This window comes from Salmo salar, chromosome ssa06, assembly GCF_905237065.1.
Source record: "Salmo salar chromosome ssa06, Ssal_v3.1, whole genome shotgun sequence".
In the NCBI taxonomy this organism is placed as follows: domain Eukaryota; kingdom Metazoa; phylum Chordata; class Actinopteri; order Salmoniformes; family Salmonidae; genus Salmo; species Salmo salar.
In genome coordinates, this window is record NC_059447.1 from 95,068,353 (window position 1) to 95,140,441 (window position 72,089).

Sequence of the window (72,089 nt, forward strand, 5' to 3'; positions counted from 1 at the left end):
TACTACTCAGAGGTACTCTACTACCTCCTCAGAGGTACTCTACTACTCAGAGGTACTCTACTACTCACTCTACTACTCAGAGGTACTCTACTACTCAGAGGTACTCTACTACTCAGAGGTACTCTACTACTCAGAGGTACTCTACTACTCTACTACTCAGAGGTACTCTACTACTCAGAGGTACTCTACTACTCAGAGGTACTCTACTACTCAGAGGTACTCTACTACTCTACTACTCAGAGTTACTCTACTACTCTACTACTCAGAGGTACTCTACTACTCTACTACTCAGAGGTACTCTACTACTCTACTACTCAGAGGTACTCTACTACTCAGAGGTACTCTACTACTCTACTACTCAGAGGTACTCTACTACTCTACTACTCAGAGGTACTCTACTACTCTACTACTCAGAGGTACTCTACTACTCTACTACTCAGAGTTACTCTACTACTCTACTACTCAGAGGTACTCTACTACTCAGAGGTACTCTACTACTCAGAGGTACTCTACTACTCAGAGGTACTCTACTACTCTACTACTCAGAGGTACTCTACTACTCAGAGGTACTCTACTACTCAGAGGTACTCTACTACTCTACTACTCAGAGGTACTCTACTACTCTACTACTCAGAGGTACTCTACTACTCTACTACTCAGAGGTACTCTACTACTCTACTACTCAGACGTACTCTACTACTCAGAGGTACTCTACTAATCTACTACTCAGAGGTACTCTACTACTCTACTACTCAGAGGTACTCTACTACTCAGAGGTACTCTACTACTCTCAGCTCAGAGGTACCCTACTACTCTACTACTCAGAGGTACTCTACTACTCAGAGGTACTCTACTACTCTACTACTCAGAGGTACTCTACTACTCAGAGTTACTCTACTACTCTACTACTCAGAGGTACTCTACTACCCTCAGCTCAGAGGTACTCTACTACTCAGAGGTACTCTACTACTCAGAGGTACTCTACTACTCAGAGGTACTCTACTACTCTACTACTCAGAGGTACTCTACTACTCTACTACTCAGAGGTACTCTACTACTCTACTACTCAGAGGTACTCTACTACTCTACAGCTCAGAGGTACTCTACTACTCTACTACTCAGAGGTACTCTACTACTCAGAGGTACTCTACTACTCTACTACTCAGAGGTACTCTACTACTCAGAGTTACTCTACTACTCTACTACTCAGAGGTACTCTACTGCTCAGAGGTACTCTACTACTCAGAGGTACTCTACTACTCAGAGGTACTCTACTACTCAGAGGTACTCTACTACTCAGAGGTACTCTACTACTCTACTACTCAGAGGTACTCTACTACTCAGAGGTACTCTACTACTCTACTACTCAGAGGTACTCTACTACTCTACTACTCAGAGGTACTCTACTACTCTACTACTCAGAGGTACTCTACTACTCAGAGGTACTCTACTACTCTACAGCTCAGAGGTACTCTACTACTCAGAGGTACTCTACTACTCTACTACTCAGAGGTACTCTACTACTCTACTACTCAGAGGTACTCTACTACTCAGAGGTACTCTACTACTCTACTACTCAGAGGTACTCTACTACTCTACAGCTCAGAGTTACTCTACAGCTCAGAGTTACTCTACTACTCAGAGTTACTCTACTACTCTACTACTCAGAGGTACTCTACTACTCTACAGCTCAGAGGTACTCTACTACTCTACTACTCAGAGGTACTCTACTACTCTACTACTCAGAGGTACTCTACTACTCAGAGGTACTCTACTACTCTACTACTCAGAGGTACTCTACTACTCAGAGTTACTCTACTACTCTACTACTCAGAGGTACTCTACTACCCTCAGCTCAGAGGTACTCTACTACTCAGAGGTACTCTACTACTCAGAGGTACTCTACTACTCAGAGGTACTCTACTACTCTACTACTCAGAGGTACTCTACTACTCAGAGGTACTCTACTAATCTACTACTCAGAGGTACTCTACTACTCTACTACTCAGAGGTACTCTACTACTCAGAGGTACTCTACTACTCTACTACTCAGAGGTACTCTACTACTCTACTACTCAGAGGTACTCTACTACTCAGAGGTACTCTACTACTCTACTACTCAGAGGTACTCTACTACTCTACTACTCAGAGGTACTCTACTACTCTACTACTCAGAGGTACTCTACTACTCTACTACTCAGAGTTACTCTACTACTCTACTACTTAGAGGTACTCTACTACTCAGAGGTACTCAACTACTCAGAGGTACTCTACTACTCAGAGGTACTCTACTACTCTACTACTCAGAGGTACTCTACTACTCAGAGGTACTCTACTACTCAGAGGTACTCTACTACTCTACTACTCAGAGGTACTCTACTACTCTACTACTCAGAGGTACTCTACTACTCTACTACTCAGAGGTACTCTACTACTCAGAGGTACTCTACTACTCTACAGCTCAGAGCTTCTCTACTACTCTACTACTCAGAGGTACTCTACTACTCAGAGGTACTCTACTACTCTACTACTCAGAGGTACTCTACTAATCTACTACTCAGAGGTACCCTACTACTCTACTACTCAGAGGGACTCTACTACTCAGAGGTACTCTACTACTCTACTACTCAGAAGTACTCTACTACTCAGAGTTACTCTACTACTCTACTACTCAGAGGTACTCTACTACCCTCAGCTCAGAGGTACTCTACTACTCAGAGGTACTCTACTACTCAGAGGTACTCTACTACTCTACTACTCAGAGGTACTCTACTACTCTACTACTCAGAGGTACTCTACTACTCTACTACTCAGAGGTACTCTACTACTCTCAGCTCAGAGGTACCCTACTACTCTACTACTCAGAGGTACTCTACTACTCAGAGGTACTCTACTACTCTACCACTCAGAGGTAATCTACTACTCAGAGTTACTCTACTACTCTACTACTCAGAGGTACTCTACTACCCTCAGCTCAGAGGTACTCTACTACTCAGAGGTACTCTACTACTCTCAGCTCAGAGGTACTCTACTACTCAGAGGTACTCTACTGCTCTACTACTCAGAGGTACTCTACTACTCTACTACTCAGAGGTACTCTACTACTCTACTACTCAGAGGTACTCTACTACTCTACTACTCAGAGGTACTCTACTACTCAGAGGTACTCTACTACTCTACTACTCAGAGGTACTCTACTACTCTACTACTCAGAGGTACTCTACTACTCTACTACTCAGAGGTACTCTACTACTCTACTACTCAGAGGTACTCTACTACTCAGAGGTACTCTACTACTCAGAGGTACTCTACTACTCTACTACTCAGAGGTACTCTACTACTCTACTACTCAGAGGTACTCTACTACTCAGAGGTACTCTACTACTCAGAGGTACTCTACTACTCAGAGGTACTCTACTACTCAGAGGTACTCTACTACTCTACTACTCAGAGGTACTCTACTACTCAGAGTTACTCTACTACTCTACTACTCAGAGTTACTCTACTACTCAGAGGTACTCTACTACTCTACTACTCAGAGGTACTCTACTACTCAGAGGTACTCTACTACTCAGAGGTACTCTACTACTCTACTACTCAGAGGTACTCTACTACTCTCAGCTCAGAGGTACTCTACTACTCTACTACTCAGAGGTACTCTACTACTCAGAGGTACTCTACTACTCAGAGGTACTCTACTACTCTACTACTCAGAGGTACTCTACTACTCAGAGGTACTCTACTACTCAGAGGTACTCTACTACTCTACTACTCAGAGGTACTCTACTACTCTACTACTCAGAGGTACTCTACTACTCAGAGGTACTCTACTACTCTACTACTCAGAGGTACTCTACTACTCTACTACTCAGAGTTACTCTACTACTCAGAGGTACTCTACTACTCAGAGGTACTCTACTACTCCACCAGAGGTACTCTACTACTCACTACTCAGAGGTACTCTACTCTCCTACTCAGAGGTACTCTACTACTCCAGAGTTACTCTACTACTCTACTACTCAGAGGTACTCTACTACTCTACAGCTCAGAGGTACTCTACTACTCTACTACTCAGAGGTACTCTACAGCTCAGAGGTACTCTACTACTCTACAGCTCAGAGGTACTCTACTACTCTACTACTCAGAGGTACTCTACTACTCAGAGGTACTCTACTACTCAGAAGTACTCTACTACTCTACTACTCAGAGGTACTCTACTACTCTACTACTCAGAGGTACTCTACTACTCTACTACTCAGAGGTACTCTACTACTCTACTACTCAGAGGTACTCTACTACTCTCAGCTCAGAGGTACTCTACTACTCAGAGGTACTCTGCTACTCTACTACTCAGAGGTACTCTACTACTCTACTACTCAGAGGTACTCTACTACTCTCAGCTCAGAGGTACTCTACTACTCTACTACTCAGAGGTACTCTACTACTCTACTACTCAGAGGTACTCTACTACTCTACTACTCAGAGGTACTCTACTACTCTCAGCTCAGAGGTACTCTACTACTCAGAGGTACTCTACTACTTTCAGTTATGAATCCTGTTGCTACTTTGTGCTAACATGCATCCTTTGTCCTGAATTTGTCCACATTCTGATTGTGTCCACATTTTTAGACAGTTGTAAGAGATTAAAAGACGCATTGTGATCAGATCTTACTGATCACAACCTGAGGTAGTCAGGGACCCTGTATCTGGATTTAAATCAGTTGTAAACGTATCCGGATGGTTAAACCATTTAAATAATAATTATACCAGCCTCTAAAATCTTTGACAGTACATTGAGTTATGGAATCAATAATTGTCTTAAAATAACTAATTGCATATTATTTTTTAAAGAAAATCTCTCAATATGGTCACAATGCGGCCACAGTGGATGGACAAGAGACACATTTTAATACCATGTGCAGATGCGGAAAAACCAGATCAGATAGTGTCCTGAAAGAATAATCTCAGCTAAAGCTAAACACAAATAAACTATCTATGAAGACCAACACATAGACACACACACACACACACACACACACACACACACACACACACACACACACACACACGCACACACGCACACACACAAATAAAACAATAACACAGATATATACAGTACCAGTCAAAAGTTTGGACACACCTACTAATTTCAGGGTTTTTCTTAATTTTTACTATTTTCTACATTGTAGCTTAATAGTGAAGACATTAAAACTATGAAATAACACATATGGAATCATGTAGTAACCAAAAAAGTGTTAACCTGTTAGGGCTAGGGGGCAGTATTGACACGGCCGGATAAAAAATGTACCTGATTTAATCTGGTTACTACTCCTGCCCAGTAACTAGAATATGCATATAATTATTGGCTTTGGATAGAAAACACCCTAAAGTTTCTAAAACTGTTTGAATGGTGTCTGTGAGTATAACAGAACTCAAATGGCAGGCCAAAACCTGAGAAGATTCCATGCAGGAAGTGGCCTGTCTGACAAGTTGTGTTTCATCTTGGCTCTTTTTATTGAAGACTGAGGATCTTTGCTCTAATGTAACACTTCCTACGGCTCCCATAGGCTCTCAGAGCCCGGGAAAAAGCTGAACGATATCGAGGCAGCCTCTGGCTGAAACACATTATCGCTTTTGGCAAGTGGCCGATCAGAGTACTATGGGCTTAGGCGCGTGCCTGAGTCGACCCCGTGCTTTATTTTCTTTCGTCTGTTTACCTAAACGCAGATTCCCGGTCGGAATATTATCGCTTTTTTATGAGAAAAATGGCATAAAAATTGATTTTAAAGAGTGGTTGACATGCTTCGAAGTACGGTAATGGAATATTTAGAATTTTTTTGTCACGAATTGCGCCATGCTTGTCACCCTTATTTACCATTTCGGATAGTGTCTTGAACGCACGAACAAAACGCCGCTGTTTGGATATAACTATGGATTATTTTGAACCAAACCAACATTTGTTATTGAAGTAGAAGTCCTGGGAGTGCATTCTGACAAAGACAGCAAAGGTAATAACATTTTTCTTATAGTAAATCTGACTTTGGTGAGTGCTAAACTTGCTGAGTGTCTAAATAGCTAGCCCTGTGATGCCGGGCTATCTACTGAGAATATTGCAAAATGTGCTTTCACCGAAAAGCTATTTTAAAATCGGACATATCGAGTGCATAGAGGAGTTCTGTATCTATAATTCTTAAAATAATTGTTATGCTTTTTGTGAACGTTTATCGTGAGTAATTTAGTAAATTCACCGCCAGTGTTCGGTGGGAATGCTAGTCACATGCTAGTCACATGCTTATGTAAAAAGCTGGTTTTTGATATAAATATGAACTTGATTGAACAAAACATGCATGTATTGTATAACATAATGTCCTAGGTGTGTCATCTGATGAAGATCATCAAAGGTTAGTGCTGCATTTAGCTGTCTTCTGGGTTTTTGTGACATTATATGCTAGCTTGAAAAATGGGTGTCTGATTATTTCTGGCTTGGTACTCTGCTGACGTAATCTAATGTTTTGCTTTCGCTGTAAAGCCTTTTTGAAATCGGACAGTGTGGTTAGATAAAGGAGAGTCTTGTCTTTAAAATGCTGTGAAATAGTCATATGTTTGAAAAATTGAAGTTTTTGTATTTTTGAGGAATTTGTAATTCGCGCCACGCCTATCATTGGATATTGGAGCAGGTGTTCCGCTAGCGGAACGTCTAGATGTAAGAGGTTAACACTTTTTTGGTTACTACATGATTCCATATGTGTTATTTCAAACTTACCATCATTAAGTTTGCCGATGACACAACAGTGGTAGGCATGATCACCGACAACAGCGAGACAGCCTATAGGGAGGAGGTCAGAGACCTGACCGTGTGGTGCAAGGACAACAACCTCTCCCTCATCGTGATCAAGACAAAGGAGATGATTGTGGACTACAGGAAAAGGAGGACCGAGCACTCCCCCATTCTCATTGACGGGGCTGCAGTGGAGCAGGTTGAGAGCTTCAAGTTCCTTGGCGTCCACATCACCAACAAACTAACATGGTCCAAGCACACCAAGACAGTCGTGAAGAGGGCCCGACAAAACCTATTCCCCCTCAGGAGACTGAAAAGATTTGGCATGGGTCCTCAGATCCCCAAAAGGATCTACTGCTGCACCATCGAGAGCATCCTGACTGGTTGCATCACTGCCTGGTATGGCAACTGCTCGGCCTCCGACCGCAAGGCACTACAGAGGGTAGTGCGTACGGCCCAGTAGATCACTGGGGCCAAGCTTCCTGCCATCCAGGACTTCTATACCTGGCGGTGTCAGAGGAAGGCCCTAAAAATTGTCATAGCCACCCTAGTCATAGACTGTTCTCTCTGCTACCGCACGGCAAGCGGTATCGGAGCGCCAAGTCTAGGTCCAAGAGACTTCTTAACCTGTTAGGGCTAGGGGGCAGTATTGACACGGCTGGATAAAAAACATACCCGATTTAATCTGGTTACCACTCCTACCCAGTAACTAGAATATGCATATACTTATTACATATGGATAGAAAACACCCTAAATTTTCTAAAACTGTTTGAATGGTGTCTGTGAGTATAACAGAACTCAAATGGCAGGTCAAAACCTGAGAGATTCCTTTACAGGAAGTGGCCTGTCTGACCATTTCTTGAACTTCTTTTCCATCTCTATCATTTACTAAGGATCTCTGCTCTAACGTGACACTTCCCACGTCGTCCATAGGCGCTCAGAGCCCGGGAAAAAACAGAATGTCGTCATTCCAGCCCCAGGCTGAAACACATTATCGCCTTTCTCAAGTGGCCGATCAAGGGACACTGGGCTTATGCGCGTGACCCCGACCGCCCCCGCCTTGGGGATTTTTTCCTCTGTTTGCCGAAAAGGAGATTCCCTGTCGGAATATTATCGCTTTTCTACGAGAAAAATGTCGTAAAAATTGATTTTAAACAGCGGTTGACATGCTTCGAAGTACGGTAATGGAATATTTAGAATTTTATTGTCACGAATTGCGCCATGTGCGCGACACTTCTTTACTATTTCGGATAGTGTCTGGAACGCACGAACAAAACGCCGCTATTCGGATATAACGATGGATTATTTTGGACCAAACCAACATTTGTTATTGAAGTAGCAGTCCTGGGTGTGCATTCTGACGAAGACAACAAAAGGTAATCAAACTTTTATAATAGTAAATATGATTATGGTGAGTGCTAAACTTGCCGGGTGTCTAAATAAGCGAGCCCGTGATGCCTGGGCTATGTACTTAGAATATTGCAAAATGTGCTTTCACCAAAAGCTATTTTAAAATCGGACATATCGAGTGCATAGAGGAGGTCTGTATCTATAATTCTTAAAATAATTGTTATGCTTTTTGTGAACGTTTATCGTGAGTAATTTAGTAAAATGTTAGCGAATTCCCGGAAGTTTGCGGGGGGTATGCTAGTTCTGAACGTCACATGCTAATGTAAAAAGCTGGTTTTTGATATAAATATGAACTTGATTGAACAAAACATGCATGTATTGTATAACATAATGTATGTCCTAGGGTTGTCATCTGATGAAGATCATCAAAGGTGAGTGCTGCATTTAGCTGTCTTCTGGGTTTTGGTGACATTATATGCTGGCTTGAAAAATGGGTGTCTGATTATTTCTGGCTTGGTACTCTGCTGACATAATCTAATGTTTTGCTTTCGTTGTAAAGCCTTTTTGAAATCGGACAGTGTGGTTAGATTAACGAGAGTCTTGTCTTTAAATGGCTGTAAAATAGTCATATGTTTGAGAAATTGAAGTAATAGGATTTTTAAGGTTTTGAAAATCGCGCCACAGGCTGGCAGTGGCTGTTACGTAGGTGGGACGAATTCGTCCCACCTAGCCCATAGAGGTTAACAGCTTCTACTCCCAAGCCATAAGACTCTTGAACATCTAATCAAATGGCTACCCAGACTATTGCATTGCCCCCCCCCCCTTTTACGCTGCTGCTACTCTCTGTTATTATCTATGCATAGTCACTTTAATAACTCTACCTACATGTACATATTACCTCAACTAACCGGTGCCTCCGCACATTGACTCTGTACCGGTACCACCTGTATAGAGCCTCGTTATTGTTATTTTATTGCTGTTCTTTAATTATTTGTTACTTTTATTTGTTATTTTTTTAGGTATTTTTATTAAAGCTGCATTGTTGGTTAAGGGCTTGTAAGTAAGCACTTCACTGTAAGGTCTACACCTGTTGTATTCAGCGCATGTGACAAATACAAATCCACTTCAATCAGTGTAATAAATAAATGTGTCCTGAAAGTGATCAGTGTATTGATGAACTCGTCTTAACTGGCATTCTCGTCAGCAACATGAGACAACAGAGACCTCCAAGCCAGTAGACCATGAACCCTAACCCTCCAAGCCAGTAGACCACGAACCCTAACCCTCCAAGCCAGTAGACCACCAACCCTAACCCTTTAAGCCAGTAGACCACGAACCCTAACCCTTTAAGCCAGTAGACCACGAACCCTAACCCTTTAAGCCAGTAGACCATGAACCCTAACCCTCTAAGCCAGTAGACCACCAACCCTAACCCTCCAAGCCAGTAGACCACCAACCCTAACCCTCCAAGCCAGTAGACCACCAACCCTAACCCTTTAAGCCAGTAGACCACGAACCCTAACCCTCCAAGCCAGTAGACCACGAACCCTAACCCTCCAAGCCAGTAGACCACCAACCCTAACCCTCTAAGCCAGTAGACCACGAACCCTAACCCTCTAAGCCAGTAGACCACGAACCCTAACCCTCTAAGCCAGTAGACCACCAACCCTAACCCTCTAAGCCAGTAGACCACGAACCCTAACCCTCCAAGCCAGTAGACCACCAACCCTAACCCTCTAAGCCAGTAGACCACGAACCCTAACCCTCTAAGCCAGTAGACCACCAACCCTAACTCTCTAAGCCAGTAGACCACGAACCCTAACCCTCTAAGCCAGTTGACCACGAATCTTAACCCTCTAAGCCAGTAGACCACGAACCCTAACCCTCTAAGCCAGTAGACCACGAACCCTAACCCTCTAAGCCAGTAGACCACGAACCCTAACCCTCCAAGCCAGTAGACCATGAACCCTAACCCTCTAAGCCAGTAGACCACCAACCCTAACTCTCTAAGCCAGTAGACCACGAACCCTAACCCTCTAAGCCAGTAGACCATGAACCCTAACCCTCTAAGCCAGTAGACCATGAACCCTAACCCTCTAAGCCAGTAGACCACGAACCCTAACCCTCTAAGCCAGTAGACCACCAACCCTAACCCTCTAAGCCAGTCACTGTTCCAGATTGTGAGATGATTCCAGTGTATCTTTAAGGTTAGGGAGGTCTTGGTACTTAATGATCAGAGGCTAACTGTGATAATATATACAATACTACAAGGAATATATGTGATGATACAGGATGGGGCTGTTTAATTCCAGTCCTGGAGGGGCAAACCACTTCTGGTTTTTGTTTCTACCTGGTAGTTAATTGCACTCACCTGATGTCCCAGGTCTGAATCAGTTCCTGATTAGAAGGAAAGGATGAAAACCAGAAGTGTTTTGACATAATTGACATTGAACAGCCCTAAGACATAATATACTTGTCACGTCCTGACCAGTATAAGGGTTATTTGTTATTGTAGTTTGGTCAGGACGTGGCAGAGAGTATTTGTCTTATGTGGTTCGGGGTGGTGGTTTATTTAGTAGGGCGTTTGATTTATTATTTCTGGGTTTTTGAGTAATGTTCTATGTTTGTATTTCTATGTGGTCTTTTGTATTTCTATGTCTGGTTTATTGGGGTTGGACTCTCAATTGGAGGCAGGTGTTTTCTCGTTGCCTCTGATTGGGAGTCCTATATATGGGTATGTGTTTGGTTTAGTGTTTGTGGGAGATTGTCTCTTGTTTTGCGTGTCTATGCATGACAAGGCTGTATTTTCGTCGTTCATCATTTTTGTTATTTTTGTATACGTGTTTGTTTGGTTTTCCTTCTTTCGCCTATTAAAAGAAGATGAGTATACAACCCGCTGCATTTTGGTCCTCCTTTCCAGATGACAACCGTTACAATACTACATGGAATATACACTGTACAAACCATTAGGAACACCTGCTCTTTCCATTACATAGACTGACCAGGTGAATCTAGGTGAAAGCTATGATCCCTTATTGATGTCACTTGTTAAATCCACTTCAATCAGTGTAGATGAAGGGGAGGAAACAGGTTAAAGAAGGATTTTTAAGCTTTGAGACAACTGAGACATTGATTGTGTATGTGTGCCATTCAGAGGGTGAATGGGCAAGACAAAATATTTAAGTGCATTTGAATACGGTATGGTAGTAGGTGCCAGGGGCACCGGTTTGAGTGTGTGAAGAACTGCAACACTGCTGGGTTTTTCAAGCTCAACAGTTTCCTGTGTGTATCAAGAATGGTCCACCACCCAAAGGACATCCAGCCAACTTGACACAACCTTGGGAAGCACTGGAGTCAACATGGGCCAGCATCTCTGTGGAACGCCTTGACACCTTGTAGAGTCCATGACCCTGACGAATTGAGGCTGTTCTGAGGACAAAGGGGTGTGGAGGGATGCAATTCAATATTAGGAAGGTGTTCTTCATGTTTTGTACACTCAGTGTATGTGATAATATAGGGTCAAGGACATTTAAAGGTCATTTCTAATTGAGCCAACATCTACTGTGTTTACCTTGAATGCAACCTCCACGAACGCTGTAACATTGCCTTCATAAACTGCATTGTCTACAAGCGTTGAATCCCGGCCTAGGTAATTCAATCAAGTCAGCATGTGGCTAATGCTAGCTTTCTATCTCACTATTAAGCTGGGGCTCTATTAACTAATTATAGGTACTGGGTTAGAGTTAGGTTTCAAATGGTTAAAATATGACTCTTAACTCATTATAGATACTAGGTTAGAGTTAGGGTTAAAACATGAGTTGTACCTTACTGACTTTATGACACAACCTAACACCAAAGTAAAACAAGGAATAAATATCTATTAGGAAGAATGCTGTCTGTCTGTCTGTCTGTCTGTCTGTCTGTCTGTCTGTCTGTCTGTCTGTCTGTCTGTCTGTCTGTCTGTCTGTCTGTCTGTCTGTCTGTCTGTCTGTCTGTCTGTCTGTCTGTCTGTCTGTCTGTGTGTCTGTCTGTCTGTCTGTCTGTGCCTTCAGAAAGTATTCAGACTCCTTGACTTTTTCCACATTTTGTTACGTTACAGTCTTATTCTAATATGGACTAAATAAATAACAAATCCTCCACAATCTACTCACAATACTCCATACTGGCAAAGTGAAAACAGTTTCTGAGAAATTTTGCTGATAAAAAAAAAATAAAAACAGAAATGGTGTATTTACATCAGTATTTAGACCCTTTGCTATGAGGCTCAACATTGAGCTCAGGTGCATCCTGTTTCCATTGATCATCCTTGAGATATTTCTACAACTTGATTGGAGTCCACCTGTGGTAAATTCAATTAATTAGACATGATTTGGAAAAGCACACACCTGTCTTTATAAGGTCCCCCAGTTGACAGTGCATGTCAGAGCAAAAACCAAGCCTTGAGGTTGAAGGAATTGTCCCTAGAGCTCTGAGACAGGATTGTGTCGAGGGACAGCTCTGGGGAAGGGTACCAAAAATGTTCTGTAGCGTTGAAGGTTCCCAAGAATTTTGTGGCCTCCATCATTCTTAAATGGAAGAAGTTTGGAACCACCAAGACTCTTCCTAGAGCTGGCCGCCCAGCCAAACTGAGCAATCGGGGGAGAAGGGCCTTGGTCAGGGAGGTGACCAAGAACCCGATGGTCATTCTGACAGAGCTCTAGAGTTCCTCTGTGGAGATGGGAGAACCTTCTAGAAGGACAACCATCTCCACAGCACTCCACCAATCAGGCCTTAATAGTAGATTGGCCAGACGGAAGCCACTCCTCAGTAAAAGGCACATGATTCTCTGGTCTGATGAAACCAAGATTGAACTCTTTGGCCTGAATGCCAAGCGTCACGTCTGGAGGAAACCTGGCACCATCCCTACGGTGAAGCATGGTAGTGGCAGCATCATGCTGTGGAGATGTTTTGCAGTGGCATGGACTGGGAGACTAGTCAAGATTGAGGAAAAGATGAACAGAGGAAAGTATAGAGCAATCCTTGATGAAAACCTTCTCAAGAGCACTCAGGACCTCAGACTGGAGCAAAGGTTCACCTTCCAACAGGACAACAACCATAAGCACACAGCCAAGACAATGCAAGAGTGGCTTCCGGACAAGTCTCTGAATGTCCTTGATTGGCCCAGCCAGAGCCTGGACTTGAACCCGATCGAACATCTCTGGAGAAACCTGAAAATAGCTTTGCAGCAACGCTCTCCATCCAACCTGACAGAGCTTGAGAGGATCTGCAGAGAAGAATGGGAGAAACTTCCCAAATACAGGTGTGCCAAGCTTGTAGTATCATACCCAAGAAGACTCAAGGCTGTAATTGCTGCCAAAGGTGCATCAACAAAGTACTGACTAAAGGGTCTGAATACTTTAAGTAAATGTCATATTTTATTTTATTTATTTTAATTAGCAAGAATCTCACTATCTATCTATCTTTCTCCAAACCTCTGTGTTTGATTGTGTCATAAAGTCAGTAAGGTAAAACTCATGTTTTAACCCTAACTCTAACCTATAATGAGTTAATAGAGTCATATTTTAACCATTTGAAACCTAACTCTAACCTAGTATCTATAATGAGTTAATAGAGTCATATTTTAACCATTTGAAACCTAACTCTAACCTAGTATCTATAATGAGTTAATAAGTCTTATTTTAACCATTTGAAACCTAACTCTAACCTAGTATCTATAATGAGTTAATAGAGTCATATTTTAACCATTTGAAACCTAACTCTAACCTAGTATCTATAATGAGTTAATAGAGTCATATTTTAACCATTTGAAACCTAACTCTAACCTAGTATCTATAATGAGTTAATAGAGTCATATTTTAACCATTTGAAACCTAACTCTAACCTAGTATCTATAGTATCCTGCTGTCAGGTCTTCATTCTTCATGTTTGTCCTTTTCAGAAGTTCTTCCAATGAGTATTCAATCACCTGTTTATATTCAGAGGGTTAGGGTTAGGTGTTAGGGGTTAGGTGTTAGGGGTTAGGGGTTAGGGTTAGGGTTAGGGTTAGGGGTTAGGGGTTAGGGTTAGGGGAGGGTTAGGGTTAGGGTTAACCCTAACAGAGGGATTCACATCCAGGGTCTGTTATTATACGATACCACAACATGTTCTTGTATATTTGTTGTATGTAATTATGTGTGTGTGTGTGTATTGGTTGATTGATTGATTGACCCACCCACTACACAGGAACTAGTAGGAAGGAACATGTATCAATAGTTTTTATTGAACACAGGTAATTTAGAAGGTATGGTTTTAACATACAGTATATGTAATTCAAAGCCTACAAGAAAAGTTATTTAAATATTTATATATATATCTATACAAATGTTTATGAAGGGTCAAAGAGCTTGTATCGTAATTGTAGTTCTGGGGAGTGTACAAAGATAGACATGCACAACAAAATGTTTCTATGGCAACTGAATAGTCACCTTTACAAAATGGCAGAGTCTCAGAAATCTGGACTCACACACACGCACGCACGCACAGGCACACACACAAGCACAGGCACATGAACACACACACACACACTCTCACCAACATAGTGAACCCAGTCTCACACTCTCACCAACATAGTGAACCCAGACCCCAGTCTCTTGGTTCTAAAACGGTAAACATAATAACGGCATTAATTGCACTGTTCAGGTGGAGACTGGAGAACGTACTGTGTGTATGTGTGCGTATGTGTGTACATGTGTACCCCACTCCTCTCCCGTTGACTCCCAGATGGAGCTGACCAGAAGTCCCTGCCTCTACTTCCTGTTGTTCAGAATGAATAAATGTCTCTGTCAGTCTCCACAGAGATTAGCTCCTCCTCCCAGGGATCAAACCCTGACACACACAGGCACGTACACTGCACAGCACAGGGAAAGGGCTACTCTGTCTTTTCAGGTTTGCCGTCTTTATTGAGCAGCTCGCTGGTTTTCCGGACAGTTCCGGTCTTTTCCGTCTCCTGACCAGAGGTTTTCCCAGGGTTCCCGGCGGCAGAATGTTTATCCAGGAAGTTGAGCATCTCACTAAGAACGGTCTGGAAGGTGCTGAGGGCTGCGCACACTGCCGGAGTCCCGAATCCATGTGTGATCAGACTGGAGAACACAAACACATGAAGACATAAATATACACTACATATATAGACATTATATACATTATATTTACACTATATACACACTATACAGTGCATTCTGAAAGTATTCAGACCACTTCCCATTTTCCACATTTTGTTATGTTACGACCTTATTCTAAAATGTATTAAATAATTTTTTCTCCTCAATCTACACACAATAGCCCATAATGACAGAGCAAAAACACATTTTTAATAGTTTTTTTGCAAATGTATTAAAAATCAAAAACAGAAATACCTTATTTACATAAGTATCCAGACCCTTTGCTATGAGACTCGAAATTGAGCTCAGGTGCTTCCTGTTTCCATTGATTATCCTTGAGATGTTTCTACAACTTGATTGGAGTCCACCTGTGGTAAATTCAATTGATTGGACATGATTTGGAAAGGCACACACCTGTCTATATAAGGTCCCACAGTTGACAGTGCATGTCAGAGCAAAAACCAAGCCATGTGGTCGAAGGAATTGTCTGTGGAGCTGCGAGACAGGATTGTGTCGAGGCACAGATCTGGGGAAGGGTACCCCAAAATATTTCTGTAGCATTGAAGGTCCCCAAGAACACAGTGGCCTCCATCATTTTTAAATGTAAAAAGTTAGGAACCGCTAAGACTGTTCCTAGAGCTGGCCGCCTGGCCTTCCTGATCAATCGGGGGAGAAGGGCCTTGGTCAGGGAGGTGACCAAGAACCCGATGGTCACTCTGACAGAGCTCCAGAGTTCCTCTGTGGAGATGGGAGAACCTTCCAGAAGGACAACCATCTCTGCAGCACTCCACCAATCAGGACCTTATGGTAGAGGGGCCAGACGGAAGCCACTCCTCAGTAAAAGGCACATGATAGCAAGCTTGGAGTTTGCCAAAAGGCTCCTAAAGGACTCTCAGACCATGAGAAACAAGTTTCTCTGTCAGAGTGACCATCGGGTTCTTGGTCACCTTCCTGACCAAGGCCCTTCTACTCCTCTAGGAAGAGTCTTGGTGGTTCCAAACTTCTTCCATTTAAGAATGATGGAGGCCACTGTGTTCTTGGGGACCTTCAACGCTGAAGAAATGTTTTGGTACCCTTCCCCAGATGTTTTCCTCGACACAATCCTGTCTCGGAGCCCTACGGACAATTCCTTCGACCTCATGGCTTGGTTTTTGCTCTGACATGCACTGTCAACTGTGGGACCTTATATAGACAGGTGTGTGCCTTTCCAGATCATGTCTAATCAATGTAATTTTCCACACATGGACTCCAATCAAGTTGTAGAAACATCTCAAGGATGATCAATGGAAACAGGATGCACCTGAGCTCAATTTCGAAGTCTCATAGCAAAGGATCTGAATACTGATGTAATAAAGGTAATTGTGTTTTTTACTTTAAATACATTTGCAAAAATGTCTTCCGTCCTGTTTTCGCTTTGTCATTATGGGGTACTCTGTGTACATTGATGAGGATGTTTTTTTATTTAATCTATTTTTCGAATAAGGCCTGAATACTTTCCGAATGCACTGTACAGATATATATACACAATATACACTATATGGACACAATATACACTATATAGACATTATAAATACACTATATAGACATTATATAGACACTAGACAGACACTACACAGACACTATAGATATACAGTACCAGTCAAAAGTTTGGACACACCTACTGATTCAACGGTTTTACTTTATTATTACTATTTTCTACATTGCAGAATAATAGTGAAGACATAAACTATGAAATGACACATATGGAATCATGTAGTAACCAAAAAAGTGTTGATGAAATGAAAATATATTTTACATTATTCAATGTAGCCACCGTTTGCTATGATGACAGCTTTGCACACTCTCGCCATTCTCTAAACCAGCTTCGCCTGGAATGCTTTTCCACCAGTCTTGAAGGAGTTCCCACATATGCTGAGCACTTGTTGGCTGCTTTTCCTCCCTGCGGTCCAACTCATCCCAAACCATCTCAATTGGGTTGAGGTCGGGTGATTGTGGAGGCCAGGTCATCTGATGCAGCACTCCATCAATCTCCTTCTTGGTCAAACATCCCTTACACAGCCTGGAGGTGTGTCGGGTCATTGTCCTGTTGAAAAACAAATGATAGTCTCGCTAAGCGCAAACCAGATGGGATGGCGTATCACGGCAGAATGCTGTGTTAGCCATGCAGGTTAAGTGTGCCTTGAATTCTAAATACATCACAGACAGTGTCACCATTAAAGCACCCCCACACCATCACACCTCCTCCTCCATGCTTCACGGTGGGAACCAAACATGTGGAGATCATCCGTTCATCTACTCTGCATCTCACAATGACGGTTGGAACCAGAAGTCTCAAGTTTGGACTCATCAGACCAAAGGACAGATTTCCACAGGTCTAATGTCCATTGCTCGTGTTTCTTGGCCCAAGAAAGTCTCTTCTTCTTCTTGGTGTCTTTTAGTAGTGGTTTCTTTGCAGCAATTCAGACATGAAGGCCTGATTCACACATTCTCCTCTGAACAGTTGATATTGAGATGTGTCTGTTACTTTTATTTGGAGGAGGAGGTGTGATGGTGTGGGGGTGCTTTGATGGTGACACTGTCTGTGATTTATTTTGAATTCAAGGCACAATTAACCAGCATGGCTGCCACAGCATACTGCAGCAATACGCCATCCCATCCAGTTTGCTCTTAGTGGGACTATCATTTGGTTTTTAACAGGACAATGACCCAACACACCTCCAGGCTGTGTAAGGGCTATTTGACCAAGAAGCATAGTGATGAGTGCTGCATCAGATGACCTGGATTCTACATTCACCCGATCTCAACCCAATTGAGATGGTTTGGGATGAGTTAGACCACAGAGTATATTTATTTTTATTTCACCTTTATTTAACCAGGTAGGCTAGTTGAGAACAAGTCCTTTATTTAACCAGGTAGGCTAGTTGAGAACAAGTTCTCACTTACAACTGTGACCTGGCCAAGATAAAGCAAAGCAGTTCGACACATACAACAACACAGAGTTACACATGGAATAAACAAAACATACAGTCAATAATACAGTAGAAAAAGTCTATATACAGTGTGTGCAAATGAGGTAGGATAAGGGAGGTAAGGCAATAAATAGGCCATGGTGGCAAAGTAATTACAATATATCAATTAAACACTGGAGTGATAGATGTGCAGAAGATGAATGTGCAAGTAGAGATACTGGAGTGCAAAAGAGCAAGATAAATAAATAAATACAGTATGGGGATGAGGTAGTTGGATTGGCTATTCACAGATGGGCTATGTACAGGTGCAGTGATCTGTGAGCTGCTCTGACAGCTGGTGCTTAAAGCTAGTGAGGGAGATAAGAGTCTCCAGCTTCAGTGATTTTTGCAGTTCGTTCCAGTCATTGGCAGCAGAGAACTGGAAGGAAATGCGGCTAAAGGAAGAATTGGCTTTGGGGGTAACCAGTGAGATATACCTGCTGGAGCGCGTGCTACGGGTGGGTGCTGCTATTGTGACCAGTGTGCTGAGATAAGGCGGGGATTTACCTAGCAAAGACTTGTAGATGACCTGGAGCCAGTGGGTTTGGCGATGAGTATGAAGCGAGGGCCAGCCAACGAGAGCGTACAGGTCGCAGTGGTGGGTAGTATATGGGGCTTTGGTGACAAAACAGATGGCACTGTGATAGACTGCATCCAATTTGTTGAGTAGAGCGTTTGAGGCTATTTTGTAAGATCGGTAGGATAGTCAGTTTTACGAGGGTATGTTTGGCAGCATGAGTGAAGGATGCTTTGTTTCGAAATAGGAAGCCGAGTCTAGATTTAATTTTGGATTGGAGATGCTTAATGTGAGTCTGGAAAGAGAGTTTACAGTCTAGCCAGACACCTAGGTATTTGTAGTTGTCTACATATTCTAAGTCAGAACCGTCCAGAGTAGTGATGCTGACGGGCGGGCAGGTGCGGGCAGCGATCAGTTGAAGAGCATGCATTTAGTTTTACTTGCATTTAAGAGCAGTTGGAGGCCATGGAAGGAGAGTTGTATGGCATTGAAACTCGTCTGGAGGTTAGTTAACACAGTGTCCAAAGAACGGCCAGAAGTATACAGAATGGTTTCGTCTGCGTAGAGGTGGATCAGAGAATCACCAGCAGCAAGAGCGACATCATTGATGTATACAGAGAAGAGAGTCGGCCCGAGAATTGAACCCTGTGGCACCCCCATAGAGACTGCCAGAGGTCCGGACAGCAGGCCCTCCGATTTGATACACTGAACTCTATCAGAGAAGTAGTTGGTGAACCAGGCGAGGCAGTCATTTGAGAAGCCAAGGCTGTTGAGTCTGCCGATAAGAATGTGGTGATTGACAGAGTCGTAAGCCTTGGCCAGGTCGATGAATACGGCTGCACAGTAATGTCTTATCGATGGCGGTTATGATATCGTTTAGGACCTTGAGCGTGGCTGAGATGCACCCATGAAGGTACGGTGGGATTCGAAATGGTCAGTAATCTGTTTGTTAACTTGGCTTTCGAAGACCTTGGAAAGGCAGGGTAGGATAGATATAGGTCTGTAGCAGTTTGGGTCTAGAGTGTCTCCCGATTTGAAGAGGGGGATGATAGCGGCAGCTTTCAAATCTTTTGGAATCTCAGACGATACGAAAAAGAGGTTGAACAGGCTAGTAATATGGTTTGCAACAATTTCGGCTGATCATTTTAGAAAGAGAGGGTCCAGATTGTCTAGCCAGGCTGATTTGTAGGGGTCCAGATTTTGCAGCTCTTTCAGAACATCAGCTGACTGGATTTGGGTGAAGGAGAAATGGGGGAGGCTTCGGCGAGTTGCTGTGGGGGGTGCAGGACAGTTGACCGGGGTAGGGGTAGCCAGGTGGAAAGCATGGCCACCATATATATATACACTATATAGACCCTATAGACACTAAGTATACACTATATAGACCCTATAGACACTAAGTATACACTATATAGACCCTATAGACACTAAGTATACACTATATAGACACTAAGTATACACTATATAGACCCTATAGACACTAAGTATACACTATATAGACCCTATAGACACTAAGTATACACTATATAGACACTATAGAGACTAAGTATACACTATATAGACCCTATAGACACTAAGTATTCACTATATAGACACTATAGACACTAAGTATACACTATATAGACACTATAGACACTAAGTATACACTATATAGACACTATAGACACTAAGTATACACTATATAGACACTATAGACACTAAGTATACACTATATAGACACTATGTGTACACTGTATAGACATTATATAGACACTATATATACACACCATACACTATATATGCACTTAATACACTTCATACACAACATATACACTATATATATGGGGCGGCAGCGTAGCCTAGTGGTTAGAGCGTTGGACTAGTAACCAAAAGATTGCAAGATCGAATTCCCGAGCCGACAAGGTACAAATCTATCGTTCTGCCCCTGAACAAGGCAGTTAACCCACTGTTCCTAGGCCGTCATTGAAAATAAGAATGTGTTCTTAACCTGTTAGGGCTAGGGGGCAGCATTTGCACATCTGGATAAAAAAAATGTACTTGATTTAATCTGGTTACTAATCCTACCCAGTAACTAGAATATGCATATACTTATTATATATGGATAGAAAACACTCTAAAGTTTCTAAAACTGTTTGAATGGTGTCTGTGAGTATAACAGAACTCATTTGGCAGGCAAAACCCTGAGACATTTTCTGACAGGAAGTGGATACCTGATGTGTTGTATTGACTTTAAACCTATCCCATTGAAAAACACAGGGGCTGAGGAATATTTTGGCACTTCCTATTGCTTCCACTAGATGTCACCAGCCTTTACAAAGTGTTTTGAGTCTTCTGGAGGGAGATCTGACCGAACAAGAGCCATGGAACGATGATGTCCCATTAGACACCTGGCGCGCGAGTTCATGTTGGGTACCCTCGTTCCAATACGTTATAAAAGAGTATGCATTCGTCCACCTTGAATATTATTCATGTTCTGGTTAAAAAAGGCCCTAATGATTTATGCTATACAACGTTTGACATGTTTGAACGAACGTAAATATATTTTTTCCCCTCGTTCATGACGAGAAGTCCGGCTGGCTTAGATCATGTGCTAACAAGACGGAGATTTTTGGACATAAATGATGAGCTTTTTGGAACAAAACTACATTCGTTATGGACCTGTGATACCTGGAAGTGACATCTGATGAAGAGAATCAAAGGTAATGGATTATTTACATAGTATTTTCGATTTTAGATCTCCCCAACATGACGTCTAGTCTGTATCGCAACGCGTATTTTTCTGGGCGCAGTGCTCAGATTATTGCAAAGTGTGATTTCCCAGTAAGGTTATTTTTAAATCTGGCAAGTTGATTGCGTTCAAGAGATGTAAATCTATAATTCTTTAAATGACAATATAATATTTTACCAATGTTTTCTAATTTTAATTATTTAATTTGTGACGCTGACTTGACTGCCGGTTATTGGAGGGAAACGATTTCCTCAACATCAATGCCATAGTAAAACGCTGTTTTTGGATATAAATATGAACTTGATAGAACTCAAAATGCATGCATTGTCTAACATAATGTCCTAGGAGTGTCATCTGATGGAGATTGTAAAAGGTTAGTGCATCATTTTAGCTGGTTTTATGGTTTTGGTGACCCTATCTTTGACTTGACAAAACATTACACACAACTCTTGTAAATGTACTGTCCTAACATACTCTAAATTTATGCTTTCGCCGTAAAACCTTTTTGAAATCGTAAAACGTGGTTAGATTAAGGAGATGTTTATCTTTCAAAGGGTGTAAAATAGTTGTATGTTTGAAAAATTTGAATTTTGACATTTATTTGGATTCAAATTTGCCGCTCTTGAAATGCACCTGCTGTTGATGGAGTGCACCACGGGTGGCACGCTAGCGTCCCACCTAGCCCATAGAGGTTAACTGACTTGCCTAGTTAAATAAAGGTAAAATATATATATAAACTATAGAGACAATTTACACATCAGACACAATATAGACAATGTATACACTATATGGACACTGGAGACTCATATCTCCCTCTCTAACTTTAAGCAGCAGCTCACAGATCACTGCACCTGCACATAGCCCATCTGTAAACAGCCCATCCAACTACCTCATCCCCATAGTGTTATTAATTGTTTTTGCTCCTGTGCACCCCAGTATCTCTACTTGCACATTCATCTTCTGCACATCTACCATTCCAGTGTTTAGTTGCTAAATTGTAATTATTTCGCCATCATGGCCTATTTATTGCCTTACCTCAATTATCTTACTTCATTTGCACACACTGTATATAGACTTTTCTATTGTTATTGACTGTATGTTTGTTTATTCCATGTGTAACTCTGTGTTGTTGTTTGTGTCGCACAGCTTTGCTTTATCTTGGCCAGGTCGCAGTTGTAAATGAGAACTTGTTCTCAACTTGCTTACCTGGTTAAATAAAGGTGAATATATATATATATATATACAATATATATACAATCTCTATATAGATATATACTCTATGTACTACATAAACACTATATAAACACTATATACACTATATGGACATGATATAGACATATATATATTATATAGACACTACATATACACCATACCAACAATATATAGACATTATATAGGAACTATGTATACACTATATATATGCTACGTTTACAATATATATGCATTATATAGGCACTATACAGACTCAATATATACACTTTATAGACACTATATATTCACTATATACACTATATAGACACTATATGGACAATATAGAGAATATATATATACACTATATACATATATACACTATATAGACAATATATATTCACTATATACACTATATAGACACTATATATTCACTATATACACTATATAGACACTATATGGACAATATAGAGAATATATATATACACTATATACATATGTACACTATATAGACAATATATATTCACTATATACACTATATAGACACTATATATTCACTATATACACTATATAGACACTATATGGACAATATAGAGAATATATATATACACTATATACATATATACACTATATAGACACTATATATTCACTATATACACTATATAGACACTATATATTCACTATATAGACACTATATGGACAATATAGAGAATATATATATATATATACACTATATACACTATATAGACACTATATGGACAATATAGAGAATATATATATATACACTATATACATATATACACTATATAGACAATATAGAGAATATATATATATATACACTATATACACTATATAGACACTATATGGACAATATAGAGAATATATATATATATAGACTATATATAATATATATACACTATGAATACACTATATATATATATATTATATAGCCACTATATTGACACTGTACACACTATATATTCACTACATATACACTACATAGACAATATTTATACACTATATAGTGTCTATATATATATATACACTATCTAGATTATATACATATTATGTACACTACATAGACTATCTATATACACTATGTACACACTATATAGACACTACATATACACTACATAGACTATCTATATACACTATGTACACACTATATAGACACTACATATACACTACATAGACTATCTATATACACTATGTACACACTATATAGACACTACATATACACTACATAGACTATCTAAATACACTATGTACACACTATATAGACACTACATATACACTACATAGACTATCTATATACACTATGTACACACTACATATACACTACATATACACTACATAGACTATCTATATACACTATGTACACACTATATAGACACTACATAGACTATCTATATACACTATGTACACACTATATAGACACTACATATACACTACATAGACTATCTATATACACTATGTACACACTATATAGACACTATATGTACACTACATAGACTATCTAAATACACTATGTACACACTATATAGACACTATATATACACAGTATATAGACATTTTATAGACACTATATATACACTATATTCACAATAAACACTATATACATTTTATATGCACCTAATATGCTTCATACACTACATGCACTATATAGACACTATACACTCTACTGTATATATATATACACTATATAAACACTTTATATACTATATGGACACTATATATACACTATGTTTACACTATATGTACATTATATAGCCACTATATAAAGACTATATGTACATTATAAAGACACTATATATACAATATGTTTACACTATATGTACATTATAAAGCCACTATATAGACACTATATAAATACTATATGTACTTTATATAGACACTATGTTTACACTATATATACATTATATAGCCACTATATATACACTATGTTTACACTATATGTACATTATAAAGACACTATATATACACTATGTTTACACTATATGTACATTATATAGCCACTATATAAAGACTATATGTACATTATAAAGACACTATATATACACTATGTTTACACTATATGTACATTATAAAGCCACTATATAGACACTATATAAAGACTATATGCACATTATAAAGACACTATATATACACTATGTTTACACTATATGTACATTATAAAGACACTATATAGACACTATATATACACTATGTTTACACTATATGTACATTTTACATTTTAGTCATTTAGCAGACGCTCTTATCCAGAGCGACTTACAGTAGTGAATACATACATTTCATTTTCATTTCATGCATTTTTTTTGTACTGTATATGTACATTATATAGCCACTATATAGCCACTATATATATATACACTATGTTTACACTATATGTACATTATATAGCCACTATATAAAGACTATATGTACATTATAAAGACACTATATATACACTATGTTTACACTATATGTACATTATAAAGCCACTATATAGACACTATATAAAGACTATATGTACATTATAAAGACACTATATATACACTATGTTTACACTATATGTACATTATAAAGACACTATATAGACACTATATATACACTATGTTTACACTATATGTACATTTTACATTTTAGTCATTTAGCAGACGCTCTTATCCAGAGCGACTTACAGTAGTGAATACATACATTTCATTTTCATTTCATGCATTTTTTTTTGTACTGTATATGTACATTATATAGCCACTATATAGCCACTATATATATATACACTATGTTTACACTATATGTACATTATATAGCCACTATATAGACACTATATAAATACTATATGTACATTATATAGCCACTATAGAGACACTATATAAATACTATATGTACTTTATATAGACACTATATATACACTATCTTTACACTATATATACATTATATAGCCACTATATAGCGAATATATACATACACTATATATGCACTTAATATACTACATACACAAAATAAACACGATATCAGCTATATAGTCAACATATACTCTATATATACACTATATAGATACTATATAAACTATATAGACAATATATACTCTACATATACACTATATAGATACTATATAAACTTTATAGACAATATATACTCTACATATACACTATATAGATACTATATAAACTTTATAGACAATATTTACTCTACATATACACTATATAGACACTATATAGACACTATATGTATATTATTTAGACACAATATAGTCACTAGATATGTACTATATACACTACTGTTCAAACGTTTGGGGTCACTAAGAAATGTCCTTGTTTTCCATGAAAACTAACATGAAATGTGTTGCAAAATAGGAAATATAGTCAAGATGTTGACAAGGTTATAAATAATGATTCTTAATTGAAATAATAATTCTGTCCTTCAAACTTTGCTTTCTTCAAAAAATCCTCAATTTTCAGCAATTACAGCCTTGCTGACCTTTGGCTTTCTAGTTGTCAATTTGTTGAGGTAATCTGAAGAGATTTCACCCCATGCCTCCGTGAATTGGATTGGCTTGATGGGCATTTCTTACGTACCATACGGTCAAGCTGCTCCCACAACAGCTCAATAGGGTTGAGATCCGGTGACGGTGCTGGCCACTCCATTATAGACAGAATACCAGCTGACTGCTTCTTCCCTAAATAGTTCTTGTATAGTTTGGAGCTGTGCTTTGGGTCGTTGTCCTGTTGTAGGAGGAAATTGGCTCCAATTAAGTGCCGTCCACAGGGTATGGCATGGCGTTGCAAAATGGAGTGATAGCCTTCATTTTTCAAGATCCCTTTTACCCTGTACAAATCTCCCACTTTACCACCACCAAAGCAGCCCCAGACCATCACATTGCCTCCACCATAATGACAGATGGCGTCAAGCACTCCTCCAGCATCTTTTCATTTTTTCTGCATCTCACGAATGTTCTTCTTTGTGATCCGAACACCTCAAACTTAGATTAGCCTGTCCATAATACCTTTTTCCACTCTTTCTCTGTCCATTGTCTGTGTTTTTTTGCCCATCTTAATCTTTTATTTTTATTGGCCAGTCTGAGATATGGCTTTTTCTCTGCAACTCTGCCAAGAAGGCCAGCATCCCGGAGTCGCATCTTCACTGTTGATGTTGAGACTGGTGTTTTGCGGGTACTATTTAATGAAGCTGCCATTTGAGGACTTGTGAGGCATCTGTTTTTTCAAACTAGACATGTACTTGTCCTCTTGCTCAGATTTGCACCGTGGCCTCCCATTCCTCTTTCTATTCTGGTTAAAGCCAGTTTGCGCTGTTCTGTGAAGGGAGTAGTACACAGCGTTGTACGAGATCTTCAGTTTCTTGGCAACTTCTCACATGGAATAGCCTTAATTTCTCAGAACAAGAATAGACTGATGAGTTTCAGAAGAAAGTACTTTGTTTCTGGCCATTTTGTGCCTGTAATCGAACCCACAAATGCTGATGCTCCAGATACTCAACTAGTCTAAAGGCGGCCAGTTTTATTGCTTCTTTAATCAGGACAACAGTTTTCAGCTGTGCTAACATAATTGCAAAAGGGTTTTCTAATGATCATTTAGCCTTTTTAAAATGATAAACTTGGATTAGCTAACACAACGTGCCATTGGAACACAGGCGTGATGGTTGCTTATAATGGGTCTCTGTACGCCTATGTAGAAATGACATAAAAAATCTGCCGTTTCCAGCTACAATAGTAATTTACAACATTAACAATGTCTACACTGTATTTCTGATCAATTTGATGTTATTTTAATGGACAAAAATTTGCTTTTCGTTAAAAAACAAGGACATTTCTAAGTGACCCCAAACTTTTGAAGGGTAGTGTATATATATACTGCTCAAAAAAACAAAGGGAACACTAAAATAACACATCCTAGATCTGAATGAATGAAATAATCTTATTAAATACTTTTTTCTTTACATAGTTGAATGTGCTGACAACAAAATCACACAAAAATAATCAATGGAAATCCAATTTATCAACCCATGGAGGTCTGGATTTGGAGTCACACTCAAAATTAAAGTGGAAAACCACACTACAGGCGGATCCAACTTTGATGTAATGTCCTTAAAACAAGTCAAAATGAGGCTCAGTAGTGTGTGTGGCCTCCACGTGCCTGTATGACCTCCCTACAACGCCTGGGCATGCTCCTGATGAGGTGGCGGATGGTCTCCTGAGGGATCTCCTTCCAGACCTGGACTAAAGCATCCGCCACCTCCTGGACAGTGTGTGGTGCAACGTGGCGTTGGTGGATGGAGCGAGACATGATGTCCCAGATGTGCTCAATTGGATTCAGGTCTGGGGAACGGGCGGGCCAGTCCATAGCATCGATGCCTTCCTCTTGCAGGAACTGCTGACACACTCCAGCCACATGAGGTCTAGCATTGTCTTGCATTAGGAGGAACCCAGGGCCAACAGCACCAGCATATGGTCTCACAAGGGGTCTGAGGATCTCATCTCGGTACCTAATGGCAGTCAGGCTACCTCTGGCGAGCATATGGAGGGCTGTGCGGCCCCCCAAAGAAATGCCACCCCACACCATGACTGACCCACCACCAAACCGGTCATGCTAGAGGATGTTGCAGGCAGCAGAACGTTCTCCACGGCATCTCCAGACTCTGTCACGTCTGTCACATGTGCTCAGTGTGAACCTGCTTTCATCTGTGAAGAGCACAGGGCGCCAGTGGCGAATGTGCCAATCTTGATGGTCTCTGGCAAATGCCAAACGTCCTGCACGGTGTTGGGCTGTAAGCACAACCCCCACCTGTGGACGTCGGGACCTCATACCACCCTCATGGAGTCTGTTTCTGACCGTTTGAGCAGACACATGCACATTTGTGGCCTGCTGGAGGTCATTTTGCAGGGCTCTGGCAGTGCTCCTCCTGCTCCTCCGTGCACAAAGGCGGAGGTAGCGGTCCTGCTTCTGGGTTGTTGCCCTCCTACGGCCTCCTCCACGTCTCCTGATGTACTGGCCTGTCTCCTGGTAGCGCCTCCATGCTCTGGACACTACGCTGACAGACACAGCAAACCTTCTTGCCACTGCTCGCATTGATTTGCCATCCTGGATGAGCTGCACTACCTGAGCCACTTGTGTAGGTTGTAGACTCCGTCTCATGCTACCACTAGAGTGAAAGCACCGCCAGCATTCAAAAGTGACCAAAACATCAGCCAGGAAGCATAGGAACTGAGAAGTGGTCTGTGGTCACCACCTGCAGAACCACTCCTTTATTGGGGGTGTCTTTCTAATTGCCTATCATTTCCACCTGTTGTCTATTCCATTTGCACAACAGCATGTGAAATGTATTGTCAATCAGTGTTGCTTCCTAAGTGGACAGTTTGATTTCACAGAAGTGTGATTGACTTGGAGTTACATTGTGTTGTTTAAGTGTTCCCTTTATTTTTTTGAGCAGTTTATATATACAGTGAGGGAAAAAAGTATTTGATCCCCTGCTGATTTTGTACGTTTGCCCACTGACAAAGAAATGATCAGTCTATAATTTTAATGGTAGGTTTATTTGAACAGTGAGAGACAGAATTGCATTTTAATGAGGCAAATAAGTATTTGACCCCTCTGCAAAACATGACTTAGTACTTGGGGGCAAAACCCTTGTTGGCAATCACAGAGGTCAAACGTTTCTTGTAGTTGGCCACCAGGTTTGCACACATCTCAGGAGGGATTTTGTCCCACTCCCCTTTGCAGATCTTCTCCAAGTCATTAAGGTTTCGAGGCTGACATTTGGCAACTCGAACCTTCAGCTCCCTCCACAGATTTTCTATGGGATTAAGGTCTGGAGACTGGCTAGGCCACTCCAGGACCTTAATGTGCCTCTTCTTGAGCCACTCCTTTGTTGCCTTGGCCGTGTGTTTTGCATCATTGTCATGCTGGAATACCCATCCACAACCCATTTTCAATGCCCTGGCTGAGGGAAGGAGGTTCTCACCCAAGATTTGATGGTACATGGCCCCGTCCATCGTCCCTTTGATGCGGTGAAGTTGTCCTGTCCCCTTAGCAAAAAAACACCCCCAAAGCATAATGTTTCCACCTCCATGTTTGACGGTGGGGATGGTGTTCTTGGGGTCATAGGCAGCATTCCTCCTCCTCCAAACACGGCGAGTTGAGTTGATGCCAAAGAGCTCCATTTTGGTCTCATCTGACCACAACACTTTCACCCAGTTGTCCTCTGAATCATTCAGATGTTCATTGGCAAACTTCAGACGGGCATGTATATGTGCTTTCTTGAGCAGGGGGACCTTGCGGGCGCTGCAGGATTTCAGTCCTTCACGGCGTAGTGTGTTACCAATTGTTTTCTTGGTGACTATGGTCCCAGCTGCCTTGAGATCATTGACAAGATCCTCCTGTGTAGTTCTGGGCTGATTCCTCACCGTTCTCATGATCATTGCAACTCCACGAGGTGAGATCTTGCATGGAGCCCCAGGCCGAGGGAGATTGACAGTTCTTTTGTGTTTTTTCCATTTGCGAATAATCGCACCAACTGTTGTCACCTTCTCACCAAGCTGCTTGGCGATGGTCTTGTAGCCCATTCCAGCCTTGTGTAGGTCTACAATCTTTTCCCTGACATCCTTAGACAGCTCTTTGGTCTTGGCCATGGTGGAGAGTTTGGAATCTGATTGATTGATTACTTCTATGGAGAGGTGTCTTTTATACAGGTAACAAATAAACCTACCATTAAAATTATAGACTGATCATTTCTTTGTCAGTGGGCAAACGTACAAAATCAGCAGGGGATCAAATACTTTTTCCCCTCACTGTATATATATTCACACACTATATACAATATACTATAGAGACACAATATAGACATTATAAAGACACCATAAATAAACTACATTGACACTATATATGCACTCTATATACACTATATACTCTATATATACACCATATTAACACTATATACACGATATTGACACAATATAGATGCTATATATACACTATATAGACACCATATGCACACTACAGAGACATTATAAATATACTACAGAGACATTATAAATATACTACAGAGACATTATAAATATACTACAGAGACATTATAAATATACTACAGAGACATTATAAATATACTACAGAGACATTATAAATATACTATATATACACTATATATACACTATGTGTGCACTATGTTTACACTATATACAGTTGAAGGCGGAAGTTTACATACACCTTAGCCAAATACATTTAAACTCAGTTTTTCACAATTCCTGACATTTAATCCTAGTAAAAATTCCCTGTTTTAGGTCAGTTAGGATCACCACTTTATTTTAAGAATGTGACATGTCAGAATAATAGTAGAGAGAATGATTTCTTTCAGCTTTTATTTCTTTCATCACATTCCCAGTGGGTCAGAAGTTTACATACACTCAATTAGTATTTGGTAGCATTGCCTTTAAATTGTTTCGGGTAGCCTTCCACAAGCTTCCCACAATAAGTTGGGTGAATTTTGGCCCATTCCTCCTGACAGAGCTGGTGTAACTGAGTCAGGTTTGTAGGCCTCCTTGCTCGCACACGTTTTTTCAGTTCTGCCCACAAATGTTCTATGGGATTGAGGTCAGGGCTTTGTGATGGCCACTCCAATACCTTGACTTTGTTGTCCTTAAGCAATTTTGCCACAACTGTGGAAGTATGCTTAGGGTCATTGTCCATTTAGAAGACCCATTTGCGACCAAGCTTTAACTTCCTGACTGATGTCTTGAGATGTTGCTTCAATATATCCACATAATTTCCCTTCCTCATGACACCATCTATTTTGTGAAATGCACCAGTCCCTCCTGCAGCAAACACCCCCATGACTACAGACACTGGGAACACCCCGGATCAGCTCTGAGCGGCTACACCGAACACTAACCGGGCCGGTGCATACCAAGGAACAGCCGGCTACCTGCCGCTGACACCTGACCGAGACATCACCCGCCCCCCTTCGCTTCTCTCTTGCTCTTCACATTCAACGAAAGACAAACAACACAGTTGTGCGGGGTGGAGCCGGAAAATGTTTGTTCCCTTGGACTGTTGGCGTGCAGCTGTCAAAACTCGTTTGAATCTGCTGGGGTGTCGCGTGCTATTGAATGTATAATCTGCCACATATTTGTTGTTGTCACGATCCGATGGAACTTGATGCAGCTAAAGAAAGGATTATTATTATACATTTGACGAAGCGCCTTGAACTGAATAAGGGTTAGGGTTAGGGTTAGGGTTAGGGTTAGGGTTAGCAACCCTAACCCTAACCCCATTTGACCAAGCGCCTTGAACTGAATAAGGATTCTATCAGACTATCAGCATCTTTAAATGCTTCCTATCAAAACATCCAAGAGGATTATAATGGGGCCTTCCTGGACTATGATCAGTTTCCACCACTGCACCCCTCTACTAGCTTGAACCAGAAAATGCTGCTCATTGTTTGACTCTAGGTGAGCGTAAATGGATGATTGTCGGAACCAGAAACATTGAGAAGAATCGTTCTCGGCGCGGCTCCCTTCCTCCCCCGCGTCTGGATTTAAGACTTTTTGAATATCTTTGAACCCATGTACCAGCTGTCTTCTGCCGGGGGCTTGGTCTTCCATCCATGGCAGTGGATGCCCCAGCTACCTCTCCCTGCCCTAGTCAATCAACTGCCTGGGCACATCCTGGACCACCGTGGCCCCCCTCCGCTGGGCCGTGCTCTCTGGATCAGAGCTCTGTCCCTTTGGCTGTTGTGGCCTGCACACAGCCTGAACCACCACTCTCTGGATCAGAGCTCTGTCCCTTTGCCTGTTGTGTCCTGCACACAGCCTGAACCACCACTCTCTGGATCAGAGCTCTGTCCTTTTGCCTGTTGTGTCCTGCACACAGCCTGAACCACCACTCTCTGGATCAGAGCTCTGTCCCTTTGCCTGTTGTGGCCTGCACACAGCCTGAACCACCACTCTCTGGATCAGAGCTCTGTCCTTTTGGCTGTTGTGTCCTGCACACAGCCTGAACCACCACTCTCTGGATCAGAGCTCTGTCCTTTTGGATGTTGTGTCCTGCACACAGCCTGAACCACCACTCTCTGGATCAGAGCTCTGTCCCTTTGCCTGTTGTGGCCTGCACACAGCCTGAACCACCACTCTCTGGATCAGAGCTCTGTCCTTTTAGATGTTGTGTCCTGCAAACAGCCGGCGTCTCAGCAGCCCTCTTCACAGGTGAGTTCTGTGGCTCTGACCTCACCATCTGCTTCAAGACAGAGGCCGGATCATTCTGGCTATTGTGACAGGGAGTTCGATGGTGAGGCATTTATCTGTACCTGGGGCAAAGACTTTCTGTTTTCTTCGGGCAAAAGTTCAGGATATCACCAGGCTGCTTCCTGAGGCTGTGAGTCAGTCACCAGAGCTAATACTGTCATGGTTCATGTGGCGTCAAAGTTCAGGATATCACCAGGCTGCTTCCTGAGGCTGTGAGTCAGTCACCAGAGCTAATACTGTCATGGTTCATGTGGGGTCAAAGTTCAGGATATCACCAGGCTGCTTCCTGAGGCTGTGAGTCAGTCACCAGAGCTAATACTGTCATGTTCATGTGGGGTCAAATGACATTATGAAGTGCAGCTCAGAACAGCTGAAGATTGTGTGTGTGTGTGTGTGTGTGTGTGTGTGTGTGTGTGTGTGTGTGTGTGTGTGTGTGTGTGTGTGTGTGTGTGTGTGTGTGTGTGTGTGTGTGTGCGTGTGCGTGTGCGTGTGTGTGTGTGTGTGTGCGCGTGTACCTGAAGTGTGTGAGGTGTCTCTGTATATCCAGGTCCAGTATCGGTGTGGGTCTGGAGGAGCCAAGAGGAGAACGGTCCTGACTCAACAGGTCCTGGAACTCTTTACAGATCTGTCTAAATGTCACAGGGCAAAGGTAAGAGGTTAGGGGTTAGAGGTTAAGAGTTCAATATGTGTGTGTGTGTGTGTGTGTGTGTGTGTGTGTGTGTGTGTGTGTGTGTGTGTGTGTGTGTGTGTGTGTGTGTGTGTGTGTGTGTGTGTGTGTTTGTCTTACTTGGTGGCCAGCACCATCTTCTTGCGTCCGCTGGTCTCCTTGGGTTCATTGTGTTGTCTGGCTAGGTGTTCTCCTGCTGCCTTGGTAGGAAACTCTGTCTCACATGTATAACCAAAGTCTCTAGCCAGGTGGAGGGCCTCACCTACACACACACACACACACACACACACACACACACACACACACACACAAACATGTTTTATTAGGAGGGGAAGATTGATAGAGGGATGAGTATAATAAGGAGGTGTAGACTGATAGAGGGATGAGTATAATTAGGAGGTGTAGATTGATAGAGGGATGAGTATAATTAGGAGGTGTAGATTGATAGATGGGTGATTTTTATTCAGAGGTCCAGATTGATAGAGGCATGAGTTTTATTAGGTGTATATTGACAGAAGTATGAGTTTTATAAGAAGGTGTAGATGATAAGGAGATGAGTTTTATCAGAATGTGCAGATTGATAGAGGGATGAGATTTATTAGAAGGTGTAGACTGATATGGGGATGAGTTTGATTATGTGTAGATTGATAGATGGATGAGTTTTTATTAGTATGTCCAAATTGATACAGGGATGAGTTTTATAAGAAGGTGTAGATTGATTGAGGGATGAGTTGTATAAGAAGGTGTAGATTGATGTAGGGACGAGTTTTGTTAGAAGGTGTATTTTATTAAAGGGATGAGTTTTATAAGAAGTTGTATAATGATTGAGGGATGATTTTTTAAGGAGGTGTAGATTGATAGAGGATGAGTGTTATTAGGAGGCGTAGATTGATAGAGGGATGAGTTTAATTAGGAGGTGTAGTATGAGGGATGAGTTGTATTAGGACTAGATTGATAGAAGGATGACTTTTATTAGCAGGTGTAATTTGATAGAGGGATGATTTTCATTCTGAGGTGTAGATTGATAGAGGGATGAGTTTTATTAGGAGGTGTAGATTGATGGAGTGGTGAGTTTTATTAGGAGGCGTATATTGATAGAGGGATGAGTGTTATTAGGAGGTGTAGATTAATAGAGGGATGAGTTTAATTAGGAGGTGTAGATTGACAGAGGATGAGTGTTATTAGGAGGTGTATATTGACAAAGGGATGAGTTTTATTAGGAGGCGTAGATTGATAGAGGATGAATTTTATTATAAGGTTTAAATTGATTGATGGATGAGTTTTTTTTAGGAAGTCTAGATTTATAGAGGGATTATTTTTATTGAAAGGTGTTGATTGGTAGAGGGATGAGACATATTAGAAGGTATAGATTGGTAGAGGGATGAGACATATTAGAAGGTATAGATTGGTAGAGGGATGAGACATATTAGAAGGTATAGATTGGTAGAGGGATGATTTATATCAGGTGGTCCAGATTGATAGAGGGATGATTTATATCAGGTGGTCCAGATTGATAGAGGGATGATTTATATCAGGTGGTCCAGATTGATAGAGGGATGATTTATATCAGGTGGTCCAGATTGATAGAGGGATGATTTATATTAGGTGGTCCAGATTGATAGAGGGATGATTTATATCAGGTGGTCCAGATTGATAGAGGGATGATTTATATCAGGTGGTCCAGATTGATAGAGGGATGAGTTATATCAGGTGGTCCAGATTGATAGAGGGATGATTTATATCAGGTGGTCCAGATTGATAGAGGGATGATTTATATCAGGTGGTCCAGATTGATAGAGGGATGATTTATATCAGGTGGTCCAGATTGATAGAGGGATGATTTATATCAGGTGGTCCAGATTGATAGAGGGATGATTTATATTAGGTCCAGATTGATAGAGGGATGAGTTTTATTAGGTTGAGATTGATAGAGGGATGATTTATATTAGGTGGTCCAGATTGATAGAGGGATGATTTATATCAGGTGGTCCAGATTGATAGAGGGATGAGTTATATCAGGTGTTCCAGATTGATAGAGGGATGATTTATATTAGGTGGTCCAGATTGATAGAGGGATGAGTTTTATTAGGTTTAGATTGATAGAGGGATGATTTATATCAGGTGGTCCAGATTGATAGAGGGATGATTTATATTAGGTGGTCCAGATTGATAGAGGGATGAGTTATTTTAAGGGATGTAGATTGATAGAGGAATTAGTTTTATTAGGTTTAGAGGGAGGATAGAGGGATGAGTTATTCCTACCTTCCACCAGAGAGGTGAGGAGTGTAACATTGGCAGCTTTTCTCCGTCCAGCTGGCAGATTGAGTCCCAGTCGATCCAACTTCTCTCTCAGACAACGACCACCATTCTTAGACTTAGCTCTGCATTAGAATACATTATCACAGCAATAAAATAAAATATACTATCATCTCATTAAAATAATTACATATTAATATCAATTAACCCCCTAAAGTTGATGTCCGGTCACACGCAGTAATATAATTAGCATTAGCATTAGGTTTCATCTCTGGCAGTTTAAGCTTGAGATATCTGTATTGTTTTTTGCATTGGATGCATCTCAATCCACCACATCTGCATATATCGCACTTCCGCATCTGGGGTGAAAGGTAACAGACCAGGAGACATCCCATCTGGGGTGAAATGTAACAAAGCTAGAGCAGTGTTGGTTAGACCAGGAGACATCCCATCTGGGGTGAAAGGTAACAGACCAGGAGACATCCCATCTGGGGTGAAAGGTAACAGACCAGGAGACATCCCATCTGGGGTGAAAGGTAACAGACCAGGAGACATCCCATCGGTGATAGGTCAGACCAGGAGACATCCCATCTGGGGTGAAAGGTAACAGAGCTAGAGCCCATGGGTGAGGTAACAGACCAGGAGACATCCCATCTGGGGTGAAAGGTAACAGACCAGGAGACATCCCATCTGGGGTGAAAGGTAACAGACCAGGAGACATCCCATCTGGGGTGAAAGGTAACAGACCAGGAGACATCCCATCTGGGGTGAAAGGTAACAGACCAGGAGACATCCCATCTGGGGTGAAAGGTAACAGACCAGGAGACATCCCATCTGGGGTGAAAGGTAACAGACCAGGAGACATCCCATCTGGGGTGAAAGGTAACAGACCAGGAGACATCCCATCTGGGGTGAAAGGTATCAGACCTAGAGCATCGGTGATGGTCAGACCAGGAGACATCCCATCTGGGGTGAAAGGTAACAGACCAGGAGACATCCCATCTGTGGTGAAAGGTAACAGACCTGGAGACATGGTGATGGTCAGACCAGGAGACATCCCATCTGGGGTGAAAGGTAGCAGAGCAGGAGACATCCCATCTGGGGTGAAAGGTAACAGAGCTAGAGCAGTGTTGGTCAGACCAGGAGACATCCCATCTGGGGTGAAAGGTATCAGAGCTAAGCAGCATATCTGGGGTTAACAGACCAGGAGACATCCCATCTGGGGTGAAAGGTAGCAGAGCAGGAGACATCCCATCTGGGGTGAAAGGTAACAGAGCTAGAGACTCCCATCGTGTTGGTACAGACCAGGAGACATCCCATCTGGGGTGAAAGGTAACAGAGCTGGAGTCCCACTGTGTAGGTAACAGACCAGGAGACATCCCATCTGGGGTGAAAGGTAACGGAGCTAGAGCAGTGTTGGTCAGACCAGGAGACATCCCGAAAATCGGTCTTCTCATGAAATCGTCTGTAGCGTCCGAACGGTTTGCTCTACGCCCCCAAGATGCGTCTTGGGATTCATCTTAAGTCGATACAGCCGATCTGCCAACCTCTGTATGTAGCGTCTGAACCGTTTACGCTACACACTAATATGACCCCCCTGTAGAAAGGTGAGATGTTGTTTTGCTCTAGGATCCCCCCCAGGCCTCACTGGATTCGTCTGAAGGTCCCCCGGTATCAGTTGAAATTAATGGAACTATATATGGAGACTGTTTATTGTAAAAAATAAAGGGTTAAATACATGTAAAAAATTATATATGTTTCCTGATCTTCTTAAACAGATATAGGAGAGACACTTAAAAAATATTGGGGGACTGTTGTTCCATGTAGTGAATCTGTTATTCAATGTGTTTCTATTGGCTAACAGCAGTAATCTGTTATTCAATGTGTTTCTATGGGCTAATAGCAGTAATCTGTTATTCAATGTGTTTCTATGGGCTAATAGCAGTAATCTGTTATTCAATGTGTTTCTATTGGCTAATAGCAGTAATCTGTTATTCAATGTGTTTCTATTGGCTAATAGCAGTAATCTGTTATTCAATGTGTTTCTATGGGCTAACAGCAGTAATCTGTTATTCAGTGTGTTTCTATGGGCTAATAGCAGTAATCTGTTATTCAATGTGTTTCTATGGGCTAATAGCAGTAATCTGTTATTCAGTGTGTTTCTATGGGCTAATAGCAGTAATCTGTTATTCAATGTGTTTCTATGGGCTAATAGCAGTAATCTGTTATTCAATGTGTTTCTATGGGCTAATAGCAGTAATCTGTTATTCAATGTGTTTCTATGGGCTAATAGCAGTAATCTGTTATTCAATGTGTTTCTATGGGCTAATAGCAGTAATCTGTTATTCAATGTGTTTCTATTGGCTAATAGCAGTAATCTGTTATTCAATGTGTTTCTATGGGCTAATAGCAGTAATCTGTTATTCAATGTGTTTCTATGGGCTAACAGCAGTAATCTGTTATTCAATGTGTTTCTATGGGCTAATAGCAGTAATCTGTTATTCAGTGTGTTTCTATGGGCTAATAGCAGTAATCTGTTATTCAATGTGTTTCTATGGGCTAATAGCAGTAATCTGTTATTCAATGTGTTTCTATGGGCTAATAGCAGTAATCTGTTATTCAATGTGTTTCTATGGGCTAATAGCAGTAATCTGTTATTCAATGTGTTTCTATGGGCTAATAGCAGTAATCTGATATTCAATGTGTTTCTATGGGCTTATAGCAGTAATCTGTTATTCAATGTGTTTCTATGGGCTAATAGCAGTAATCTGTTATTCAATGTGTTTCTATGGGCTAACAGCAGTAATCTGTTATTCAATGTGTTTCTATGGACTAATAGCAGTAATCTGATATTCAATGTGTTTCTATGGGCTAATAGCAGTAATCTGTTATTCAATGTGTTTCTATGGGCTAACAGCAGTAATCTGTTATTCAATGTGTTTCTATGGGCTAATAGCAGTAATCTGTTATTCAATGTGTTTCTATGGGCTAATAGCAGTAATCTGTTATTCAATGTGTTTCTATGGGCTAATAGCAGTAATCTGTTATTCAATGTGTTTCTACTGGCTAACAGCAGTAATCTGTTATTCAATGTGTTTCTATGGGCTAATAGCAGTAATCTGTTATTCAATGTGTTTCTATGGGCTAATAGCAGTAATCTGTTATTCAATGTGTTTCTATGGGCTAACAGCAGTAATCTGTTATTCAATGTGTTTCTATGGGCTAATAGCAGTAATCTGTTATTCAATGTGTTTCTATGGGCTAATAGCAGTAATCTGTTATTCAATGTGTTTCTATGGGCTAATAGCAGTAATCTGTTATTCAATGTGTTTCTATGGGCTAATAGCAGTAATCTGATATTCAATGTGTTTCTATGGGCTAATAGCAGTAATCTGTTATTCAATGTGTTTCTATGGGCTAATAGCAGTAATCTGTTATTCAATGTGTTTCTATGGGCTAATAGCAGTAATCTGTTATTCAATGTGTTTCTATGGGCTAATAGCAGTAATCTGATATTCAATGTGTTTCTATGGGCTAATAGCAGTAATCTGTTATTCAATGTGTTTCTATGGGCTAACAGCAGTAATCTGTTATTCAATGTGTTTCTATGGGCTAATAGCAGTAATCTGTTATTCAATGTGTTTCTATGGGCTAATAGCAGTAATCTGTTATTCAATGTGTTTCTATTGGCTAATAGCAGTAATCTGTTATTCAATGTGTTTCTATTGGCTAATAGCAGTAATCTGTTATTCAATGTGTTTCTATTGGCTAATAGCAGTAATCTGTTATTCAATGTGTTTCTATTGGCTAATAGCAGTAATCTGTTATTCAATGTGTTTCTATGGGCTAATAGCAGTAATCTGTTATTCAATGTGTTTCTATGGGCTAATAGCAGTAATCTGTTATTCAATGTGTTTCTATGGGCTAATAGCAGTAATCTGTTATTCAATGTGTTTCTATTGGCTAATAGCAGTAATCTGTTATTCAATGTGTTTCTATGGGCTAATAGCAGTAATCTGTTATTCAATGTGTTTCTATTGGCTAATAGCAGTAATCTGTTATTCAATGTGTTTCTATGGGCTAACAGCAGTAATCTGTTATTCAATGTGTTTCTATTGGCTAATAGCAGTAATCTGTTATTCAATGTGTTTCTATGGGCTAATAGCAGTAATCTGTTATTCAATGTGTTTCTATGGGCTAATAGCAGTAATCTGTTATTCAATGTGTTTCTATGGGCTAATAGCAGTAATCTGTTATTCAATGTGTTTCTATGGGCTAATAGCAGTAATCTGTTATTCAATGTGTTTCTATGGGCTAATAGCAGTAATCTGTTATTCAATGTGTTTCTATTGGCTAATAGCAGTAATCTGTTATTCAATGTGTTTCTATTGGCTAATAGCAGTAATCTGTTATTCAATGTGTTTCTATTGGCTAATAGCAGTAATCTGTTATTCAATGTGTTTCTATGGGCTAATAGCAGTAATCTGTTATTCAATGTGTTTCTATTGGCTAATAGCAGTAATCTGTTATTCAATGTGTTTCTATGGACTAATAGCAGTAATCTGTTATTCAATGTGTTTCTATGGGCTAATAGCAGTAATCTGTTATTCAATGTGTTTCTATGGGCTAATAGCAGTAATCTGTTATTCAATGTGTTTCTATTGGCTAATAGCAGTAATCTGTTATTCAATGTGTTTCTATGGGCTAATAGCAGTAATCTGTTATTCAATGTGTTTCTATGGGCTAATAGCAGTAATCTGTTATTCAATGTGTTTCTATGGGCTAATAGCAGTAATCTGTTATTCAATGTGTTTCTATGGGCTAATAGCAGTAATCTGATATTCAATGTGTTTCTATGGGCTAATAGCAGTAATCTGTTATTCAATGTGTTTCTATGGGCTAATAGCAGTAATCTGTTATTCAATGTGGTTCTATGGGCTAATAGCAGTAATCTGTTATTCAATGTGTTTCTATGGGCTAATAGCAGTAATCTGTTATTCAATGTGTTTCTATGGGCTAATAGCAGTAATCTGTTATTCAATGTGGTTCTATTGGCTAATAGCAGTAATCTGTTATTCAATGTGTTTCTATGGACTAATAGCAGTAATCTGTTATTCAATGTGTTTCTATTGGCTAATAGCAGTAATCTGTTATTCAATGTGTTTCTATGGGCTAATAGCAGTAATCTGTTATTCAATGTGTTTCTATGGGCTAATAGCAGTAATCTGATATTCAATGTGTTTCTATGGGCTAATAGCAGTAATCTGTTATTCAATGTGTTTCTATGGGCTAATAGCAGTAATCTGTTATTCAATGTGTTTCTATGGGCTAATAGCAGTAATCTGTTATTCAGTGTGTTTCTATTGGCTAATAGCAGTAATCTGTTATTCAATGTGTTTCTATGGGCTAATAGCAGTAATCTGTTATTCAATGTGTTTCTATGGGCTAATAGCAGTAATCTGTTATTCAATGTGTTTCTATGGGCTAATAGCAGTAATCTGTTATTCAATGTGTTTCTATTGGCTAATAGCAGTAATCTGTTATTCAATGTGGTTCTATGGACTAATAGCAGTAATCTGTTATTCAATGTGTTTCTATGGGCTAATAGCAGTAATCTGTTATTCAATGTGTTTCTATGGGCTAATAGCAGTAATCTGTTATTCAATGTGTTTCTATTGGCTAATAGCAGTAATCTGTTATTCAATGTGTTTCTATGGGCTAATAGCAGTAATCTGTTATTCAATGTGTTTCTATGGGCTAATAGCAGTAATCTGTTATTCAATGTGTTTCTATGGGCTAATAGCAGTAATCTGTTATTCAATGTGTTTCTATGGGCTAATAGCAGTAATCTGATATTCAATGTGTTTCTATGGGCTAATAGCAGTAATCTGTTATTCAATGTGTTTCTATGGGCTAATAGCAGTAATCTGTTATTCAATGTGGTTCTATGGGCTAATAGCAGTAATCTGTTATTCAATGTGTTTCTATGGGCTAATAGCAGTAATCTGTTATTCAATGTGTTTCTATGGGCTAATAGCAGTAATCTGTTATTCAATGTGTTTCTATTGGCTAATAGCAGTAATCTGTTATTCAATGTGTTTCTATGGACTAATAGCAGTAATCTGTTATTCAATGTGTTTCTATTGGCTAATAGCAGTAATCTGTTATTCAATGTGTTTCTATGGGCTAATAGCAGTAATCTGTTATTCAATGTGTTTCTATGGGCTAATAGCAGTAATCTGATATTCAATGTGTTTCTATGGGCTAATAGCAGTAATCTGTTATTCAATGTGTTTCTATGGGCTAATAGCAGTAATCTGTTATTCAATGTGTTTCTATGGGCTAATAGCAGTAATCTGTTATTCAGTGTGTTTCTATTGGCTAATAGCAGTAATCTGTTATTCAATGTGTTTCTATGGGCTAATAGCAGTAATCTGTTATTCAATGTGTTTCTATGGGCTAATAGCAGTAATCTGTTATTCAATGTGTTTCTATTGGCTAATAGCAGTAATCTGATATTCAATGTGTTTCTATTGGCTAATAGCAGTAATCTGTTATTCAATGTGTTTCTATGGGCTAATAGCAGTAATCTGTTATTCAATGTGTTTCTATGGGCTAATAGCAGTAATCTGTTATTCAATGTGTTTCTATTGGCTAATAGCAGTAATCTGTTATTCAATGTGTTTCTATGGGCTAATAGCAGTAATCTGTTATTCATGTTTTTGTTATCATTTCAGTCTTTGAAAATTATATATATGTTTAGCTTCAAAATGTTTAGTAGTATTGAGTGTGTGAGCGTGTGTGTGTGTGTGTGTGTGTGTGTGTGTGTGTACCTGCGTAATATTCCTCCCAGAAGTGAGGCGTTGAGACACTCTGGAGGCGAGAGCCGTCTCTTCACCTCAGCGATGGTGACTTTATATTTAGAGGTTGAGCTCAGGAGGGACAGACGGCCCGGCACAGAGCAGAACAGATCTGTAGGGTTCACCACACAGGTACCTCCTAGATAGAACACATATACACATGTTAAATAAACACTAACCCTAACCTCCTAACCCTAACCCTAACCACACAGGTACCTCCTAGATAGAACACAGATACACATGTTAAACAAACACTAGTAACATATAGGGTTCAGGGACCTAACCCTAACCTCCTAACCCCCCCTAACCTCCTAACCCCCCTAACCTCCTAACCTCCTAACCCCCCTAACGTCCTAACCCCCCTAACCTCCTAACCCCCCTAACCTCCTAACCTCCTAACCCCCCCTAACCTCCTAACCCCCCCTAACCTCCTAACCCCCCTAACCTCCTAACCCCCCTAACCTCCTAACCCTAACCCTAACCCTAACCTCCTAACCCCCTAACCTCCTAACCCTAACCCCTAACCACCCCTAACCTCCTAACCCTAACCCCCCTAACCTCCTAACCCTAACCCCCTAACCTCCTAACCCTAACCCTAACCTCCTAACCTCCTAACCTCCTAACTCTAACCCCTAACCCCCTAACCTCCTAACCCTAACCTCCTAACCCTAACCCTAACCTCCTAACCCTCCCAACCCTAACCTCCTAACCCCTAACCCCACTAACTACCCCCAACCTCCTAACCACACTAACTACCCCCTAACCTCCTAACCCAACTAACTACCCCCTAACCTCCTAACCCCACTAACTACCCCCTAACCTCCTAACCCAACTAACTACCCCCTAACCTCCTAACCCCACTAACTACCCCCTAACCTCCTAACCCCACTAACTACCCCCTAACCTCCTAACCCAACTAACTACCCCCTAACCTCCTAACCCCACTAACTACCCCCTAACCTCCTAACCCCACTAACTACCCCCTAACCTCCTAACCCCACTAACTACCCCCTAACCTCCTAACCCAACTAACTACCCCTAACCTCCTAACCCAACTAACTACCCCCTAACCTCCTAACCCAACTAACTACCCCCTAACCTCCTAACCCCACTAACTACCCCTAACCTCCTAACCCCACTAACTACCCCCTAACCTCCTAACCCAACTAACTACCCCCTAACCTCCTAACCCCACTAACTACCCCCTAACCTCCTAACCCAACTAACTACCCCCTAACCTCCTAACCCCACTAACTACCCCTAACCTCCTAACCCCACTAACTACCCCCTAACCTCCTAACCCCACTAACTACCCCCTAACCTCCTAACCCCACTAACTACCCCCTAACCTCCTAACCCCACTAACTACCCCCTAACCTCCTAACCCCACTAACTACCCCTAACCTCCTAACCCCACTAACTACCCCCTAACCTCCTAACCCCACTAACTACCCCCTAACCTCCTAACCCAACTAACTACCCCCTAACCTCCTAACCCCACTAACTACCCCTAACCTCCTAACCCCACTAACTACCCCCTAACCTCCTAACCCCACTAACTACCCCCTAACCTCCTAACCCAACTAACTACCCCCTAACCTCCTAACCCCACTAACTACCCCCTAACCTCCTAACCCCACTAACTACCCCCTAACCTCCTAACCCCACTAACTACCCCCTAACCTCCTAACCCCACTAACTACCCCCTAACCTCCTAACCCCACTAACTACCCCCTAACCTCCTAACCCCACTAACTACCCCTAACCTCCTAACCCCACTAACTACCCCCTAACCCCACTAACTACCCCCTAACCTCCTAACCCAACTAACTACCCCCTAACCTCCTAACCCCACTAACTACCCCCTAACCTCCTAACCCCACTAACTACCCCCTAACCTCCTAACCCCACTAACTACCCCCTAACCTCCTAACCCCACTAACTACCCCCTAACCTCCTAACCCCACTAACTACCCCCTAACCTCCTAACCCCACTAACTACCCCCTTACCTCCTAACCCCACTAACTACCCCTAACCTCCTAACCCCCTCCAGGCCCAGAAGCTAGGATATGCATATGCATGGTAGTATTGGATAGAAAACCCTCTAAAGTATCTAAAACTGTTAAAATTATGTCTGTGAGTATAACAGAACTGATTTGGCAGGCAAAAACCTGAGGACCAATTTTTTTTCTGTTGACCTGCCAGCCAATTCCAAGCTTAAGCTATTGAAACCAAAGACTTCCGCATCCCAAATTGCAGTTCCTATGGCTTCCACTAGATGTCAACAGTCTTTATACATGGTTTCAGGCTTGTATTCTGAAAAACCAACGAGGAATAGTTGTTTATCCTCAGGAAGTCCCATGGCAAAACTAGTCTCATTGCGCACGTGACCGAGGGAGCGCGCTGCATTCTTTTCCTTTCCTATTGAATATAGTTCGCTCCGTATGAAATATTATCGTTTATTTAGATATTAGAGTACCTAATAATGAATTACAAATGTCGTTTGATTTGTTTGGATAAACTTTACTTGTAACCTTTGGAACTCCTATGTCTGCATTCTGAACAGGTGGATTACTGAACTCAATGACGCCTACTAAACTGACTATTTGGGATATAAATATGGAATTTATCGAACAAAATGACCATTCATTGTGTTCCTGGGACTCTTGTGAATGCGATCAGAGGAAGATCTTCAAAGGTGAGTGACTTATTTTATTGCTATTTGGGATATTGTGACGCCTGTGCTTGTTTGGATAATATGTTGTTGTGGGGCGCTGACCTCAGATAATCGAATGCTGTGCTTTCGCCGTAAAGCCTTTTTGAAATCCGACGATGCGGTTAGATTGCCAAGACTTAAGCTAAAGAATCATGAATGACACTTGTATTATCATGAAGGTTTAATATTACGTTTTCTGTATTTTGAATTTGGCGCTCTGCAATTTCACCGGATGTTGTCGAGGTGGGACCCGTGCGCCAGGTGACTAAACTGCTTGGAGTAACACTAGATTGTGAACTGTCCTGGTCAAAACATATTGATACAACAGTAGCTAAGATGGGGAGAAGTCTGTCCATAATAAAGCACTGCTCTGCACTATCAACAAGGCAGGTCCTACAGGCCCTAGTTTCTACCTTCTTAACAACACTATCAACAAGGCAGGTCCTACAGGCCCTAGTTTTGTCTCACCTGGACTATTGTTCAGTCATGTGGTCAGGTGCCACAAAGAGGGACTTAGGAAAATTACAATTGTCTCAGAACAGGGCAGCACGGCTGGCCCTTGGATGAACACAGAGAGCTAATATTAATAATATGCATGTCAATCTCTCCTGGCTCAAAGTGGAGGAGAGATTGACTTCATCACTACTTGTATTTATGAGAGGTATTGACATGTTGAATGCACCGAGCTGTCTGTTTAAACTACTGGCACACAGCTCAGACACCCATGCATACCCCACAAGACAAGCCACCAGAGGTCTGTTTAAACTACTGGCACACAGCTCAGACACCCATCACCCCACAAGACATGCCACCAGAGGTCTCTTCACAGTCCCCAAGTCCAGAACAGACTATGGGAGGAGCACAGTACTACATAGAGCCATGACTACATGGAACAATATTCCACATCAAGTAACTGATGCAGCAGTAGAATCAGATTTAAAAACATAAAAATACATTTTTGGAAAGCGGGGACTGTGAAGCGACACACTAACAGGTACAGACACACACATACGCACACTACACACACGTACACTTGTACATATTGTTGTTTGGTGGTATTATACATTTATATTGCATATATGTAGTGGTGTAATAATTTTATATGATGTACATTTGTATATTTTGTTTTATATGTAATGTAAGTAACCCTAACCCAAACGCATTGTACCCCAGGAAGAGTAGCTGCTGCCTTGGCAGGGAACTAATGGGGATCCCTGATAAACCCCAGGAAGAGTAGCTGCTGCCTTGGCAGGGAACTAATGGGGATCCCTGATAAACCCCAGGAAGAGTAGCTGCTGCCTTGGCAGGGAACTAATGGGGATCCATAATAAACCCCAGGAAGAGTAGCTGCTGCCTTGGCAGGGAACTAACGGGGATCCATAATAAACCCCAGGAAGAGTAGCTGCTGCCTTGGCAGGAACTAATGGGGATCCATAATAAACCCCAGGAAGAGTAGCTGCTGCCTTGGCAGGAACTAATGGGGATCCATAATAAACCCCAGGAAGAGCAGCTGCTGCCTTGACAGGAACTAATGGTGATCCCTGATAAACCCCAGGAAGAGTAGCTGCTGCCTTGGCAGGGAACTAATGGTGATCCCTGATAAACCCCAGGAAGAGTAGCTGCTGCCTTGGCAGGGAACTAATGGGGATCCCTGATAAATATAATTGGAAAAGAAAAGGCTCAACGCTCGCTCACCATTAAACATGTGTAGTTGTATTAGACAAGGTTAAAAGATTGATGTTCCCTAACAAATACAAATAGAAAACAGCCCTAGCAGCTGCTAGGAGTCTAGGAGGCAGAGCATCAGGGTAACAGGGAGGATGGACTGACAACACTTTATCAATGAGAACACAGACATTGATTCACTTTCATTTAAATAAGGCTTGCAAATCCAGCCATATTCTTTCACTATTTGATACAGGATTAAATATGGTCATAGGCTAATAACGTGTACGTGTGTGTGCGTGTGTGTGCGGGTGCGTGTGTGCACGCGCGTGTGTGTGTGGTGTGTGTGTGTGTGTGTGTGTGTGTGTGTGTGTGTGTGTGTGTGTGTGTGTGTGTGTGTGTGTGTGTGTGTGTGTGTGTGTGTGAATTCCGGCTGTGTGACAGTTTCCGGCCTGGCATGTCAGTCAGGCTCACATCTCTGAAAGCTGTGAGTTCACATCATAGTAATTCCTCCAAAAATGTTTTGAATCAAAGTAGTTTGTATTTTATGTTGCCACGGGCAATGGAAAAGGAGCTATTGCCGATAGTACGGTGGAGCTCGTGGGCCCAGAGGCGATAGCTCTATTTAAGCAGCGGAGAGTAGCCTCGGGCAGCGGCGGGATCACACTCGGAATCAAGCGCCTTTTACAAGTTTACCATGAAAATTAAAGAAAATGAGACATGGGCCAAATGTCATTCTCCTCCTATTTTAACCACAATGTTTATAGCACCTGTCACAAGGCAGCACAGCCCACACAAACCCAGCAGCCGTCTGAGAGAGGGCGCGTGCACGCGGAGGGTGATAAGCTTGATCAGATGCTGAAGGCTTGGTGGGATGCTGGTGATTAAAACACAGACAGTGCTCTAAGTAGGAGTCGCGTTTCTGGAGAGATTTCTTTTGAAAAAGGTTGTGTGAATATTCATGGCGCCAAAGCCGGCGTCAGAAAGAACAACATTAATATGATCTCAGCTGAATTCGGGCCGCGCCGCATTAGCATATCAAAGCGGTCGCCCGAGGCGAGAGAAGCTATCGATACGGGAGCGCGAGGTAAAGCAAAGATTATTGGTTGTGATGGTTGGAGCAGTGGAGCTCGCGGCTAAATCCTACACACCATTAACCAAAAGTGATAGCGGAGAGATTCCGCATCAAGCTACCTGAACACCCCCCTCAAAAAAACCCACCTAGACAGAGTAGCACACACACACATATACACACACACCTAGACAGTTTATGCCGCTGTATATAGCCTCTCTACTGTATGTAGCCTCTCTACTGTATATAGCCTCTCTACTGTATATAGCCTCCCTACTGTATATAGCCTCTCTACTGTATATAGCCTCTCTACTGTTTGTAGCCTCTCTAATGTATACAGCCTCTCTACTGTATATATCCTCTCTACTGTATATAGCCTCTCTACTGTATATAGCCTCCCTACTGTATATAGCCTCTCTACTGTATATAGCCTCCCTACTGTATATAGCCTCTCTACTGTATATAGCCTCTCTATCTTATATAGCCTCTCTACTGTATATAGCCTCTCTACTGTATATATCCTCTCTACTGTATATAGCCTCTCTACTGTATATAGCCTCCCTACTGTATATAGCCTCTCTACTGTATATAGCCTCTCTACCTTATATAGCCTCTCTACTGTATATAGCCTCTCTACTGTATATAGCCTCTCTACTGTATATAGCCTCTCTACCTTATATAGCCTCTCTACTGTATATAGCCTCTCTACTGTATATAGCCTCTCTACTGTATATAACCTCTCTACTGTATATAGCCTCTCTACTGTATATAGCCTCTCTACTGTATATAACCTCTCTACTGTATATAGCCTCTCTACTGTATACAGCCTCTCTACTGTATATAGCCTCTCTACTGTATATAGCCTCTCTACTGTATATAACCTCTCTACTGTATATAGCCTCTCTACTGTATATAGCCTCTCTACTGTATATAGCCTCTCTACTGTATATAGCCTCTCTACTGTATACAGCCTCTCTACTGTATATAACCTCTCTACTGTATATAGCCTCTCTACCTTATATAGCCTCTACTGTATATAGCCTCTCTACTGTATATAGCCTCTCTACTGTATATAGCCTCTCTACTGTATATAGCCTCTCTACTGTATATAGCCTCTCTACTGTATATAGCCTCTCTACTGTATATAGCCTCTCTACTGTATATAGCCTCTCTACTGTATGTAGCCTCTCTACTGTATATAGCCTCTCTACTGTATATAGCCTCTCTACTGTATATAACCTCTCTACTGTATATAGCCTCTCTCTACTGTATATAGCCTCTCTACTGTATATAGCCTCTCTACTGTATATAGCCTCTCTACTGTATATAGCCTCCCTACTGTATATAGCCTCTCTACTGTATATAGCCTCTCTACTGTATATAGCCTCTCTACTGTATATAACCTCTCTACTGTATATAACCTCTCTACTGTATATAGCCTCTCTACCTTATATAGCCTCTCTACTGTATATAGCCTCTCTACTGTATATAGCCTCTCTACTGTATATAGCCTCTCTACTGTATATAGCCTCTCTACTGTATATAGCCTCTCTACTGTATATAACCTCTCTACTGTATATAGCCTCTCTACTGTATACAGCCTCTCTACTGTATATAACCTCTCTACTGTATATAGCCTCTCTACTGTATATAGCCTCTCTACTGTATATAGCCTCTCTACTGTATGTAACCTCTCTACTGTATATAGCCTCTCTACTGTATATAACCTCTCTACTGTATATAGCCCCTCTACTGTATATAGCCTCTCTACTGTATATAGCCTCTCTACTGTATATAGCCTCTCTACTGTATATAGCCTCTCTACTGTATATATCCTCTCTACTGTATATAGCCTCTCTACTGTATATAACCTCTCTACTGTATATAGCCTCTCTACTGTATATAGCCTCTCTACTGTATATAGCCTCTCTACTGTATATAGCCTCTCTACTGTATACAGCCTCTCTACTGTATATAACCTCTCTACTGTATATAGCCTCTCTACCTTATATAGCCTCTACTGTATATAGCCTCTCTACTGTATACAGCCTCTCTACTGTATATAGCCTCTCTACTGTATATAGCCTCTCTACTGTATATAGCCTCTCTACTGTATATAGCCTCTCTACTGTATATAACCTCTCTACTGTATATAGCCTCTCTACTGTATATAGCCTCTCTACTGTATATAGCCTCTCTACTGTATATAGCCTCTCTACTGTATATAGCCTCTCTACTGTATATAGCCTCTCTACTGTATATAGCCTCTCTACTGTATATAGCCTCTCTACTGTATATAGCCTCTCTACTGTATACAGCCTCTCTACTGTATATAGCCTCTCTACTGTATATAGCCTCTCTACTGTATATAGCCTCTCTACTGTATACAGCCTCTCTACTGTATATAGCCTCTCTACTGTATATAGCCTCTCTACTGTATATAGCCTCTCTACTGTATATAGCCTCTCTACTGTATATAGCCTCTCTACTGTATATAGCCTCTCTACTGTATATAGCCTCTCTACTGTATATAGCCTCTCTACTGTATATAGCCTCTCTACTGTATATAGCCTCTCTACTGTATACAGCCTCTCTACTGTATATAGCCTCTCTACTGTATATAGCCTCTCTACTGTATATAGCCTCTCTACTGTATACAGCCTCTCTACTGTATATAGCCTCTCTACTGTATATAGCCTCTCTACTGTATATAGCCTCTCTACTGTATATAGCCTCTCTACTGTATATAGCCTCTCTACTGTATATAGCCTCTCTACTGTATATAGCCTCTCTACTGTATATAGCCTCTCTACTGTATATAGCCTCTCTACTGTATATAGCCTCTCTACTGTATATAGCCCCTCTACTGTATATAGCCTCTCTACTGTATATAGCCTCTCTACTGTATATAGCCTCTCTACTGTATATAGCCTGTCTTTTTACACTTGTTTTTATTTCTTTACCTACCTATTGTTCACCTAATACCTTTTTTGCACTATTGGTTAGAGCCTGTAAGTAAGCATTTCACTGTGAGGTCTACTACACCTGTTGTATTCAGCATTTCACTGTGAGGTCTACTACACCTGTTGTATTCAGCATTTCACTGTGAGGTCTACTACACCTGTTGTATTCAGCATTTCACTGTAAGGTCTACTACACCTGTTGTATTCAGCATTTCACTGTGAGGTCTACTACACCTGTTGTATTCAGCATTTCACTGTGAGGTCTACTACACCTGTTGTATTCAGCATTTCACTGTGAGGTCTACTACACCTGTTGTATTCAGCATTTCACTGTGAGGTCTACTACACCTGTTGTATTCAGCATTTCACTGTGAGGTCTACTACACCTGTTGTATTCAGCATTTCACTGTAAGGTCTACTACACCTGTTGTATTCAGCATTTCACTGTGAGGTCTACTACACCTGTTGTATTCAGCATTTCACTGTAAGGTCTACTACACCTGTTGTATTCAGCATTTCACTGTGAGGTCTACTACACCTGTTGTATTCAGCATTTCACTGTGAGGTCTACTACACCTGTTGTATTCAGCATTTCACTGTGAGGTCTACTACACCTGTTGTATTCAGCATTTCACTGTGAGGTCTACTACACCTGTTGTATTCAGCATTTCACTGTGAGGTCTACTACACCTGTTGTATTCAGCATTTCACTGTAAGGTCTACTACACCTGTTGTATTCAGCATTTCACTGTGAGGTCTACTACACCTGTTGTATTCAGCATTTCACTGTGAGGTCTACTACACCTGTTGTACTCGGTGCACGTGACAAATAAACTTTGATTTGATTTATGAAACATGAACTACTAGACACAGGCTGCTCGGTGGACGACTACACGTGTTTATAGCTCGAGAATAACGGAATAATAACAGCCTTCTTTGCTTCTTTCACATCAACAGAAAGTGATGGGTAAAATATTTTCACATCAACAGAAAGTGATGGGGTAAAATACTTTCACATCAACAGAAAGTGATGGGTAAAATACTTTCACATCAACAGAAAGTGATGGGGTAAAATACTTTCACATCAACAGAAAGTGATGGGTAAAATACTTTCACATCAACAGAAAGTGATGGGTAAAATACTTTCACATCAACAGAAAGTGATGGGTAAAATACTTTCACATCAACAGAAAGTGATGGGTAAAATACTTTCACATCAACAGAAAGTGATGGGGTAAAATACTTTCACATCAACAGAAAGTGATGGGTAAAATACTTTCACATCAACAGAAAGTGATGGGGTAAAATACTTTCACATCAACAGAAAGTGATGGGTAAAATACTTTCACATCAACAGAAAGTGATGGGGTAAAATACTTTCACATCAACAGAAAGGGAATGGGTAAAATACTTTCACATCAACAGAAAGGGAATGGGTAAAATACTTTCACATCAACAGAAAGTGATGGGGTAAAATACTTTCACATCAACAGAAAGTGATGGGTAAAATACTTTCACATCAACAGAAAGTGATGGGGTAAAATACTTTCACATCAACAGAAAGTGATGGGTAAAATACTTTCACATCAACAGAAAGTGATGGGTAAAATACTTTCACATCAACAGAAAGTGATGGGTAAAATACTTTCACATCAACAGAAAGTGATGGGGTAAAATACTTTCACATCAACAGAAAGTGATGGGTAAAATACTTTCACATCAACAGAAAGTGATGGGTAAAATACTTTCACATCAACAGAAAGTGATGGGTAAAATACTTTCACATCAACAGAAAGTGATGGGGTAAAATACTTTCACATCAACAGAAAGTGATGGGTAAAATACTTTCACATCAACAGAAAGTGATGGGGTAAAATACTTTCACATCAACAGAAAGGGAATGGGTAAAATACTTTCACATCAACAGAAAGGGAATGGGTAAAATACTTTCACATCAACAGAAAGTGATGGGGTAAAATACTTTCACATCAACAGAAAGTGATGGGGTAAAATACTTTCACATCAACAGAAAGTGATGGGTAAAATACCAGAAAGCTGTTTGATTTTTGTTGTCCCTTTAGCTCTAGCTAAAAGTTTTTATTTAAATGTTCTAATTTTGGTTTTTAATTGACATTTTATTTACTTTACCACACAAACAAATGGAAAAGTCAACAGCCTAGTGGATTCAAATCAGCAGGAATAACATTCAGGGTTGTATGATCTATTTCTACACCCTCAGGATATATTTCATTATACAGTTAATTTCCAATTTGTCAAAGATAACAAGTAATAAAAACAGCCATAAGTTTTCACTAATGACATTAAAACATCCTTCTGTTATTACTGTGAAGCTCAACATAATGAAATAACATCAAAACATCCTTCCATTATTACTGTGAAGGCCAACACAATGAAATTACATTAAAAAATTATTATGTTATTACTGTGAAGGCCAAACAATGAAATTACCAAAACATCCTTCCATTATTACTGTGAAGGCCAACACAATGAAATTACATAAAAAAAATAATTATGTTATTACTGTGAAGGCCAAACAATGAAATTACCAAAACATCCTTCCATTATTACTGTGAAGGCCAACACAATGAAATTACATACAAAAATAAATTATGTTATTACTGTGAAGGCCAAACAATGAAATTACCAAAACATCCTTCCATTATTACTGTGAAGGCCAACACAATGAAATTACATAAAAAAAATAATTATGTTATTACTGTGAAGCTCAACATAATGAAATAACATCAAAACATCCTTCCATTATTACTGTGAAGGCCAACACAATGAAATTACCTCTTTTTTTTTTATTATGTTATTACTGTGAAGGCCAAACAATGAAATTACCAAACGACTATCATTATAACTGTTAGAATTACTATTATTATTGTTATTATTACTGTAATTATTTGTGTTATTATAACTATATTATTTATGTTATTAATATTCATCCTATTACTGTTATTATTATTATTACTATTATTAGTGTCATTATTATTACCTTTATTATTACTGTAATTGTTATTACTGTTATTATTACTGTTATTATTACTATTATTATTACGGTTACTATAACTGTTATTATTACTGTTATTATTACTGTTATTATTACTATTATTATTACGGTTACTATAACTGTTATTATTACTGTTATTATTACTATTATTATTACTATTATTATTACGGTTACTATAACTGTTATTATTACTGTTATTATTACTGTTATTATTACTATTATTATTACGGTTACTATAACTGTTATTATTACTGTTATTATTACTAGAATTACTGTTATTATAACAAATATTATTATGATTACTAGAACTGTTATTAGAACTGTCTGTATGACTGTTATTATTACTGTTATTACAGCTGTTATTATTACTGTTATTGTTGCTACTGTTATTATTGTTACTATTTTTACAGTTATTATTGTTACTATTATTACTGTATTATTACGACTATTTCTGTTAATACAACTGTAATTATAACTGTTGTCCTTATTACTAGTACAACTGTTATTATTATTACTATTATTACTGTTGTTATTATTATTACTGTTGTTATTATTATTACTATTATTACTGTTATTATTGTTACTATTCTTACTGTTATTATTATTATTGCTAATATTACTGTTATTATTATTGCTATTATTAATGTTATTATTGTTATTATTATTACTGTTATTACTATTATTACTGTTATTACTATTATTACTGTTATTGTTGTTGCTATTATTACTGTTATTATTATTATTGCTATTATTACTGTTATTGTTGTTGCTATTATTACTGTTATTATTATTATTGCTATTATTACTGTTATTATTGTTATTATTATTACTGTTATTACTATTATTACTGTTATTACTATTATTACTGTTATTGTTGTTGCTATTATTACTGTTATTATTATTATTGCTATTATTACTGTTATTGTTGTTGCTATTATTACTGTTATTATTATTATTGCTATTATTACTGTTATTGTTATTACTGTTATTATTGTTATTATTATTACTGTTATTATTGCTATTATTACTGTTATTATTGTTGCTATTATTAATGTTATTATTGTTATTATTATTACTGTTATTACTATTATTACTGTTATTGTTGTTGCTATTATTAATGTTATTGTTATTATTATTAATGTTATTACTATTATTACTGTTATTATTGTTACTAATATTACTGTTGTTATTGTTACTAATATTGCTGTTATTATTATTACTAATATTACTGTTATTATTGCTATTATTACTGTTATTATTGCTATTATTACTGTTATTATTATTACTGTTATTATTATTACTATTATTATTATTACTAATATTACTGTTATTATTGCTATTATTAATGTTATTACTAATATTACTGTTATTATTGTTACTAATATTACTGTTATTGTTATTACTATTATTAATGTTATTACTATTATTACTGTTATTATTACTAATATTACTGTTATTATTGCTATTATTACTGTTATTATTGCTATTATTACTGTTATTATTATTGCTATTATTAATGTTATTACTATTATTACTGCTATTATTATTACTAATATTACTGTTATTATTGTTAGTGATATTGCTGTTATTATTGTTAGTGATATTGCTGTTATTACAACAGTAATTATAACTGTTATTATTTCTGTTATTATAACTCTTACTATAACTTATTGATATATGTATTATTATTATTACTGTTATTATTATTATTATTGTTGTTGTCATTTTTATCATTGTTAGGCAATATTAATTTTGGTTTCTTCTTTTCATTGTTAATTTTGATAATGGAGTTGGTTAGGAGAATGACAGATCTGAGAGAAAGAATTACGCGCTCTCTATTCTACAATGGAAAGTGCACTGATAGCGTCAATTAAACCCGACATTACAGCTTGAGGCATAGTAGTAGAATTCTCTGGATTGACGTGATATCCTTTTAAACACAAACCATTTTAACCATTTTAAACACAAACTGAGAGATAAATGAAAAATAGTACAGTGGTGTGTCATAAAATTGTCTAGAAAAACAAAAATATATTTTCCCTTGATTTAGATAATGCTTCCCATCTTGTCTTTTCGATTGTTAATTTTACCAGACAGGGAAGGAGATGGGTATTCATGTTAATGTGTGTTTATGGTGTGGGTTGCAAGGTGTGTGTGTTTATGGTGTGGGTTGCAAGGTGTGTGTGTTTATGGTGTGTGTGTTTATGGTGTGTGTGTTTATGGTGTGTCTTACCTCTCCGGATGATGCCGCCTTGGCCATTGAGCACAAGCCCACACTGCGCCTCCACGGAGCCCTGAAACAGCGTCATATTAATGATAATAATAATAATAATAATAATAATAATAATAATAATAATAATACAAGGTGATAAACAATCAAGAATCAGAATACAGAAACACACACACGCGCTTGGCGCAGTGCGTCAACCTCAGGATGGACGAGAACGCTCAGCCCAGCCCACAGTGGTGTGTGTGTGTGTGTGTGTGTGTGTGTGTGTGTGTGTGTGTGTGTGTGTGTGTGTGTGTGTGTGTGTGTGTGTGTGTGTGTGTGTGTGTGTGTGTGTGTGTGTGTGTGTGTTTTGACACCTGCGCCTACCTGTTGTTACCGCTTATAACCGATCCTAACCACAGATGTGGAACCTGTTACACATGGTGATATCAGTGATGTCATCCGAACGACTGAGGAACACGAGCTGTTATTGAGAAGAACCCCGTTAATCCCCGGTGTGAGCCGCGAGCGGCCGGGGTGCAGACACAACCCTGATTAAAATAAACACTCGGCTGTCTTTCTCGCTCCACACGGAAGAGGCCGTGGAAGTCTTTTTAACAAACTAGGCTGTATAGAACATTTTTACTCCGAAGCTAAAGTGATTATAAAATCAATATACAAAACGCAGAGGTCTCGCATACATTAAGTGTCTAACGGGAGAAAGAGTTAGGGAGCATGACGGGGGAAAGGTGTGGCAGCTCTTTTGTTGAGCATGGAAATCTCTTTAGGCGCTCAAAAAATGCGATGTGCTCACGAGACAGACTGCATCTGTTCTGCTCAGGTTCACGTGCCTTTATTTTCTAAAGAAGGTCGAAGACCTCGCGCTCGCTCGTGTTTGTGCATTTGTGTGTGTTAGCGTGTGTGTGTGTGTGTGTGTGTGTGTGGCAACCCTTCTTACCAACACGCCACTCAAAGGTCTGATAACAATCTACATAATGAAAGCGGTAATGTTGGTGACATATTGAAATACATTAACATCTAAATAAAAACAAGACTCTTAATATCTATAATAATAATCAGAATAATCAGAATAATCATAACTGTTATCCTAATGGCCTAAATAAGAGAACATTCACAACAGAAAGATACGGTAGGCTCATGGATCTGGAACACCTTCCTTATTATTATTGTTCTTAATATTGTTCTTATTATTGTTGTTGTTGTTATTATTGTTATTATGGTTTTGTTATTATTGTTAGTTATTGTTATTATTGTGATTATTATTATCATTATTATTATTACAGCTCTTATCAGCAGACTATTTTACTATGCTACGCTATTAAAATTATTATTCAACAAGTTATCACATTGCCCCATATAAATATTATTAATTAACTAGTTATTATCCTATATTAATACCACAAACAAGTAGTTAGCAAATATCCCTATACTAGTACTATTAGTCAGGTAAATATATATCTAGGTCTAGCAGATGATTTTCTTCAGGTATTCTACATATTGAATTACTTTTAATTACTTCTGGTATCCTAGTAGTTGAATTACTTCTGGTATCCTAGCAGTTGAATTACGTCTGGTATCCTAGTAGTTGAATTACTTCTGGTATCCTAGCAGTTGAATTACGTCTGGTATCCTAGTAGTTTAATTATTTATGGTTAACTTACTTCCAATTGAATTACTTCTGGTATCTTACCAGTTTGGTTGTAAAATTGAGAAAGGAATAATTCGATAAAGGAATGATGCAACGTGCTTAAAACGAGATGTTTCTGTCTCGTGCAACAGTGATAACTGGAAGTTGTTCTGTCCAGTGCAGCAGTGATAACTGGAAGTTGTTCTGTCCAGTGCAGCAGTGATAACTGGAAGTTGTTCTGTCCAGTGCAGCAGTGATAACTGGAAGTTGTTCTGTCCAGTGCAGCAGTGTGTTTAACCAGAGAAGCGGCTCAGATGTCGCTGCATAAAAGAACAAGTTGATTGACATTAAGTCGGTAATTGGATAAACTACGGTGCTTTACGGTGCCCGAGCAGCCCATTGTGCCCTGAACCCCAATCCCTTAATCCGCTTTCAGAAGAGAAGAGAGAACCAGCGTCTTTTCACCGCCTCACCAGCCGGACACACACACACCATTTCTTTACATCGAAAATAATATGTAAAATATAGGTCACGTGCATTTAGAGTAAAATAGAGTGTGGACTGAATAATGGGAGTGAATTTCTCATATTAACTGTTTTAATGCAGAGTTTATTCTATTCAGTTGTATTCTAGATTACTTCATCTTTTAATTCCTCTCCATCTAATGTAATATCAGCCTAATGCCATATTCATTCATGGAATATTCCATTTTATTTTGACCGAATCCTCCTCGTCAGTTCTGCAGCGCGTGAGAGAGCAGAGATACGCTCGTGTCTCTGTGTTTGAGAGTGACAAGAGTTAGGGTTTAGGAAATAGGGGCTAGGGTTTAGGAAATAGGGGCTAGGGTTTAGTATTTAGGGTCTGAAATTAAACTTCGTGGTGGACTATAGCCAGTGTGGCTGTTTGGTGAATTGGTGGTGTTTGATCAGGATGACAACAGTGGAGGAGAGGAGAGAGAAGAGGAGAGGGGGTACCTGCAGGTCATCCGCCCCGGGGGGAGGGAGCCCCAGACCGGCTGCAGGCAGCAGCCTCTGGTCGTGGTGCATGCCGTACTGCCCACCGTGTGACGTCATCAAAGACAGGTCATGGCGCCGGTAGGCGTCCAGGCAGCCCAGCTCGCGCCGCTGCTGCTCGTCCAGGCACGAGGACTTAAGTGCACGGGCGCTGTGCAGGTTGATGAAGTCTGCATCTCCATGTGTTGCATGGTGGATCTGCTGGTAGTACTGCCCGGAGTGGAGAGAGTTGAGGCCATATGCTTCTGGGCCCACGGCTGGGTGGGAGTGCTGGAAGTCATAGTGGAAGGACTGGTGGTGCAGGGGGGTGTACTGGTGGTTGGTGGAGAAGTAGGGCGAGGCGAACTCTGTAGCCGCCGCGGGGTAGGCTGTGAGCGGCGAGGACGAGCTATAGGCCACCGAAGAGTTGGCGACGCTCTCGAGGCAACCGAGTTGCATCAGACGGTAACTGTTGGACCCGTCATGACGTATCTGAGAGGAATAAAGGAAAATATCAGGGTGTCATTTCATTTACCATCTCTCTCTTTACCGCTCTCTCTCTCTCTTAACACCTCAAACTCAAACACTCAAAGCTCTTAGAAAAAACACGAAGAAAATGTGATTCCATGAGCCTGGGAGGGGTACGCACAGCAGCGCAAGACCTCAGTGTGTGTGTGCGTTGTACACGGTATCTGTCATTTTCAGTGCAGCGTTTTAGAGCGCGTGCTGTTGTATTATTATTTGGGTCTCAGCTCTGAACGCGCGCTGGGTGGCAGGCAGTGAGCCACCAGTGTTCCGCCCTAAATGTTCTAATCACACCCGGTACCGGTTTACACACACAAGCCTCATCTGCCTCCCTCATTTTATTCCCTCACTCTTCACACAAATAAAACAAATAAGTCCAGTTTCCCGAAGCCAGTCCTCTCCCATTACCCACGGTATCTGAAGCTTTGCTTTCTGGAGACGCATCACAACGACTTTACTTTAAATCCGCTTGTACCAAACAGGTGCGATTACTATAACTTTAAATATGCATGTAGCAAACAGGTGTGGTTACTGTAACTGGTAGATTATATTCCTAAATGTTATTGATAATGAAGAGTGATAATACATAAATACCTCGGCATCATGGACCAAACCGGGGAACGTGGCGGACATGGTGTTGCTCCGCTAACCAGATTTTCCTCCTGATCGAACAAATGCTTTCCGTTAAAATCCCCAAACCGAGAGAAGTGGAAAAAGTCCCTGCACGGAGCCGCGGATAGCTGGTGGAACACGAGCGTTTTCCCTCTGTACCATCACACCGGCTGGCGCACAGATTTTGTACTTGCAGGGTATTTCTGTTGTGATGTCGTCGGTGGTCCCCTGATAATATAGTTGGAAAAATAAGCATCAGCACTGAGGAATGGATGGAGGACAATAGAAGAGCTAGCTTCTTCCATCCCAGGAGACAAGGAATAAATATTGTATCTTGCCTAATAAGGAACCGACACTTTCAAAATGTTTTACCATTTTTGTGGACATTTTCTTTTTGCTCGTTTGTATTTTCAGACCGTTTGCTTTCTTCGTTTTACCCACATGGCTTAATCCAGGCTATTACAAAACGAATCGGATTTTCAACAAAAATGTAAGTTGATTTCAAAACATCCCCTCGTTTATATAGGCTATGATTATTAAATAAACCTGTATTTTCGTTTTAGAATATTTTTTTCTCATCTATTAAACTAAATGTAATTTCATGTAGGCTATTTAGTTTTTTCAAATAGAGCACTTAATTGCCGTGCACGTCAACAAATCTCTATTAAGCCAATTATTATTACTACTACTACCATTATCATTATTGTTTTATTTTAATTATTATCGTTATTGTTGTGTAATTAATATCATTATTATATATTATTATAGACGTATGTATTGCCTTTATTATTATTATTACTAGTATTATATTATCCTTGTTTTTAAATCAAATTGACCCCATATTAAACCGTAACGTCTGCTACAGATGTATTTGGAATTAAGCGACAATATTTAGTTTTTATGGAAATTAGATATAGGCTATGCAATGAGTGTATACCTGGGAGGAAGATCATTTCGTGGAGAGAAATAATGAGAATAATTAGGGAATCATTTCTGCTAACAGCACTGGATTTTCTTTGAGAAATAAACCTCATTGCTTTTATTTTATGTCGTAAATGGATCGTGGACATTTATAACGTACATTTATAGGCAAAAAAATGTCGTTTCACAGTACATTGTTGAGGCTTTGTGATATTACCAGGAGACGTGTGTGTGTGTGTTTCTGCTCTGAGCTCATGCAGAAGAGCGATAGGGTTGGAGCTCGTGAGGGAAACGGCGACTCAGACTCTTTTGTCGGTTTGGATCGAGCCGCTTCAAGCCGTGCTCACGCGCTGAGGGGAAGTGTCCTCTGCGGTGTTGCCCTCGAGCAGACCGCTACAAGACTCTGACTCCATTGTGTGACAGGCGTGGGCGTGCGCGGAGGTCAGCTGCCGACACTGACTAGGAACGGGAAATCAGCGTGAGACACGGCGGTCAGTATGATGATCCGAACCACCCGCACTCACCTGGGCGCGTGCCCACAGGGTGGTCCTGAGCTGGTTAGACGGGTAACGGGCCGGTAGGGTGAGAGAGAGAGATTGCGAGCAAGGGCCTGCCGGCTCGGGAGGGAAGAGAGGAAAATAGAAATGTGAAACGACAGAAGAAGGCTGTGCTTCCGGTTAGGCCCTGCAGCTCTCTCTGTCGGCCTCAGTACTGAACGACTCTAGCAGTCTGTCAGATATAACACATTCAGACACACACACACACACACACACACACACACACACACACACACACACACACACACACACACACACACACACACACACACACACACACACACACACACACACACACACACACACACACAGAGAGAGAGAGGGAGGGATGGATGGAGGGAGGGAGGGAGAACGGAACGTGAGTCAACGTGAGGGCTGGACGGTGCTTTTAAAGTGTTTTAAAGCCTCAAGCCTAATTATTTAACCCAAATTATCGCAATTACTCCGGGAGCGTCTAGACCCCTAAACCCATCCGCCCACTCCACTACCGAAACCGGCTGCCCAACAGGAACATGGACATGTTAATCAACGTTTAACTGAAACAACCGGTTATTGTTTAAACTGTAACGATGTGATATTAATGTGCAGACTGTGTTATCATGATAACCAGTCACCACAGACGCTGCTACAGACAGACCGACAGATAGGCAGGCCAGTTAGACGCCGTTATTGACTCTTAGTCTTAAATTAGCAAACTATTTATCCATCTGTTCCTGCAGATCTCAGGCCTATCGCTGAATAACCACCACTCTCTCATCTCAACAATATTATTCTACATCTCTTCTAAATTATATCATAATCAAATGAGAATTTACAACCACAAAACAAGATAATGAAACGCACACATTATGCAAGGTTTAATAAATGTTTTTTTTTTAAATATAAAGTTCTCAAGGCCCTCATGTCCATGAGCAAATTAAGTAATTCGATTGTTTTGCCTCGAGGCTTGATGAAACCTCCGCGCGATTGAAGGCCAGTTGTCGCATGTGAGGATTAAGCTTTCCACCCGGCAGAGCGCGCTGTGTGTGCAAGAGGCACCAGTTGCGTAGTAGACGGTGCTAATAGGGCTTAGCTCCTGGAGCAGCCTCACCGACAGGGCGGGAAGCGCAGCGCCAGATGCGCAGTGAGATCGAGCCTGGCCCGGCCCCATCTGCTGCTTCGCAAGGCTCGGAGAGACTTGAGCTCCAACTCTCAGCATCTCAGCGGCAGAGAAATGAACAGTCAGAAATACAGGCTGAACTCATAACATATAGCCTACTGTAAAAATAAACTACTATAACACTATACTACTAGGTTATACTATAATAACTATTACAGTGTATTATATATCGGCTAATACAGTTAACCATGCCTATCAACATCCCATTGAGGTTGAACCGTAAATCATCTCATAAACGATCAATTCCGTCTGACATTAATACATTTACAACCATTGAATGATACAAATACGAACCAATAGGTCTACTATATGATACATATACTAGCCTATACTATTCATGATAAATATACTAGCCTATACTATTCATGATAAATATACTAGCCTATACTCTTCATGATAAATATACTAGCCTATACTATTCATGATAAATATACTATCCTATACTATTCATGATAAATATACTAGCCTATACTATTCATGATAAATATACTAGCCTATACTCTTCATGATAAATATACTAGCCTATACTATTCATGATAAATATACTAGCCTATACTATTCATGATAAATATACTAGCCTATACTATTCATGATAAATATACTAGCCTAAACTATTCATGATAAATATACTAGCCTATACTATTCATGATAAATATACTAGCCTATACTATTTTTGATAAATATACTAAATAGTCTTACTTTAGACATTAAAGAGACATTTTAAGAATTTTGATTTTAAGGGTCAACATTACTTGAAAGAAAATGTCACCAATTTTATTGGAGAGCGATAAAGACCCTGCGTCTTAATGTTCCCACTGAGATGAGATAGTATTATGAACTTGTCTTACAACTCTTGAGTTGTTTTGTTGCTAAAACCTCTATGCTTCCTTCCATTGGGAACATTTACAGACCACTAATCAAATAGATTGGTTTAGTGGAAAACACTTGGTAAAAGCCTATAGGCCGAGCTGAACATTTTTCAACACAGATATTATGTTTATAAATACAGTTGAACCATATTTTTGCAGGCTTTGGAGCAGGCTTAGTTTTGTCAATATGTCAACTTGCTTGTATCTGTCCCAATTCAAATAGATAAAAAAAAATAGAAATGCCATATGGTTTCATCTCGCCATCCTTTCTCCTCTCTTCTTCCCTGTTTATATCTAAATAGGAGGGGCCTACTGACGTTCCAGTCGGAAACAGTGTTGTTTCAGTTTCCAGCAGGGAAGTTAAGTTATTCAGGAAGCCTGGAAAATGCTTCACATGATTAGGGTATGTGTTATTATTATTGACATTTTTATGTAACTAGGCAAGGTTATTTAACTATGCTGAATTTATTTATTTATTCATTTATTTAGGCATATTTGTATTCAGGTGACAGAGACAGTAGCCTACAAATTAATCCACATTTCAACATATACATTTTTTATGGTTAAATCAGGTTAAAATTATATGAGCAATAGGTTACAAATTTGGTCAATCAACAATATCAACACTAGCGGGAACTACACATTACCGTACAATTGGCCTACCATAAGAGTAGAATTACTATGCTAGAAATACGTAAAAACAGACAGCAATACAATCCAATAAAAAAATACAGATTTAAGAATAGATTTTAAATGAATAATTTGTAGGGCAGGCTATATTTAACGATTTATAAACGCCTTTGTAGGCCTATAGATTGTATATTAATGTGTTGTATTCAACGGTGTGTTGAGGACTGTGTTGTGCTGTGAACTGTTATGCCCATGTGGCGAAGTTGTAAACTAAGTCAGACACCGGGTTTATATGGCCACAAGAGTCCATTAGGCTACCTTTGCAGCGCATGCAGCGCCAGCCCAAATAAGAGTCTTGGTCAGAGTGTCAGTTATTATTAGGCGACATAACAACCCGCCATGACAACAGCCTGGCTTTAATTAAGGCTACATAACAACCATCCGTAAATAAAAGCCTGGCCATAACGCAACATAACAACCCGCCACAACAACATCCTAGCCTGACCTGCAGAGCCTAGTGATGGGATGTTAGGGGAGGGGGGTCATTCAGACGCAATGTTTGGTTTATTTACAAATTCCACTCAATTAATTTCACAGGGCGCTAGGAGTGGAGCAGGAAACAGGTGTTCGGTATTTAAATGAAGCCTGTTGCTGCAGAGCCTTTCAGCCAGAGTTTCTTATATTAGGCTGTAGGCCCAGTGTAACGATATAAGCCATTCATTATTTACACACACCAACAGACCAAATATAAACACATAGGCCTACAGAGAAAAATGTCTCATTAGTAGTGAAGATTCTTCTTTTTATTTGTAGTTAGGATGTTTTATTATTTGAATTAAGAAATCAAATCAAAGGCTACAGAGTTTAGAGCAGGTTTAACAGGTGCAGCGAAATGCGTAGTGCTCGCTCCCTCAACAATGCAGTAGGCCTAGATTAATCATTAATTATCAAAGTGCCTTAGATTTAGTCCAAACCATGAAAATATATCTTGGTTCCTGACCCTCTTCCAGGCTGGCTAGGCCTATTGAAACTCCAAACCCTACTAGCCTTCACCAGCAACCTCACCCATAGGCACTCCTCAGTTATAGTCTCATAACCTTAACGCCATCATGTCGTCGTTATAAGGGGATGCCAGTAAGCCTGGGCAGCCAGCCGTTCACGGCCTTGTCACAGTACTGTATCTGAGGGCTCCGAAGTATCCCGGAGACCAGGGATCTCCCTTTATTAAAATAAAATTGTATTGCATTTGTCACATGCGCCGAATACAACAGTGAACCGTGAAATGCTTACTTACAAGCCCTTAACCAACAATGCAGTTCAAGAAATAGTTAAGAAAATATTTACTAAAGAAACTAAAGTAAAAAAATAAAAGTAACACAATACAAGTACAAACAATAACGACGCTACATACGGGAGAAGAACATCAGACATCAGAAACAAGATAACATCCGGGCTACAAGCTACTGGTATCATGAATATTTGTCTACTTCATTAACAACACACTACTGGTATCACTAACCGTTTGTCTACTTCATTAACAGAGTTATTGTTGTTCATTGTTCATTTAATTACTGCCCCATTCAGTCCTTTCAGACCAGACACGTGCCAGCTGCGATAATTAACAAAAGAGTGCAGAAAAAGGCCGATCTGCTCCCACTCAGACGCCAACAGACTTGCAACAGCCGGTCCAAGTTGAATTGATTTGTTGGTTTCAGATTTAAAACTTTTTACGCATTTTCATAAATGATCATGCTAAGATTAAATTAATTTGATCAAATTGAATTGATCAGACATCATCCATTAGACTAGTCATGACAAGCCTGGATCTATAGCCTGTTGATGGAATATTAAAGAGCTTCATGGGAAATTGGGAATGTCCTGGTTAAATCGGCCCAAATAACACATTGATATAAAACCCCACTGGCCACAGACGTTAGTTCAACATATAGTTTTTATTTCCGTTTGGTTGAGTTTTGAACTAATGTGAAATCAACGTGAAATCAACCAAATATTTCACCATGTCATTGTATTAGGTTAACAGTTGGGTGAAAAAATACGAAATGACCTTGCATTGATGACTTTTTGCAAATCCAATCAGTTTTAAATCATGTTGATTCAACATGTTTATATAAACATCCTCTTTTGTTTTTTGTTTTGTCAGTGAAATGGGCTCCACAAAAATCAGTTGTTCAGAAAGGACAAAAGAAAAGTTAAGGTCCATTACAAGGTTTGCATGTCAGCCCAGGTAAATAAAGATGAGCTGTAAGGCTGCTGGTTTCAGATTCTAGGTACCATCTTCTGCCGTTGTGCCCCTAAGCAAGGTGTTTCTTCCTCCATAGTTTGTGGTTGTGTCTACCTTGGGGTTTGGTAGCAGGATACTAACTACAGAACTACAAACCAACTACTATACCAACTACATACCAACTACATACAAACTGTTATACCAACTGCTATACCAACTACATACCAACTACATACCAACTACATACCAACTACATACCAACTGTTATACCAACTAAATACCAACTACATACCAACTGCTATACCAACTACATACCAACTGCTATACCAACTACATACCAACTACATACCAACTACATACCAACTACATACCAACTGTTATACCAACTACATACAAACTGTTATACCAACTGCTATACCAACTACATACCAACTACATACCAACTACATACCAACTACATACCAACTGTTATACCAACTACATACCAACTACATACCAACTACATACCAACTGTTATACCAACTACATACCAACTGTTATACCAACTACATACCAACTGTTATACCATCTGTTATACTAACTACATAACTACATACCATCTGTTATACTAACTACAGAACTACATACCAACTGCTATACCAACTACATACTAACTACATACCAACTACATACCAACTGTTATACCAACTACATACTAACTACATACCAACTGCTATACCAACTACATACTAACTACATACCAACTACATACCAACTGTTATACCAACTACATACCAACTACATACCAACTGTTATACCAACTACATACCAACTGTTATACCAACTGTTATACCAACTACATAACTACATACCAACTGTTATACCAACTACATAACTACATACCAACTGTTATACCAACTACATAACTACATACCAACTGTTATACCAACTACATAACTACATACCAAGTGTTATACCATCTGTTATATCAACTACATAACTACATACCAACTGTTATACCAAATGTTATACCAACTACATAACTACATACCAACTGTTATACCAACTACATAACTACATACCAAGTGTTATACCAAATGTTATACCAACTACATAACAAATGTTATACCATCTGTCAGGTTTGTGGAAGTGAACCACATTCCATCAAGTCCCATAAGCACATACAGCACTGATCAGAATATTCAAGTGTGTGTGTTTGTGTGTGTGTGTTGATGTTGTAAGTTGAACTGTTTTAACATTTGTAATTAGAACTACATAACTACATATCAACTATTATAACAACTGTTGTACCAATTAGCTACATATCTACATTACAGATAATACCCACCACTGCGACCTGTATGCTCTTGTTGGCTGACCCTCGCTTCATATTCGTCACCAAACCCACTGGCTCCGGGTCATCTATAAGTCTTTGCTAGGTAAAGCCCCGCCTTATCTCAGCTCACTGGTCACCATAGCAGCACCCACCCGTAGCACGCGCTCCAGCAGGTATATCTCACTGGTCACCCCCAAAGCCAACACCTGCTTTGGCCGCCTTTCCTTCCAGTTCTCTGCTGCCAATGACTGGAACGAATTGCAAAATTCACTGAAGCTGGAGACTCATATCTCCCTCACTAGCTTTAAGCACCAGCTGTTAGAGCAGCTCACAGATCCCTGCACCTGCACATAGCCCATCTGTAAACAGCCCACCCAACTACCTCATCCCCATATTGTTATTTATTTTTTTGCACCCCAGTATCTCTACTTGCATATTTATCTTCTGCACATCTATCACTCCAGTGTTTAATTGCTAAATTGGAATTACTTCGCCACTATGACCTATTTATTGCCTTACCTCCCTAGTCTTATCTCATTTGCACACACTGTATATATATATTTTCTATTGTGTTAATCACTGTACGTTTGTTTATTCCATGTGTAACTCTGTGTTGTTGTTTGTGTCGCACTGCTTTGCTTTATCTTGGCCAGATCGCAGTTGTAAATGAGAACTTATTCTCAACTGAACTACCTGGTTAAATAAAGGTGAAATAAAAATAAAATATACAAACTACATAACTACATACAACTGTCTTACCAACTAGCTATATAACTACATATTAACTGTTATACCAACTACAAAACTGCATAGCAACTGTTGTACCAGTTGTTTTTTTGAAAATGTTTTACAAATAAAAAACCTAAATACCTTTTTTACGTAACATTTCAGACCCTTTGCTATGAGACTCACAATTAAGCTATGGTTCCATTGATCATACCTGAGATGTTTTTACAACTTGATTGGAGTCCACATGTGGTCAATTCAATTGATAGAACATGATTTGGAAAGGCACACACCTGTCTATGTAAGGTCCCACAGTTGACAGTGCACGTCAGAGCAAAAACCAAGTCATGACGTTGAAGGAATTGTCCATAGAGCTCCGAGACAGGATTGTGTCGAGGCACATATCTGGGGAAGGGTACAAAAATATTTCTGCAAAATTGAAGGTCCCCAAGAACACAGTGGCCTCCATCACTGTTAAATGGAAGAAGTTTGTAAGCAGAAAGGCTCTTCCTAGAGCTGTCCGACCGGCCAAACTGAGCAATCGGGGGTGAAGGGCCATGGTAAGAAAGGTGACCAAGAACCCGATGGTCACTCTGACAGAGCTCCAGAGTTCCTCTGTGGTGATGGGAGAACCTTCCAGAAGGACAACGTTCTCTGCAGCACTCCACCAATCAGGTCTTTATGGTAGAGTGGCCAGACGGTGGCCACTCCTCAGTAAAAGGCACATGACACCGCACTTGGAGTTTGCCAAAAGGCACCTAAAGGACTCTGGAGGAAACCTGGCACAATCCCTACAGTGAAGCATGGTGGTGGTAGCATCATGCTGTGGGGATGTTTTTCAATGGCAGGGACTGGGAGACTAATCAGGATCGAGGGAAAGATGAACGGAGCAAAGTACAGAGAAATACTTGATGAAAACCTACTCCAGAGTGATTAGAACCTCAGAATGGTGCGATGGTTCACCTTCCACCTGGACAACGACCCTAAGCACACAGCAAAGACAACGTGTGAGTGGCTTTGTGACAAGTTTCTGAATGTCCTTGAATGACCCAGCCATAGCTCGGACTTGAACCTGATCGACCGTCTCTGGAGAGACCTGAAAATAGCTGTGCAACGACGCTCCCCATCCAACCTGACAGAGCTTTAGAGGATCTGCAGAGAAGAATAGGAGAACCTCAATACAGATGTGCCAAGCTTGCAGCGTCATACCCAAGAAGACTCGTGGCTGTAATTGCTGCCAAATGTGCCTCAACAAAGAATTGAGTAAAGAGTCTGAATACTTATGTAAATGTGATATATATATATATATATATATATATATATAGTTGTTATGTCATTATGTAGTTGGTATAACAGTTGGTATAACAGTTGGTATAACTACATAACAACTGTTATACCAACAACTTAACTACATAACAACTGTTATACCACTTAGATACATAACTACAAACCAACTGTTATACCACTTAGATACATAACTACAATCCAACTGAACTAGCCAACTGTTATACCAAATGTTCTACCAGCTACATAACTACATTTCAACTGTTTTACCAACTACAAAACTACAAACCAACTGCTGTTCCAGTTGTTTTTCCAAAATGTTATAACTACATATAACTATAACTACCCAAAATACAGGTGTGACAAGCTTGTAGCGACATACCCAAGAAGACTAAAAGCTGTAATCGCTGAATGTGTCTGAATGCTTATGTAAATGTTAAATAAATATTTTCTTAATTTATTAAATTTGCAAAACTGTCTAAAAACCAGTTTTTGCTTTGTAATTATGGGTATTGTGGGTAGATTGATGAGGGGAAAAAACTATTTAAGCCATTTTAGAATAAAGATGTACTGTAAATAAATGTGGAAATAGTCAAGGGGTCTGAGTACTATCGAATGCACTGTATGTACAGTACCAGTCAAAAGTTTGGACACACCTACTCATTCCAGGGTTTTTCTTTATTTTTATATTTTCTACATTGTAGAATAATAGTGAAGACATCAAAACTATGAAATAACACATATGGAAACATATAGATAAAATGGTGCCGGAAGAATAAAATGGCGGTGGAAGAAATGGCAGCAGTGTTACGGCGCCCAACCAATTGTTCTATTATGTGTTTTATTCGTGTTATTTGTAACTTATTTTGTACATAATGTTTCTGCAACCGTATCTTACGGCAAATAAAGAGCTTCTGGATATCAGGACAGCGATCACTCACCTCGGAGTAGACAAAGATTTTTTCTTCAACAAGCAAGACGCACAGGACATTCTCCAAACACCCGACAGGGCCAACATCCCCGTTATTTGCAAGAGGAAGAAACGCAGGTACAGAGGACACAGAGCGGGATGCCTCGTGAGGACCCGCAGAAGGCGAGTGGGAAAGCTGCCATTACGGTCAATATTACTCGCCAACGTGCAATCATTGGACAATAAATTAGACGAGGTACGATCACGAATATCCTACCAACGGGTCATCAAAAACTGTAATATCCTATGTTTCACGGAATCGTGGCTGAATGACGACACAGATATTCAGCTAGCGGGATATACGCTGCACCGGCAAGAGAGAACAGCACACTCTGGTAAGACGAGGGGTGGGGGGGGGTCTGTGCATATTTGTAAACAACAGCTGGTGCACGAAATCTGAGGAAGTCTCCAGATTTTGCTCGCCTGAAGTAGAGTATATTGTGATAAATTGCAGGCCACACTACTTGCCTAGAGAGTTTTCAGCTATACTTTTCGTGGCTGTTGATTTACCACCACAGACAAATGCTGGCACTGAGACCGCACTCAGTCAGCTGTATAAGGAAATAAGCAAACAGGAACTCACTCACCCAGAGGCGGCGCTCCTAGTGGCCGGTGACTTTAATGCAGGGAAACTTAAATCAGTTCTACCTAATTTCCATCAACATGTTAAATGTGCAACCAGAGGGAAAAAAATTCTAGATCACCTGTTCTCCACACACAGAGACGCGTACAAAGCTCTCCCTCACCCTCCATTTGGTAAATCCGACCAAAACTCTATCCTCCTGATTCCTGCTTACAAGCAAAAATTAAAGCAGGAAGCACCAGTGACTAGGTCAATAAAAAAGTAGTCAGAAAATAGTCAGAGGAAGCAGATGCTAAACTACAGGACTGTTTTGCTATCACAGACTGGGACATGCTCGGGGATTCTTCTGATGGCATTGAGTACACCACATCAGTCACTGGCTTTATCAATAAGTGCATTGAGGACGTTGTCCCCACAGTGACTGTACGTACATACCCCAACCAGAAGCCATGGATTACAAACAACATTCACACTGAGCTAAAGCCTTCCCTGTAGCTCAGTTGGTAGAGCATGGTGTTTGCAACGCATGGTGTTTGCAACGCCAGGGTTGTGGGTTCGATTACCACGGGGGGCCAGTCCAGGGAGAAAAAAAAATGTATGAAATGAAATGAAATGTATGCATTCACTACTGTAAGTCACTCTGGATAAGAGCGTCTGCTAAATGACTAAAATGTCT

General features: G+C 40.1%; 1 protein-coding gene across 1 annotated transcript; it reads right to left on the reverse strand.

Annotated features, from left to right (window-relative positions):
* Nucleotides 1-14,479: 14,479 nt before the first annotated feature.
* On the reverse strand, nt 14,480-60,271 carry LOC106608380 (transcription factor AP-2-delta). The gene is made up of 8 exons (XM_045721250.1): nt 60,140-60,271; nt 59,003-59,512; nt 56,405-56,465; nt 42,694-42,859; nt 35,867-35,985; nt 33,725-33,866; nt 33,453-33,566; nt 14,480-15,247 (listed from the first exon to the last, which is right to left on the reverse strand). The coding sequence occupies exons 1-8, from the start codon at nt 60,176-60,178 to the stop codon at nt 15,037-15,039; spliced, it is 1,362 nt and encodes a 453-aa protein (XP_045577206.1). The 5' UTR covers nt 60,179-60,271; the 3' UTR covers nt 14,480-15,036.
* Nucleotides 60,272-72,089: the final 11,818 nt, after the last annotated feature.

Excerpts from the sequence above, each read along its gene's own strand:
- LOC106608380 (XM_045721250.1), bottom strand. The coding sequence starts at position 60,178 with ATGTCCGCCACGTTCCCCGGTTTGGTCCATGATGCCGAG. Across the intron at positions 56,466-59,002 it reads CCGGGGCGGATGACCTGCAG|GGCTCCGTGGAGGCGCAGTG; the intron begins GTACCCCCTCTC and ends ACGCTGTTTCAG. Across the intron at positions 15,248-33,452 it reads AGACACCTCACACACTTCAG|TCTGATCACACATGGATTCG; the intron begins GTACACGCGCAC and ends TGTGTTCTCCAG.